Source organism: Paramisgurnus dabryanus, chromosome 4, assembly GCF_030506205.2.
Source record: "Paramisgurnus dabryanus chromosome 4, PD_genome_1.1, whole genome shotgun sequence".
Taxonomy (NCBI): Eukaryota; Metazoa; Chordata; class Actinopteri; order Cypriniformes; family Cobitidae; genus Paramisgurnus; species Paramisgurnus dabryanus.
In genome coordinates this window covers 11,072,345-11,144,433 of record NC_133340.1, presented here as the reverse complement: position 1 = coordinate 11,144,433, position 72,089 = coordinate 11,072,345, and the positions used below count along the sequence as shown (strand labels likewise).

The 72,089-nt window shown below is 36.8% G+C and overlaps 1 protein-coding gene and 1 long non-coding RNA gene across 4 annotated transcripts; both read left to right on the top strand.

The window, feature by feature from the left end:
• Window positions 1-12,532: 12,532 nt before the first annotated feature.
• LOC135786218 (uncharacterized) lies at window positions 12,533-68,302 on the top strand. Of its 3 annotated transcripts, XM_065295884.2 has the most exons (10): window positions 12,533-12,659; window positions 13,086-13,304; window positions 13,519-13,638; window positions 14,788-14,820; window positions 14,932-15,011; window positions 15,083-15,176; window positions 15,257-15,346; window positions 21,320-21,514; window positions 50,807-50,890; window positions 66,276-68,302. In XM_065295884.2, the coding sequence occupies exons 1-9, from the start codon at window positions 12,620-12,622 to the stop codon at window positions 50,863-50,865; spliced, it is 930 nt and encodes a 309-aa protein (XP_065151956.1). In that variant the 5' UTR covers window positions 12,533-12,619; the 3' UTR covers window positions 50,866-50,890; window positions 66,276-68,302. The 3 variants fall into 3 exon arrangements, with proteins under 3 accessions (XP_065151956.1, XP_065151957.1, XP_065151955.1); XM_065295885.2 differs by lacking the exon at window positions 50,807-50,890 and having other exon boundaries at window positions 15,113-15,176; XM_065295883.2 differs by lacking the exon at window positions 50,807-50,890.
• LOC141282073 (uncharacterized) lies at window positions 42,807-44,048 on the top strand. Its single transcript, XR_012336635.1, has 3 exons — window positions 42,807-42,876; window positions 43,434-43,492; window positions 43,921-44,048. It is a non-coding gene; the product is annotated as an uncharacterized lncRNA (long non-coding RNA).
• Window positions 68,303-72,089: the final 3,787 nt, after the last annotated feature.

Genomic DNA, 72,089 nt, shown 5'->3' with positions numbered 1-72,089 from the left:
CCTCTTACAGGTGGACTGGCTTCAGCAGACACGGTAGGTATTTCACTGGTGTCGGATTCATGTTCTCCTTCTCTAGAAGGTTCGTGGCTGTAACACAGAATCAACACGTTCACAACTCACTGTGGCTTTCTCTCTCTCTTACAGGTGGACTGGCTTCCTCAGACACGGTAGGTATTTCACTGGTGTCGGATTCGTGTTCTCCTTCTCTAGAAGGTTCGTGGCTGTAACACAGAATCAACACGTTCACAACTCACTGTGGCTTTCTCTCTCTCTTACAGGTGGACTGGCTTCAGCAGACACGGTAGGTATTTCACTGGTGTCGGATTCGTGTTCTCCTTCTCTAGAAGGTTCGTGGCTGTAACACAGAATCAACACACACTCACAACTCACAACTCACTGTGACTTTCTCTCTCTCTCTTACAGGTGGACTGGCCTCAGCAGACACGGTAGGTATTTCACTGGTGTCGGATTCGTGTTCTCCTTCTCTAGAAGGTTCGTGGCTGTAACACAGAATCAACATGTTCACAACTCACTGTGGCTTTCTCTCTCTCTTACAGGTGGACTGGCTTAAGAAGACGCGGTAGATATTTCTCTGGTGTCAGACTCGTGTTCTCCTTCTTTAGAAGGTTTGTGGCTGAAACACAGAATCAACACGTTCACAACTCACTGTGACTTTCTCTCTCTCTCTTACAGGTTGACTGGCTTCAGCAGACGCGGTAGATATTTCTCTGGTGTCAGACTCGTGTTCTCCTTCTTTAGAAGGTTCGTGGCTGTAACACAGAATCAACACGTTCACAACTCACTGTGACTTTCTCTCTCTCTCTTACAGGTGGACTGGCTTCAGCAGACACGGTAGGTATTTCACTTGTGTCAGATTCGTGTTCTCCTTCTCTAGAAGGTTTGTGGCTGTAACACAGAATCAACACACACTCACAACTCACTGTGACTTTCTCTCTCTCTTACAGGTGGACTGGCTTCAGCAGACACGGTAGGTATTTCACTGGTGTCGGATTCGTGTTCTCCTTCTCTAGAAGGTTCGTGGCTGTAACACAGAATCAACACGTTCACAACTCACTGTGGCTTTCTCTCTCTCTTACAGGTGGACTGGCTTCAGCAGACGCGGTAGATATTTCTCTGGTGTCAGACTCGTGTTCTTCTTTAGAAGGTTTCGTGGCTGTAACACAGAATCAACACGTTCACAACTCACTGTGACTTTCTCTCTCTCTCTTACAGGTGGACTGGCTTCAGCAGACGCGGTAGATATTTCTCTGGTGTCAGACTCGTGTTTTCCTTCTTTAGAAGGTTCGTGTCTGTAACACAGAATCAACACGTTCACAACTCACTGTGACTTTCTCTCTCTCTCTTACTGGTGGACTGGCTTCAGCAGACGCAGTAGATATTTCTCTGGTGTCAGACTGGTGTTCTCCTTCTTTAGAAGGTTCGTGTCTGTAACACAGAATCAACACGTTCACAACTCACTGTGACTTTCTCTCTCTCTCTTACAGGTGGACTGGCTTCAGCAGACACGGTAGGTATTTCACTGGTGTCGGATTCGTGTTCTCCTTCTCTAGAAGGTTCATGGCTGTAACACAGAATCAACACACACTCACAACTCACAACTCACTGTGACTTTCTCTCTCTCTCTTACAGGTGGACTGGCTTCAGCAGACACGGTAGGTATTTCACTGGTGTCGGATTCGTGTTCTCCTTCTCTAGAAGATTCGTGGCTGTAACACAGAATCAACACGTTCACAACTCACTGTGGCTTTCTCTCTCTCTTACAGGTGGACTGGCTTAAGAAGACGCGGTAGATATTTCTCTGGTGTCAGACTCATGTTCTCCTTCTTTAGAAGGTTTGTGGCTGTAACACAGAATCAACACGTTCACAACTCACTGTGACTTTCTCTCTCTCTCTTACAGGTTGACTGGCTTCAGCAGACGCGGTAGATATTTCTCTGGTGTCAGACTCGTGTTCTCCTTCTTTAGAAGGTTTGTGGCTGTAACACAGAATCAACACGTTCACAACTCACTGTGACTTTTTCTCTCTCTCTTACAGGTGGACTGGCTTCAGTAGACACGGTAGGTATTTCACTGGTGTCGGATTCGTGTTCTCCTTCTCTAGAAGGTTCGTGGCTGTAACACAGAATCAACACGTTCACAACTCACTGTGGCTTTCTCTCCCTCTTACAGGTGGACTGGCTTCAGCAGACGCGGTAGATATTTCTCTGGTGCATGGGCGTAGATTTAGGGTGGGACGCTAGGGACATGTCCCTTCCAATATTCAGAGAAGACTGAATTGTCCCTAGCAATAATTTCGACCAAACAATTAATCTGTATTCATATATAACCACTAATGTCCGTCTTGTTCTTGTGTTTTCTATTTTTTACTTATTATATTTTTGTCAGAAATCATTTAAATTAGATTAGAAATCATTTGCAATCCCGTTCTGTAAAAATAACGCTCTATGTGGTACACAAACGGTTAACAGCTTTCGCTTTCTGCAATGCCCGCCTCCGTAAGTCACATCGCTAATATGATTGGCTTTTCATTTCTTTAGTCCCGCCTCTCTAACGCACATTGCTAATATGATTGGATTAGCATTCTTGAGTCCCGCCTCTCTAACGCACATCACTTTTTGATGGGCTTGTATTTACTCGCTACGTGTGATAGGATGGTTTCACTTTGTACAACGCGCCAAAGTTCACTCAACAAGACGCGCGTGATTATTCGGGCTACAGGTAAAGAGGAAGAAAGTATTATTATACCCACTGTAACTGTTTCATGCACAAAAAAGTTGTGCCACATAATGATTCAAGGACAGTGTTTTCACCAATACACGACAATCCCATGTTAACCCTGAGGAGTTGCAAACTTCTGTCAACCTTTTATAAATGGGGTGGCAAGGTTATTTAGAGGGTCCCTAATCCATGAAAGAAAATAACCCCAACATGGTAAAAACATGAATTCATGTCATGATTGCTGAATACTTTCATTACTGCACTGTGGTCATTACTTGCACAGATGTAGACATAATGTTGCATTTTAAACTTAAACTATTTTTTTCACACTGATTAACTGTCTGTTAATGAAAAGAAGATTTAATGTGAACTACAGAAACGTTAATAAACTGTGTTCAGGAAACAGCATGATATATATACCTACTTCAACACTGGGATTTTTTGGCAAAATTAAATTAAGAATTAAATATTAATTGCATATTCTTCAATGTTATAAAGTTAATATGGATTCGTATATGTTACAATGTGATTTTCTTTTTTTTGACAAAGACTTAAACAGCTACTGTTTATTAGGCTCTAGGACATAACGAATTGTTTATAATAGTACATTAAATTTGGGATGGCACCGGGGGTGGCGAGTCAGATGTCACTGAGTAAAGTGCATACTGAGTTGTCTGTTGTTTATGTCAAGTAAATGGTGATAAACAGTTTTTGCAATGCGACCATTTTATTTATGTCCCCACCAATGCCAGAATCAAACCTACGCCCTTGCTCTGGTGTCAGACTCGTGTTCTTCTTTAGAAGGTTTCGTGGCTGTAACACAGAATCAACACGTTCACAACTCACTGTGACTTTCTCTCTCTCTCTTACAAGGTGGACTGGCTTCAGCAGACGCGGTAGATATTTCTCTGGTGTCAGACTCGTGTTCTCCTTCTTTAGAAGGTTCGTGTCTGTAACACAGAATCAACACGTTCACAACTCACTGTGACTTTCTCTCTCTCTCTTACAGGTGGACTGGCTTCAGCAGACACGGTAGGTATTTCTCTGGTATCAGACTGGTGTTCTCCTTCTTTAGAAGGTTCGTGTCTGTAACACAGAATCAACACGTTCACAACTCACTGTGACTTTCTCTCTCTCTCTTACAGGTGGACTGGCTTCAGCAGACACGGTAGGTATTTCTCTTGTGTCAGACTCGTGTCGACACAGACTTCGATAACCTGTTCAGTGTGCAGTGAATGGGTGTACTCACAGACCTTTCGTGGTGAGATGGTTACTTGTGAGCCTTGCTTCCTAGGCCTCTTTACAGCCCTGGGGATGGAGTACTGTCACTGCCAAGCCGAAGGCTGCCCTCTCCTCTCCGTACATGTGACTCCAGAGAACTGGACAGGGGCGCACCTTTGAAGAGGCTCCGTGACAGACAGGTTACTACACACTAGACTTCCATACATACACTGTATCTTCTTTTACAGGTTTATCAGCATTCAAATCCCTACTCACGCTTAGGCCTGGATCTTCCGTACAACCCACCACCGACTTCACCGTCTACACCACGGGGACTCTGGACCCCACGCCCGTCTCCAACTAATTTCCACTGCACAGCGTATGATTTATAAGCACTTTGCCTGCCGCACGGCGTCTTCTCTTACAGCCGACTCACTATAATGGCTCCTGACAACAGATACACAGCACAACACTGCACGACATCAAGTGTAACACTCAGCAAGGTCAAGACTCACCCACGACCAGTGTTGTGTGTAACGCGTTACAAAGTAGTTACAATTATATTGTCGACTGTGATAAATTTAAACATAATCATACTAAATTTATATGAGAAGGGTAGTGTAGGTACTACAGACATCTGTCAGGAGACATATCAAAACATATGGATTGTTTGAAACAAGCAGCTTTCCCCTTTAAACTTCCAGATGCATTTGTACTTTGACTGATCTTTTAGACTTTTCTTTGGCCTCCCTGAAAATTGTTTTCTATTGTGGCTTTAATTTGGTGTTTTTTGTGGAACCATTAATTGTAAACAGGATGTGTTTTGTGTGGTCTTCGAGAAAAAGTGTTTCATATTCCTGCTTGGACATGGTTCAAAACCACCTTTTGCAACTTACAAATTACATAGGCTAAAGTGCTGAGCAATCCACATGTGACAATTACAGTATATAAATGGTCATTCTGGGTTTTTCTGGTAAAGATGTGTAAGATCATACAAGTAGATTTAGCTACAGCCATTCTGATCTTCAACTGCAATGCATCATTAGCATACAAAACAGCAGCTACAAAAGCAAATGTTTTTTCCCCAATAACCTACATGCAAAAAAAATCTCTGTTTCTTAGTTTTGCTTAGGTGGGAGATTCACACAGCACTGGATATAAGCAAATGAAACCATGTGAATAATGATTTATAAATGGCATTGCAGTGTGTCTGTCTAATGCAAAAAGCACAGAAAGCTTTAGAGAGACATGGGATAAAACAGATCTTTTGAAAAAGAGACAGGCACCGGGCCAGAGGTTTGAATGCTTACAGTTCTTGACCTCTTGGCATTTTAAGTCTTATAAGTGCAAATCTCACTTTAAGTGGCTATATAGAGGTAGTCTGGAGGTCTGACAACAGGCTTATGTACAGTTAATACTTTGATACACATTTGGACAAATAGGTCATAATGCCATATTAAATAAACATGTAAGTCATGTTGCTTTATGATATAAACCCAATAAACCATAAATAAACTGTCTTAAATCTTTAAAGTGTGGTGTCTGGCCAATATTCACTATAAGCAGGGTACATATAGTGCATAAATTTATGTCGGTGTAATCCATTTTTATAATCTAATTATACTATTTGAAGCATTAAATGTTTGATTTCAGTCATTGATTTCACATTTATTTCATTCTTTGACATTGCCTTTTTCAATATTAAAGCTATTAATATTAATTTCACAGAATGTTCGTTTTATTATGTAGGATGATTTTATGTAGTAAACAGTAAATCACAAAAATAACTTTAGCTGGGTTTTCATAGGCAGGGTCTCAAATTCCAGGAAGTATTGTCAAAAAATGGTGAGCAACTGTAGAGTATATTAGACTAAAGTTGAAAGCATCTAAAAAATATATTAATTTAAATTGCAAACTGTGTTCATCAATAAAATTATTATTAAATTGCTTTCATAATATTGCACGTTTGTTTTGTTTCTTTCGTCCTTTCTATAGAGTAAGGAACAAACAGGGACTGTGTGTAGTAAGCACACATACATCTGTTAAAGAGCACATCATCTGGAAAGCATTGTGTTCTAATTATTGTGTACAAAACATTTGATAAACATCTGAGAAATGCAGATACAATTGCAAATGACAAAAAAATTATAAATGACATTGCACACATACCATGACCACCTGGACTACGGATACAAAAAACAAATATGTTCACTAATCACTATTAGTGAGTTGCCTAAATGAAAAGTAATCGATCTTAAAGAAAGGCTGAACAATTAGGCTGGTTTTGCGTTCACTAGACCAGGCGAGTTTCTTTACTATTTTTAACTTGACTGTCGTAGCACAATATTCATGATGCAATCTATTCAAAAGATATGAGTAAAGTGAAGCCAAACAGACCGATCTGCAAGAGATTTGCTATAGCTACTGAAAATATAAATTTTCAAAAAATTGTTAAACTCGATTATAAAATAATCAGTTAGTGAATGACCAATCTGTAGACCGGGCAACATCCATCTACTTTAGAGTTGGGTAATGTTCCAAAATAATAGGGCTCCATGGAGGCTAAACAATAAATTTGCAACTATATGTGGATATGATTATTGCATGAATGTTTTTGATCTCCAAAAATCACTTTCAGACAAACCACATTGTTTCAGTATCAACATTTAATCAAATTGTCATTGCACAGCCTCAGACTAAAGATAAGATATTAATTTCATTCTGATATCTCATAAAGATGATTATTATAATACCTTCTATGACCGTTTGCCTATTTATCTATTTCTAAAAATGTTTACTTCAATCTTTCTTGTACATTTCTAAAACAGCTTGTAATATTCATTATTTTATAAGGGTATGGAAAACATATGTCGCCATCTGCCACACCCCCCCCCCAAATGATAAAACACATAAAATCGCATCTATCGCACCCTTGTAAAATTCTGTTGTACAGTGCTCATATTTGCCAAGGAAAGTAAAAAAAAACAATATATATATATTTATACAGTCTTGTTCAAAATAATAGCAGTACAATGTGACTAACCAGAATAATCAAGGTTTTTAGTATATTTTTTATTGCTACGTGGCAAACAAGTTACCAGTAGGTTCAGTAGATTCTCAGAAAACAAACAAGACCCAGCATTCATGATATGCACGCTCTTAAGGCTGTGCAATTGGGCAATTAGTTGAATTAGTTGAAAGGGGTGTGTTCAAAAAAATAGCAGTGTGGCATTCAATCACTGAGGTCATCATTTTTGTGAAGAAACAGGTGTGAATCAGGTACCCCTATTTAAGGATGAAGCCAACACTTGTTGAACATGCATTTGAAAGCTGAGGAAAATGGGTCGTTCAAGACATTGTTCAGAAGAACAGCGTACTTTGATTAAAAAGTTGATTGGAGAGGGGAAAACATATAAAGAGGTGCAAAAAATGATAGGCTGTTCAGCTAAAATGATCTCCAATGCCTTAAAATGGAGAGCAAAACCAGAGAGACGTGGAAGAAAACGGAAGACAACCATCAAAATGGATAGAAGAATAACCAGAATGGCAAAGGCTCAGCCAATGATCACCTCCAGGATGATCAAAGACAGTCTGGAGTTACCTGTAAGTACTGTGACAGTTAGAAGACGTCTGTATGAAGCTAATCTATTTTCAAGAATCCCCCGCAAAGTCCCTCTGTTAAAAAAAAGGCATGTGCAGATGAGGTTACAATTTGCCAAAGAACACATCAACTGGCCTAAAGAGAAATGGAGGAACATTTTGTGGACTGATGAGAGTAAAATTGTTCTTTTTGGGTCCAAGGGTCACAGGCAGTTTGTGAGACGACCCCCAAACTCTGAATTCAAGCCACAGTACACAGTGAAGACAGTGAAGCATGGAGGTGCAAGCATCATGATATGGGCATGTTTCTCCTACTATGGTGTTGGGCCTATTTATCGCATACCAGGGATCATGGATCAGTTTGCATATGTTAAAATACTTGAAGAGGTCATGTTGCCCTATGCTGAAGAGGACATGCCCTTGAAATGGTTGTTTCAACAAGACAATGACCCAAAACACACTAGTAAACGGGCAAAGTCTTGGTTCCAAACCAACAAAATTAATGTTATGGAGTGGCCAGCCCAATCTCCAGACCTTAATCCAATTGAGAACTTGTGGGGTGATATCAAAAATGCTGTTTCTGAAGCAAAACCAAGAAATGTGAATGAATTGTGGAATGTTGTTAAAGAATCATGGAGTGGAATAACAGCTGAGAGGTGCCACAAGTTGGTTGACTCCATGCCACACAGATGTCAAGCAGTTTAAAAAAACTGTGGTCATACAACTAAATATTAGTTTAGTGATTCACAGGATTGCTAAATCCCAGAAAAAAAAAATGGGTAACACTTTATTTTACGACCCGCAAAGTACCGCGTAATTAAACCGAATTTACAGCGTACCTATTTGTAACAACAGGGTAGGTAACCTGTAGGTATAAGGGAATAATATTTTAAGTTTGGGGTAATAAGGGGGTAAGAATATGAAGAATTATAAATTATTTATACTCTAAGTATTTTATAACAACAGGGTACCTATTGTAATATTACGTGGTATGTATGACTTAGTCAAGTCTATGGGGAAATTATGTTTTATTTATTTTTTATTGTGAATTTTTCATATTGACTACTGAATGTTGTATACAGTCAATGTCTACGAGACACATCGGCAAATAAATATAACAGCATATCACTTTTATTTTAGTAGCCTATATTACTTGCTTTTAATAACAAAAGTCAAGCTGATTTAATGTGGTTATCTTTTTTTTAAGGTAAGTACAATAAAAATAGCAACTTATTCCCTATTTACCAGGAAACTCCTACATTTGCGGACATATTTGAAGTGGTGCTTTGCAATTTATTTACTGTAAAGTATTTTAGCCAAATATAATTTATGCAATGGCAAACCAGAATGAAACAACAGCAGATATCAGCTCCCGCTAAAGCAAAAGACGACTACATGCGTAGACTACTGCGCAGGTGTAGAGCGCGCGGTCGTCTGCAGGAGGTTTGCTGGAACGCGATCCTGAGGTGAAATTTCTTTAAGAGGTTTTAAAAACGTTCTACACTGTGGAGTACAGCTGCGAGTGATGTTAGCAGGTTCCGCATGCTGGATAAGGTGACTGGTTTTGTTAATACATGACTCACGCATTTCAAACAATGTTTTTCAAGAAAGTTGCTAGCTAACGGTAGCAGGTTAGCTAGCACATAAGTAAGCCTAAAATTTATAAACGTAACTGGCTTAGAAAACTCTGTTTCTGTCAAGGCACAGTGAAGAAACATTTACTGAAGGCTTTCATTTATGTTTTTTATATGTAATGCAGAACAGCATTTGTGAGACGATATCAACTCATCATCCGAGTGGACAAGAACACCAACAGAGGAAGCCAAGCCGCAAAAACAATGAAAAATTGTCATGACTTTTTATTTTAAATAAAAGTTATGTGATAATAAACATTAAGTGTTGGCTTAATTATAGTGTTATTGTTTTAAAGATGTTTTGAAATAAGTTGTTTTAAAATAAAAATAAAAATATTCTGTATGTTTATGGTCTTTACCCTATAACATTTATTAACAAGAGGTGAACAAAGCACCACTTTAGTTTACAGCCCGCAAATATGAGAGTTACCTGGTACATACACAGAACAAGCGGGGAATAAGCCCCACTTCAATTTACAGCCCGCAAATATAAGAGTTACCTGGTACATACACAGAACAATCGGGGAATAAGCCCCACTTCAATTTACAGCCCGCAAATATAAGAGTTACCTGGTACATACACAGAACAATCGGGGAATAAGCCGTACTTCAATTTACAGCCCGCAAATATAAGAGTTACCTGGTAACTCCTGTATACATATACAGATCAAAGAGGTACAAGTTGCTATTATCTTTATTGTGTGTTATATTTTATTTGCCGACGTGGCTTGTAGACATCAACTGTAGGCTATACAAAACACTTCATCAGGTAAGTAGCAAATATGAAAAAAAAAACATATTACACATAGACCATATTACCCATAGACGTAAGTCATACATACCACGTAATATTACAATAGGTACCCTGTAGTTATGAAATACTTAGAGAATAATTTTCCATATATTCTTACCCCCTTATTACCCCAAACTTAAAATATTATTCCCTTATAACTACAAGTACGTACTTTAGAGGTACTCTGTTGTTACAAATAGGTACGCTGTAAATTCGGTTTAATTACGCGGTACTTTGCGGGTCGTAAAATAAAGTGTTACCAAAAAATGTTTGTACAAAATAGTTTTGAGTTTGTACAGTCAAAGGTAGACACTGCTATTTTTTTGAACACACCCCTTTCAACTACTTGCCCAATTGCACAGCCTTAAGAGCGTGCATATCATGAATGCTGGGTCTTGTTTGTTTTCTGAGAATCTACTGAACCTACTGGTAACTTGTTTGCCACGTAGCAATAAAAATATACTAAAAACCTTGATTATTCTGGTTAGTCACATTGTACTGCTATTATTTTGAACAAGACTGTATATGCAAAACGGTCCAAAAACAAGTTGCAAGTTTGGTGCACAACAGAATAGCATTTCCCCTCTAGGCTATGTGCCTCCACAGATGTTTCATTCAGCCTTTGCTGCATTTGGCCACTCTAAACGTGCTCCAGCCACTGCACTCCCTCCCACTGTACTGTGGAGGAGAGAGAGAGAATGACAGGGACAGTCTGTTTACCACTCCTTTCTCTCTGTGTTAGCTTGAGGGAAGCAAGGGGTGGGGGCCATTGGGGCAGCAGCACAATTGCAAAGCGTCCGGCATGGAGCTCCGGGTGGCACAGTGGGTCATAGAATGGAGTTGCGCGTCTGGGCCTCCCGAATCCTGAATCCACCGGGTGGGTGGTCTCCTCTCTCCACACCCATTCTCTCTCTCTAATTCACTCACTCTCTCACTCCTATGCTATACCAACACCTCCAAGAGAAACGATTAGCTCATCCACTCTGGCCAGGACTTAAGCTCTGATGTGGCAGTCAGTGGCACAGACTAGATTCATTCAGAGTAAGATTGGAGGCTCTTGGGTGAGCTGCATGGCCAGACCCACAGAGGGAGCCATTGTCTCACTTGCTGTTGGTTCTTCTTGTGCCGAGATGGCTGCTGGTGGGCCCTTAGATTACTAACTGGGTGGCAGTTAACACTAATCGTGTCACTGTTTACCTCTGGCATGAGAAAATAAAGATTGATAAATTAATGTACATCACATAACCACATTCATCTTGTTATAAGTTTTTAGCTTTTTAAGAAACATACATTTGTAAATAGGTTATAATTTCTAGACCCAATAAACATTTTCTGCAATAGAAACAGAACTGCAGTACTGATTTTTTTTATACTTTTATAGTAATAGTAATAGATTTTTAAATGCAAATTAAGAAAACCAGACTGATAGACCTGGGATTTCAATCTACATGGAGCTGCACCAATCCAACAGAAATACAGGCAATAAACAATATGTTCAATAAACAATTATGTGCCATTTAAGGACATACTTGTGATACAAGCCACAGCTTTCCTTTACTTTCAGCGACACCTGGTGTCTATATGTTGTTTCTACAGTAAAGATCCCAGTTGGTTTCGACCTGAGTGCAGTGACCAAATGCTGAATGTGTATCCAGTTAATAACTGTTGCTCTGTCATTTTGCCCTGAGAAAAACTTCACTTAATGTTTTTTCTTCATTAAAATGATTTCATGTCTAGCATTTTGTGAAACAGGTTATTGCAGGATTACAAAATACAGTAAAGCACAACAATTCTTAAAGGGATGGTTCACCCAAAAATGAAAATTCTGTCATCATTTACTCACCTTCATCAAAATTTCACAAATAAAGATATTTTGAGGAATGTTCGCAACCAAACCATTCATGAGCCCCATTCACTTCCATAGTATTCTTTTTTCCCACTATGGAAGTGAATGTGGCTCACAAACTTCCTCAAAATGTCTTTATTCATGTTCATTAAAACAAAGAAATTTATACAGGTTTGTAACAACATGAGAGTGAGTAAATGATGACAGAAATTTCATTTTTGGGTGAACTATCCCTAAGTAAGTGCTGTTACACCAAAGTCTTATCTTATGAAATTCTACTGCCTATGATGTAATAACTTGGTCAATATTAGTAAAGTAAATTAGTTAACATGAACTAATCATGAACTGCACTTATACTGCATTTATTAATCTTTATTAATGTTAATTTCAACAATTACTAATACTTTATTAAAATTTGGTTAATGTTAGTTAATGCACTGTGAACTAACATGAACAAACAATGAACAGCTTTATTTCTATTAACTAACATTAACAAAGATTAACAAATACTGTAACAAATGCATTTCTCATGGTTTGTTCATGTTAGTTAATACATTAACTAATGTTAACTAATGAATATCAAGCTTAACATCATAAACTGTTAATTACAAATGTCCTATTACAAACAGGGCTTTACGAGAGTGCGCAACTTCCTTTAGAGTCATTTTTGGGTAACTGGTGCATCCTGTACATGAAGGATGTGGACGTTTTGTCATTTTAAACTACACTTTACTTAGCCTTTGCTCTCCTGAGGTAGAAGTTTCATTTGATCGAAAGTCTGTGCATATGGTAAAAATGTGTTGTTCATCTTTACAGCTCCTTATAGGTATGTTAAAAGCTAAGCTTTTATTGTTTTATTGTTTAAGATACTATAATTATTTACATTTGAGAATTGTTTTCTAATTGAAAACTATTGAACCCAAAAATATTTTTGAGGCATACTTGTTGTTCATTATTACAAGAGTAATTACAATCTAAAACCCAGCTGGTGTTCATTTTTGTTATTTGCTGTTTTCTACATAAAATAATTTTACATAATGTAAAGAACATTCTGTAAAAATATAACCTTAATATGTTTAAAATTTACTGATTAAGGTCATGTCAAAGATTGAAATCAAACGTTGATGCTCTTAATCTTATTAGTTTATTTGGCCTGGTTTTCACAGGCAGGGTCACATTTATTCAAAATGTTCTCCTAGACTATCGATCTTCTTATGAACAATCTAACCAATCTTTCTGTGTTAAAACATAGGCGTGATGCTTCTGCAGAATGTTGTGGTTGAAAATGAGGCAATGACCACAAGCATCACCAAGGAAGTCGAAAAGGAAGCCACAATAACTCCGGTTTCGCAACCTCATGACAACATCTCCCAATTCAATAAAATATTTAATAACTCAACAGTCGGCCATCAGAACTTCACTGACACACCTCCAAATAATACTGCTGAGACTACCACCTTACCCGGATCAGGTACTGTACTGTAGCTGAATCAGAGTTTCAAAACATGAAGTTTCATTGTGGTAGCTTAAGCGTGGGTATGTACTGTACACACTTACTAAGCTGGTCAGAATGGTGAGGAAAAATGCTTAAAAGATATACTGCTTTGTTAAGCATTAAAACATAAATAGAAACCTCTTAATGCAATAAAGGCATCTGGTGATCTTTTCCTCTACATGGCCAACAGATCTGTCCACTCCTCCTCCTGTCTCAGAACATCCTCAGACCAGCAATATTACCGATCATCATGTAATCGTTAAGCAAGCCACCACTACTGGAAAGATTGAAAAAAACATCACACCTGAAAGTAAGAGAGAAATTGTGTGTTGCATGAATATTTTTATGCTAATTAATTTTTGTGGATCCACTGAGTCTTTCTAACACAGGGTGGACAGGTTGTCTGTGGCTGGCTTAGAATAAATGACTATTATAATTTAGCACATCCTCCCTATAGATTTAAAGCACATCAACATCAATGTTGTATTTATTTAATTTGTTTTTAATTTGTAGCTTTTTTATTGACGGAAGTGTTTTAACAATTAAATGTATGATTTGATACTCATCTGATATTAACATGCCCTTTTTGAGACTTGATTATTGTAATTCTTTATATTTGGGCCTGCCAAATAAGCTGTTGTCCCATCTGCAATTAGTACAAAATGCAGCGGCTAGGCTTTTAACTGGCTCAAGGAAATACGACAGCATCACTCCAGTGCTTGCTTCGTTGCATTGGCTGCCCGTGGAATTTAGAGTGCAATATAAAGTCTTGCTAATGGTTTTTAAAGGTTAACACGGGCTTGCCCCTGAATATATTGCTGATATGTTGATATGCTATGACCCTACTAGATTGTTGAGGTTGTCCTCTGTTTTTAAATTGAGTGTCCCAAAATCCAGACTAAAAACTAAAGGGGATCATGCTTTTTCTGTGGCCGCCCCTCACCTTTGGAACAACCTACAATCTCATATTAGAGCCTGCAACTCGCTGGAGTGTTTTAAATCTTTACTTAAAACGTATCTTTACTCGGCTGCTTATAATTGTCCATAGTGGTAAGTTTGTGCTCAAACTGCCTTTGAGAGTATTGCGTTAGGAATTTTAATGTGTTTTGTGCTTTGTCTTTCTTGTTTTATGTAAATAGTGAATTGGAAAGCACTTTGGTCAACAAGTGTTGTTTTAAATGTGCTATACAATTAAATATTGTTGTGTTGTTTTTACCGTAACATCTAACATACCAACATAACATGTCTGTAATCTACACCAATCTGTAGAGTAGCCTTTTGGTATTAAACAAAAGAACACGGATAACTGTTATACTGTAGATCCCAGACTTTTGTCAGCTTTAGGTACTCAAAACTTTTTGGAGTAAAAGTGTAAAAGTGTCTGAATAATAACTAGTTGAACCTTATGATCCACGTATTGTAATGTAAGTATATCCATCTTTTATTTGATTTTTAACAGCATCTCTGGAAAAAGAATCTTCTTACGGAATAAGTGAGTTTTTTCCTTATAGTCAGTTAATGAATTTATTTAATTTGAAACATGTTAATAGATTTAAAAAGGAGGCGAAATTAATTAAAATCCGTACTGTTTTACGCTCAACAGCTTATGTCATTATCTTGGTCATTATCATTCTGTGCATGATTGGAGTAACAGTTTACTGCTGCTTTCAAAAGAACACCAGGGTAAGAACGACACAGTTTTTTATTTTTATAATTATTAGGTTCATTTGATTGATTATAATTATGTAATGCAGAGGTACTCCATGGATTTACATCCCAAACAGGAAGATGCTCAGGTTCCGCTCAGTGCAATTGATGGGGAGGTGTTCGACTCTACATCAGTTAAAGGTACCCATCATTCCTAACACTCCATCACCACAGGGATTTTTCTGTTTAAATTGATCTACTGTATGTTACTGTTCCCAAAGACATGCAAACATTTAGTCCTGTTGAGTCCAGCATCCCATTAAAAGCCCCTGAACCTGTGAAAGATGCTGAAAAGCCAGTGGAAGAGAAAGGTAATATATATATATTTGGTACCAATATGTACCTTTGGGGTACTAATAAAGTTCTAGCTAACTCAACATACATTGTCAGAAATAAAGGTACAAAACTGTACCTTTTTTGTCACTGGGGCTTTACAGGAATAAAAAACAAAATACAATTTTGGGTAGATTACCGTACCTTAAGGACCTACATTGTCAGAAACAAGTCAAAATATGTACCCTAGCTGTCAGTGGGGCAGCACCCTCTAAAAAGGTAATTGTATAGACCATTAGGTACAGATATGTAAACATCTAGTACCAATATGTACCTTTGAGATACTTATATGTATTTTGAGGTACTAATAAGCTGTCTTTGGTCCCAGCATGTACTTCTGAGGTACTAAAATAAAATACTTGTGTGCAAAGCTGTACTTTTTGAAAGGGTACAGCCTCAGTGACAGAAAAGGTACAGTTTTGTACCTTTATTTCTGAGAGTGTACAGTAGTCTAATGACAATTTGTTGCAACAGTATTATACAACCTGGCAAATTTGTATGGATTCGTATAATCTCATTCGCTCTTTTTTATCCGATCTGTTTATGCACCAGTGATATAGGTACTGTAGGTTTGGGAGGGGTTGGGATGGAGTGTCATGAAAACACTTTATCTACTGTACAAGTGTAATTCACACAAAATTGGCAACTCCTATTCTTATGAGATCAGTTTGTGATAAAACCCACAGTAGAAATCTAATATGCTTTAGATTTTTTGTATAGTCAGTTTGATTTAAATATAAGCCACACACCCAGAAAACCAAGAGTTTATTAACTAGCTGCAGTAACAAAGACAGACACTGGATGGACGTATAAGACAATATAAGACAAGAGTGGCTCTTTGAAGAGAGAATGTAACATCTTACACAAAAAAAAACCATAATAAAAAGCTCACTCAGTACTGCATGTCAATTCCGTATAAACATTAAACGACTTAACCCTTGTAAAATTTCCAAGAACATTCCGTAAATTAAATGTATCTGTTGCTTTGCTCTCTAAAAACTTAGATGATACTATGGATGCACTTGGATGTGCAGTGCCACATACTTGGATAATGCTGACAAACAAAGGAAAAAACTAATCGACCAAAGATTTTAGTAAGTTCCAGGGTCAAATTCACTATAAAGTGCCTTTGAGTCAACAAAATTTCCCCCCAAAAAATCTGAGATTTTCCATTTAACTTCATATGTTTTTTATTCAGGAGACCTTAGGATGTTAGAAATGCATTTTGGTCAAGCTCCAGCACTTTTTATAAATTAACTGCAAGCAGACACTATACAAATGTATAAAATATGTCCACCCTGTCATGCAAATTCAATGTACATTTTCATGACAGGGTGGAAATTTTTAGCTAAAGCTTGTATTTAATGAACGCATAATGTAGCTGCAGTTAGCTAAGTGGTTCACCGTTGAAGCTGACTGTCTACTGTTTAAAATACATATTTTTATTTAATTTTAATTATGTTTATGTTAATTAATGTTTCACAATGACAGGGTGGACATTTTAAGCTTGACAACACGTAACTACAAACACAATATGATGAAAAAAAGGAAAAATAAGTGCATACTGTGTGTGCATTAAATGTTTTAACCTCTAATGAAAAAAGACCAAATGGGGGACGGGATGTCACTGACATCAGTTGGTTTCTTAAAGGGGCATTTACCCCAAAAAGACAGGGTGGACAGCAATTTCAGGGGCAAAATGCATAATATTATTATGAAAATTGAATATAAATTATAAAAATGACTTGTTTTATCAAAAAACTTGTTGAGGACAATAAGAAAAAACAAAATGTTTTTGAAGTTTATGTCATTTATTCACTTTTTACACTCAATAAAGTTAGCTGAGCAGTGTCTGGGACATGCCAAAATCGCATACATCCAAACAAAGAAAATTGTATAAAATGAGAAAAACATATTTCAAGAGACTTGTATGTGTGTAAATGTTTGACCATTTATAATAAAACCTCAGAATTTCATTATTTGAGTGATTCTGATGAGGACAGCAAAAGGCACTTTATAGTGATATTGACTCTCCAGTTCTGTACAAACATTGTTTTTTTTTAAGTGCTGATATCTGCCAAATAGTTAGAGGTTAAGCTTGTTTGGACTTGTATTATTTTTTTAGCACTTAGGAAACAGCCACTTCTGACCACATTGGATTTTCTCTTTATTCTTTACGATCTGGAGGACTCGGAACAGATAAAGAGATGATTTTGGCTGTCTGGTTTCGCACATTTAGGATAAAAATTTTACTAAGATTTTTAGTGCTTTTTATTAGCAGATATGAGCACATTGTGCACGTAGGCCTTTTCTTAAATTCACACAGATGTTATTCAATTAAGCAAAGGAGGTAAAATTAATGCAGGTGGAAAAATCAAAATTTCATTAATTTAAATTCGATTAATTCTTGTAGTCTGTTCATTGTGGTGCATTTTTTGATATGTGAGGAGAGAAAAAGTGATATAATTTTTAAGGAAAGTTCTCTGCTGAAATAATGAAAATTGAAGGCTAAATTTGATTGCAGTACTCGTTGGGGCGGTTTCCCGGACAGGGCTTATAGTTCCAGACTAAAATGCATGTTTGAACTGCCTTAGGGGCGTGTACACCAAAGCATTTAAACGCTTCTGAAAACGCCAGACGGACACCGACTTGGTTGCTATGATACTTCTGCTTTGTTGAACGATGTGCAGGTTGGTTATTGTGATATTTGTCCCGCCCCTCCTCCACTGTGATTGGACGGCCGAGTGAGATGTAATATTAACAAGCTGAGCGTTTCACCCAAAGCTGGGAAATTTTACTGCACACCTGTAGCCTATTGTTTTTGTAAGGTATGTTTGTAAAAACTACTTTACTGTCCTAATTATCTAAACCATGTGCCGTAAACGACCACATTAAGTTATGTGTTGGTGGCTTACAAGTTATGTAAAAGGAAATTACACAATTTGCACAGTCATATAATTTGAGGAACTTTAGAAATAACCAAAATAACAGCATTCTGCTCATACAAAATTAACAAAACATCAGTTAACAATTAATTTACACTATATTTATTAAATTGAATTGAAGTTTCACTGTGTATTTGTTTTGCGGAGGCTGTAAACTGTTTGTAAAACATCAAACAAGGTACTGGAGTAACAAATATGTTTGACAGAGAAAGTGGTTGCTTGCCTCCAGCGAGCAGAGGAATGACCGAAAAGCACAGCATTGCTTCCTATCGTCTAAATGCCTTTTAAAGTTCCTTGAAATTACAGGATGGTTCTTTTTCCCACCAAAATCTGCTGCCTGTGACAACCCCACTAATGGTTCTCTATCCATTTCCCAGCTTTAGCAGCTTTACTAACCGCAACTGCCTAAAGGGCTAAGTAAAACATACGGTGGGAGAGAGTGAGTAGCAATAAAAGAGCAGAAGAAATGACCACAGAGGAAAAATAAAACAGAAGTGTGCATGGCAATGACATAGCTGCTAATGGTTTAATGATGTGATTTTATCTTCTAAGTGCTGCCTTTTCCTACCACCTGCTCGTTCTGTTTCTCCCACTGATAATTTTCAAGAAGATTTACTGTAGTCATAATGATAGGAACATAAAACACGTCTAGGTTTAGTACCACAAAGGTCAGACACCCAGGTGTTTTAGGTGCAACTGTTTTTTTTACTAGAGGCTAATATTATCGGGTCCTAGTTTTCCAGCCACTTCTAAACTAAACTTGAGCAAACATGTGCACCCCTATCTGTGACTCTACTTTTTTGCATTTAAAAAATAAGTTATTTCTGTGAAATACAGTGTTACCCACACCAAAAGTTGCTATCCATTATGTATTTGACAAAAACAAAGTAAAAAAAAAACTGCAAGCAGTGATGGAAGGGCCCTCGCACACATGACACCGCCACGCCATGGCATAAGAATTAAAGGGAACAGTAGTAAATAGGCATTTAAGCATGTAAACATAGGTGAACTATTTAAAAGTGTAGTATAATGTGCCACATTTCCTGTTGCTAATTACAAATTACAGCGAGGTAGCATCGTGTAATATAGCATGAGAGAGAGAGACAGAGAGAGAGAGAGAGAGAGAGATTGAGTGAGCGAGTGTGTGTGTGTGTGTGTGTGTGTGTGTGTGTGTGTGTGTGTGTGTGTGTGTGTGTGTGTGTGTGTGTGTGTGTGTGTGTGTGTTAGTATGAGTGACTACATGTAAATATTGGCACGTAGATGTGTTCAGTCCAGGACTCTTATTGATCATGTAAAATGTAGGGCAGATCTGACTTTGAATAATCAGTGTAAAACATGTTACTTCTTGTTGCCAGCAGGTGGCGCTATGGCCATAAGTGACTATTGGCATGTAGATGTGTTCAGTCCTGGACTCTTGTCAATTATGTAAAGTTTGGAACAGATCAGACATTGCATAATCATTGTAAACATGTCACTTCCTGTTGCCAGCTGGTGGCACTATAACTATAAGTGACTATTGGCGTGTAGATGTGTTCAGTCCAGGACTCTTATCAATCATGTGGAGTTTGTGACTGATCAGACATTGCATAATTAGTGTAAACATGTCACTTCCTGTTGCCAGCTGGTGGCGCTATGACCATAAGTGAGTATTGGCGTGTAGATGTGTTCAGTCCAGGACTCTTATCACTCATGTGAAGTTTGGAACAAATTCGACATTGCATAATCATTGTAAACATGTCACTGCCTGTTGCCAGCTGGTGGCACTATGACCATAAGTGACTATTGACATGTAGATGTGTTTAGTCCAGGACTCTTTTTAATCATGTGAAGTTTGGGACAGATCAGACATTGCATAATCATTGTAAACATGTCACTTCCTGTTGCCAGCTGGTGGCGCTATAACCATAAGTGAATATTGACATGTAGATGTGTTCAGGTCAGGACTCTTAGCAATCATGTGAAGTTTGGGACAGATCGGACACTGTATTCCTGAGTTCAAGCAACCTGTTTCATAGCGAAACATCAAACTTTGGCTGGCCGAAACAGACACAAATTTTAACATGGAATCAAATCCTTCACAATTTAGCATCACAAAGGCCTTAAAATGATACTCCCCATATATGATGATGATCCGACGAAAACTGTAGGAGGAGTTAGTTAAAGTATGACTGCTGGAAATGAGAAAAACTGAGCCAAAATCTGAGAAATAATTAAAAATAGCTGACTTCCTGTTTGGTGTAGGGCGTTGCTCCAAGAGACTTTTTTGTAGGGCTTATAATACATGAGCATACCGAAATTCGTACATGTACATTAAACACAGTCCAAGGGCTGCTTCATTGAATATTTGAAAGTGGCGCTAAAACATGTTCCTTCAGGTTGCCAGCTGGTGGCGCTATGGCTATAAATGAAAATTGTTATGTAGATGTGTTCAGGTCAGGACTCTTAGCAATCATGTGAAATTTGGGACAGATTGGACATTGTATGCATGAGTTCCAGCAACTTCCTGTTTCATGGGAAAACATCAAACTTTGTCGGGCCAGAACCAACACAAATTTTTACATAGAGTCAAATCCTTCGCAATTTAGCATCACAAAGGCCTTAAGATGACACTCACCAAATATGAAGATGATCCGACGAAAACTGTAGGAGGAGTTAGTTAAAGTATGACACCTGGAAATGACAAAAACTGCGTCCAAATCACAAAAATAACTCCAAATAGCTGACTTCCTGTTTGGTATGGCTTCGCTCCAAGGTCTGGTCATGCTATAGAAGCGTACCGAATTTCGTAATTGTACGTTAAACACAGTCCGAGGGCTGCTTCATTGAAAATTTGTAGGTGGCGCTATAGAGCCATTTTCCCACGCCTAATTCCAAAGCCCACACCACATGTAAATTTTCATCACTCTTGACATCTGTGCAAAATTTAATAACTCCTTGAAGAACAATAGGGTCCTCACACCCCGGTGTGCTCGGGCCCTAATTAATGCTTACATGTGTTCCCTATAGAAACGACTAAAGTTAAACAAGAACAGTCTGATACCCAGGCCATAGTGATTTCAGAAGATAAAGCAGAAGAGCTAACCATAGTGGATCTGACTGATGGAGCAATGGCCACTTCGACTAAGACATCGATGGAATCCCTAGATGAGCCTCTTAATGAAAACAAGAACAACAACAACAACAACAATACAAGAGATAAAGGTAATTACATTTTCTCTCAAGTTTCTAATTTGAATTAGACTCATGAAGAATTAATTCCAAAGATAGCATTGTTAATTGCTCTCTGCATTGTTTCAAGTCCTGACTCAGCAAAGGAAATACACAGGTTTGCAACTACAAGCAGTTTAGTGCCACATGTCTTTGTAAATTTACACAGAATTGCTTCAACACTTCAATCTACCTCCACCTGTTTTTTTTTTGTTTGTTTGTTTTTTACTTGATTATCCCAAATGTTTTTTACAATGTTTGAATTCACAGAATTCACTGCTTTTGCTGCCATAGAAATCACAGCTGTGTGGATTAGCCTATGACATGAAAGTATCATGAGAGCAAATTAGAACGGAGTACTTTTGCAATAGTTGGATGTCATACCGATTATTCTGCGCAGTGCCACATTGAAGTAGTAGTTCACATGCAGAGCTATGCAGAATGCGCAATAGTAATGTCTAGCATGGCGCTTTAAAAAAGAATTACATACAAGTAGTAAATATGAGGGACATACTGTCACATAAAAATTATTGATGGTGCCCTTTGACCTTAGGGGAGGGGCTGACCTTTTGACCTGCGAGGGAGGGGTGACCTTTGACCGGACCACCCACGTCGTGAACCTTTGACCTCCGGGGAGGGGCTAACCTTTGACCGGACCTCCCACGTCGTGAACTTTTGACCGGGACCGCCCACGTAGCATTGAACTTTTGAACCGACCTCCCACGCTGCTCTGAACTATTGAACCGACCGCCCACGTAGCATTGAACTTTTAACCGGACCGCCCACGTCGCGTTGAACTTTTAACCGGTACGCCCACGTCACGTTGACATGTTTACGTCCGGGGTTATCTCCGGGGCACGTTAAATCATGTCCTCCTACGATAAAACAATAAAAACAGTGTTTACACAAGTGGTCTTCATTAAAACACATTCCATGCTCCCATCATAATTTATATAAGACGGGGGCCCGATACGTCTAATAAAAGCCAGGGAAATCACAGTTACGAAAATCACAAACATGGATAGCCCATGCAGCTCGTGTGGTACTCCGGTGAGAGAATGGAAAAATAGCGTGGAGCATCTCGCTATGGCGTCGAAAAAACTTTAACTTTTAACATGCGCCATTTTGCAATGCGTGACATCGTTATAATCTGTCATGCTGGCACTGAAATATTGTGAAATCCTCTCATTGATTAGTTTCATTAAACACAAATTTTTATGTGAAATGATCAAATAAATTAAGTGTTCTTTCTTTTCTTTAAAAAGCCATACCGATTTCTTAAGCTATATTTATGGTGAAAATAAACTGTAATTAAATAAATTAAGACTAGAAAATATGTTTAAATTTAACTTCCTCTAAAAATCTTAGCACTAAGCACTAAGATTTGACTGATTAAAAAACCATTTCAATAGTACCAACAGAATAAAAAAAAAAAAGGTTTCTCACAGCAGCAGATGAAATACAATCTAAAAGAATAAAGAACAATGAATTCTGTCAAGATGAACATTTTGTAGGATTTTCTCTAGAGAGTAAAAATTGTTGTGTAATTTTTAAATGTCCTATTCTGCATTTTGTATAGATGACCTGTTTTTCAAAACAGAAATTATGTTTTTTTCAAATAAACTGTTCAATACAAAGATATGGTGTTCTGCCACTTACACAGATCGTAGTCCTTAAAGTTGCATTCCTGAGAGATGCTTCCACTCTGAATCGTAAATCGTTATGGCAGTGCCCGGGTGAGGAGCGAGATATTTTGTTTTTTAACTCGTAAAGCATGTCCAGTCCTCCTGCGATAGCAGGACTGGGTTTATACAAGGGGCCTCCATTAATGCAGCTTGCGTTGCTTTCAAGACACCTATTACAAAACATTACCCGTCTAAAAACTGAGACTTTTAACTTTAGGTTATTAGTATATTAGGTTTAGTATAGTTTTCAGACTTTCAGAAAGAACTCATCAACTTAAAGAATAAAGCACTTATCAATTACATTTATTTTAATCTCAAAAACACATTTTCGTCTAGTATTTATTATTGCACCTGAAATACAAGTACCTGAGACATGCTCACACTCCTTAGCCAAAACACTAAAACTTTTAGTGCTTTTGTATTTAATATAATATTTGACAAATTACCCCATACAAGACAAACAAATTAGATGCATTCATTGAACACAACATACACAATCTTACTTCATTATGTGCTTTGATCCCCTCATGCCTCTGTCTCTGCTGTTCTCAGTTAGTAATGTCTATAAGACAGAAGTTAAAAATCAAACTACTTACACATTTAAATTTAAAGTCTATTAAACTCACACTACTCTTTACCCAGAATAACATGTACTTCTTTTGTGGTGACAAAGCGAGGTACATGATTTCTTCAATTTATAAAGTAAACTTTTTATTGTAAAATAGTCAAATAAAAGAGTAAGACTAAAGACATAGGCTAACTGATGATCCTTACATATGAAATACCCGCACAAAATCATCTAGGTATATTCTTAAAGCGACGTTGGTTTTATTACACCTTAATATAAGAATAATAAATCAGTATATACTATAAAGATTCACTTTGCTATCATTTCCAACTAATGTTGATTTATTGTGTTGTACTCAAAACATCTGAACTTCAGTCAGCTTTTTTGGGCATGCTTACCGTTATGTTTACCTTTAAATGACAGAAAATATAATAGCACTTACCCCATAAAAACAAAAAATGTCATCACAGAAAACAGTAACAAACCATCTGGTAAATCGAGTGTTGTAGAACAACGAGTGAAATCTATGTGTTAGTTCAGATTAAAAATACCTCGCTTTATTATATACAGCTCCACAAGGCAAAACAAAGATCTCACGTAGTCCATCATGTTACACCGGCAGTTTGATTATTGTGACCACCGTGTCCTTTAGTGCACTAGGGGCATTATGGGAAATTTAGTCATTTTCTCAAGGCGAATCGAACGGTGTATATGTTAAAGGTGCATTGTGTTACTTTTAAAAAAGACAAAAATGCTAAATAATATACATAACTATATTATCAGTGGTGTATAAGGACCTTACATAATGAACTGAATTGTTTCTATTACCTAAGAACGTGCCATTTTTATCTCCATACACCGCGGGTCCCCTTATACGGAAGTCACCGTCATATCTCTACAGTAGCCCTAAACGTACAAACTGCTCTAAAGAGCACGTTTCTTCCCTACGTTGTCTCAGACGATGACATGTTTGTCGTGCGACAGCTACCATATGGGTTTTAAAATTGAAGAGTGAGTTGTCTGTGGCAATTCACAATCTCACCACTAGATACCGCTAAATTCTACACACACCACCTTTATCTGGCTACTGTTTCCAAGATGCATTACGATCTAAGCCATCGCACTGGGAGAGAGAGTACATCATGAGACATATTATTTACCATTTTATTTGTTGTTGTTGACACAATTTAATGTAAAGTGGAAGATCTTATTAATTTATAAAAAATAACATCTTAAAGATAACTATTAGGACTGAAAGTAAAAACCAGCGTATTAGCTGTGTACATCATGAAACTGATTTTATTTCACCTGTTTTACAAGTTAAGAAAAATTGAAGAGTTCCACATGAGAAGCAAGAAATCCTTTTCCTACGGGTGCATAGAGCGGAGAGGATGATATAGAAAATACCTGGAAAGACCTTTCTTACTGACACTTTAATATTCTATAGCTTCATGACTCACACCGCTGACTACGTGATGGGGGGCGTGCGAATGGTTGTGTTTAGAAGGGACGGGTCAGGATTTTAAGGTTTCAAATCAGAGCCTGAAACTTGGAGCTCTCACTACTCAGATACGATGCTCTGGCATGTTCGTTTAGCGGCAAATTTGAAGGCTACTTTCAGGAATTCTCCAGTAAATTGTTTAAAGCAAAGTTTTTAACACGGCATGGCTCAACTGTGCGGGATTCAAGGAGTTGCAGACGCTATTTTGAGGACGCTACAAGGACGACCGGAAGCTTAACAAAATCAGGGAGAGACTTGTGGACGTACATTGTGTAAAGTTGTCTACGACGCTGTGGATTCTTGAAAAGAGAGCACAAATGTCACTTGAGCGTGATCACCAACGCAAGATGCCGTACGTGCGTGGTCCTCCAGTTTTTAAAAAAATGCTTTTAGAACACTGCAGAAGTGAGCTTGTTAATCTTTTGTGTGCGGTAATATCTGCAAATGCTGATGTGTGCTTGCCGCAAAATTACTGCGAAACTGATGCTGAGCGTGTAACCAACCTCAAGAAAAAAACAGATGTCGTGAAAAGTCTGGACAAGTCTTTTGATAAGAAGGTTCAAGTGTCTGTTAACGCAGATGAACCGATCAATGTGTTCATCAAAAAAGCTCTAGATGCTTTGTACGAATGTGGCGATGAGGAGTTTGAAATTGCTAACATCCTCCACATGTCTGCAAATGTAATAGATGTATGTGTTGCAGTAGCGACAAAGAAGGACCAAACCAATGTGCGTGAAATTGTTGAAGTTGCTGCTGACTTTATGATCGACAAGGGTCTTGGCGCATGCATACACTTTCTATTGTATCTAGACAACATCATAACCTTTGGTGATGATTGAAAACAATGCGAGTTCCTGGGACACCTCATACACCTGAAAACACATTCACTTTTTTTAACGACCTACCTTTAAACATTTGAACATGGTCTTTTAATTTTTCTTCACCTTCTTTCCATCTATAGGCTGTTTATTGATAAGTTCTGGTTTCTGCTCTTAGAAAGTTTGTGATAAATGTTTGTCTGAAATGTTACCACTACATTCGATCATTTGGACATGTAGACATCTTGTTCATACAAAGTGTGACCCATTGTTATATTATGTAAAAATAAAAGTGACTTGCATCAGTATGAAAAGCTAAATCTGCATGCATGACCTGATACAAATTTGGTGATTTTGTTACTTAGTGATTTTTACATAGACGTGTCAGTTACTTTGCATAACCTATATAACTCTATGAAACCTGTGCTTTAATAACTGAATCATGCCAACATTTTTACTCAAGAATTTCAATACTTATTAGGACCATTTTAAGCACATTACAATATACCTTCATTTATTTACCATTCGTAAAACATGCGTAGTTGCAACACTACCATTCAGTTAGACTTTACATTTCTAGACTGTGTTTTTTCTCAAAGGTTGCTTATATTTACAGACAACACACTACACCTAAGTGTATCTTAACAATGGCAGACAGGAATACCAACGTTTGCAAACAAGTGTAGTTAAGCACTTTGATTTTCTGACATGATTTACAGAAAGCAACAGTGAATCGTCAAAACGTTGCTAGTTTTTTAGTTTACGAAAGTTTACATTTTTACTTGCAAACAAACCAGGAACATTATTCATCTCAACACTTTCACCAAACCTATGTCTTTGTTGTATTTATTTAGACAATCTTTTGTTATCATAGTTTTGATCTGTTCATGTCAAATTTCTTCTGTATATCTTCTAAAGATAAATATGGTCATTGTCCTTGGGTTTTCTCAGATTTCATAAACCTTTGAAACCTTCTTTGTCTTAATGCCATCAATGTATTTATTACTTATGCATTATTTGTTATATTGTATGTCATATTTTTGAGTTTACACCATTCATTTTTATAGAAAGGTTCAGAAACTCACATTTACATGGAATTATGATACATTTTACTTTTAATTGTCCCCAGGAGTGAGTGCTGGTTTAACAGGGGTAAACTGTAATCATGCCACAATCCTGAAGGTTTAAAAGCCAAACAAGAGCCATTCAACACCTCACACCATACTGATTTTGTTTAACTGAAAAACTGTAAAGATGTACAGACAAGTTCAAATGGTAAAAACAGTAGTAAGAAAACTAATAATGTTTAACAAGTACAATCGTCACTTATAGTTTTGTCATATGATGATGAAATAATGTTTTTATCTTTCAAGTGTTTGTTGAAGTATTTTGGCACAGCTGTTTATTCCAATCTTTAATCAGCCATACATGCCAAAAGTTTTTTGTCTTTGTCTGAAGCGGCATTAAGCATGTAATCTACAGCACCGCACTGTAAATGTATAAAAAAATATACAAACCATCCTCACCACAATATACTGAAGATGCTGTAAAGTGTTTAATCACATGCATCACAATTTACAAGCACTTAACAAACACTGTCTGGTTTAGTCTTGCATTGATATCGTTATACTTAGCATGCACTGCACTTAATGTTGAAAGATTACTCAGTACACGTTGTAATGTTTTAATCACTTGGTACTGATTTTACACATTTTACATTTTCATAACAATTTATACTCTACTTTTCACCGTCTCCACGGTTTCACAATAACAGATTTAGTAAGTATATCTAAAATATACTTCCTTATGTTGTGGAGTTGTTTTATTGCCATTTTAGAGGTAAGCTGCACATTAACTTGAGTACTCTACTTACTGTGAGTGCCGTGTTTTGGTATCTGTACTTTATTATTTTCTAGAGAAAAAAATCCTTTAACAATGGTTATGTTTAATCGTTGTAGCATTTTTGTACGTAGTTCTCTCAATACATTATGCCTCTGAAGCAACCTACTGAATACACTGACTAGTTTGTAGTATCTTTGGAATAACGAGCTTGATGAATGATACATACACTATAGAAATTAAACAAAAACAAGGTCATTAATAAAGGCATCTCCACTTTTTATTTAAAACTATAAAAGTTACACGATAGAAAAAGTCTTACACTCATTTACATTTGAATGACAAATATCTTACTTTTCACGTCAATATAATTTTAACAGGTACTTGGGAGTCAAGTATGAGTTACTCTGTATGAGGTTTGAAAGTCAGCGGATGATTTTCGAACACTAATCGGTGGTGTCAAAATAGGCAAAGGTGATTATTTGACACAATGCCTATCCGTGGTCACACTTAATAAAGTCTACTGCAGTTTTCTGAAAAAAATAAACATTTGTTTCATTCTAAATGTTTGTTTGTTTATATCACAACCTTCAAAACCTAGCCTTTACCCTGTGTAAATATGTAAAGTTTTAATTTTTGCTAAAATCTTAAATTGGATATTGTTGGTCTTTCATAGCTACAGTTTCTATTATGTTCAGTGTGATGATTTTATTATTTTGCCTGCCAAGCGACTTGGATCAGGTTCAACAATCACAATAGTTACATTGGCTTCGCAAAACATAGATAGGCTTATTAAGTCAACCCCTTTCATACATGTTTTAATCTTTATCTTGTCAAATTAACACAATATAAAAACCTTTCTTTTATATCATGTTTTTTATTTGAAAAATATTTGTAACTATTAAACAAGTATTTAAATGAACTCAAGTTAGTCCTATAGACCATTTCATCGGGCGAACGTGCGGTGACGTGATAAGCATCAGGTCCGAACTTTACATCCGTTTTCTGTTTATTTAATATTCTGACTAGTTGCTGATACTGAACCATTAAAGAAATACCACGACGAAAATAATGTATTGGGTTCCTATGTAATCTATGTGTTGTTTTATTTTGCTTGTTATATATATATAAACTACTTTAAAAGGACTTTGTTGTTATTTATTCTTCACAAAGTTTACCGGAAGTTACGTAAAGACCACGAAGCCACTTGTTTATGTTGTTACTGCTGAAACCATCTATACTTGCATGTTAGACCACCATTACATTTACATTTCATTATTTAGCAGGAGCAACAGTAGCAATGAAATCAACAAAAGAGCAAAAGTGTTCTGAAAACTATACTCTCTGTTAACTTAACATATTGTAAACAATTTTTATTTATTGATAGGAAAGAATACGTGAGGAAAGAAGAGGTGAAATAGAAATAAGTGCTTAGTATTCCAGGGTCTGGGTATAGTTGAGAGATCTATAGTTGAGAGGGTATAGTTGAGAGATGTCTGTAGTCGGGTTTTGAAGCCGGCAAGATGTAAATGAGTGTAAGACTTTTTCTATCGTGTAACTTTTATAGTTTTAAATAAAAAGTAGAGATGCCTTTATTAATGACCTTGTTTTTGTTTAATTTCTATAGTGTATGTATCATTCATCAAGCTCGTTATTCCAAAGATACTACAAACTAGTCAGTGTATTCAGTAGATTGCTTCAGAGGCATAATGTATTGAGAGAACTACGTACAAAAATGCTACAACGATTAAACATAACCGTTGTTAAAGGATTTTTTTCTCTAGAAAATAATAAAGTACAGATACCAAAACACGGCACTCACAGTAAGTACAGTACTCAAGTTAATGTGCAGCTTAATTCTAAAATGGCACTAAAACAACTCCACAACATAAGTATATTTTAGATATACTTACTAAATCTGTTATTGTGAAACCGTGGAGACGGTGAAAAGTAGAGTATAAATTGTTATGAAAATGTAAAATGTGTAAAATCAGTACCAAGTGATTAAAACATTACAACATGTACTGAGTAATCTTTCAACATTAAGTGCAGTGCATGCTAAGTATAACGATATCAATGCAAGACTAAACCAGACAGTGTTTGTTAAGTGCTTGTAAATTGTGATGCAAACATAGTGAATTGTAACTTTGAATTTGTTTGAAAATGTATTATGAGATATCAGTACCATGTGATTAAACACTTTACAGCATCTTCAGTATATTGTGGTGAGGATGGTTTGTATATTTTTTTATACATTTACAGTGCGGTGCTGTAGATTACATGCTTAATGTCGCTTCAGACAAAGACAAAAAACTTTTGTCATGTATGGCTGATTAAAGATTGGAATAAACAGCTGTGCCAAAATACTTCAACAAACACTTGAAAGATAAAAACATTATTTCATCATCATATGACAAAACTATAAGTGACGATTGTACTTGTTAAACAATATTAGTTTTCTTACTACTGTTTTTACCATTTGAACTTGTCTGTACATCTTTACAGTTTTTCAGTTAAACGAAATCAGTATGGTGTGAGGTGTTGAATGGCTCTTGTTTGGCTTTTAAACCTTCAGGATTGTGGCATGATTACAGTTTACCCCTGTTAAACCAGCACTCACTCCTGGGGACAATTAAAAGTAAAATGTATCATAATTCCATGTAAATGTGAGTTTCTGAACCTTTCTATAAAAATGAATGGTGTAAACTCAAAAATATGACATACAATATAACAAATAATGCATAAGTAATAAATACATTGATGGCATTAAGACAAAGAAGGTTTCAAAGGTTTATGAAATCTGAGAAAACCCAAGGACAATGACCATATTTATCTTTAGAAGATATAAAGAAGAAATTTGACATGAACAGATCAAAACTATGATAACAAAAGATTGTCTAAATAAATACAACAAAGACATAGGTTTGGTGAAAGTGTTGAGATGAATAATGTTCCTGGTTTGTTTGCAAGTAAAAATGTAAACTTTCGTAAACTAAAAAACTAGCAACGTTTTGACGATTCACTGTTGCTTTCTGTAAATCATGTCAGAAAATCAAAGTGCTTAACTACACTTGTTTGCAAACGTTGGTATTCCTGTCTGGAGTGTCTATGTCAAACCCAATAGCGCCACCAACAGTCCAAATTTTCACTTACATTTTTGGTTATAACTGCTGACCCATACGTCATAGAAACGCAATTCTTGTTTCTTCTGATTCCTTGGCTCATGCCGATTCGATTGCACCATATGACGTCATTTCCGTTATGCTAATTATTTCGATATTTTGAATTGTTTGTAAAACCTACTTTTTCGAACTCGTCCTAGAGCTTTTGTCCAATTTGCGTAAAGAATGGGTGTGTAGCATTTAGAGACACTCATGGCAAAAAGTTATGGAATTTGTGTCGATTCGCCAATCCGTTTCCGTATACCGCGTCAACGAATTTTACGTAGAGCGCGGAAAAACGGATTTAAGGCTGTATCTTCGCCAAAGTTGAACGTATTCACACGACACTTGGTAGTTTTGATGGCAGTCATGACCTGAGGGTTCATGCCCAGTTTCGTCACAGCGCCACCTAGTGTTCACGAGAATTGAAAAATGGCTATTTTTGCTTATAACTACTGCAAACTTGAGTCTAAAATTATAAAAGTGCTATTGTTAGATTCCTTGAGGCATGCCGAGTCAAACGATACCAAAATGTTTTCGGTCGGCCATTTTGGGGGTCGGCCATTTTGAATTTTAACTTTTTTTGTCGGAAAGTTATGAAATTTGGCACACTCAAAGAGGACATTCCAAATAGTCCCGACACCAAATTTGGAGTGTCTTTGTCAAACCCGATAGCGCCACCAACAGTCCAAATTGTCACTTGCATTTTTGGTTGTAACTGCTGACCCATACGTCATAGAAATGCAATTATTGTTTCTTCTGATTCCTTGGCTCATGCCGATTCGATTGCACCATATGACGTCATTTCCGTTATGCTAATTATTTTGATATTTTGAATTGTTTGTAAAACCTACTTTTTCGAACTCGTCCTAGAGCTTTTGTCCAATTTGCGTAAAGAATGGGTGTTTAGCATCTAGAGACACTAATGGCAAAAAGTTATGGAATTCGTGTCGATTCGCCAATCCGTTTCTGTATACCGCGTCATAACATTTTACGTAGAGCGCGAACAAACAGATTTGAGGCTGTATCTTTGCCAAAATAGTTTTGATGGCAGTCATGACATGAGGGTGCGTGCACAGTTTCGTCACAGTGCCACATAGTTTTCACGAGATTTGAAAAATTGCTATTTTTGCTTATATCTAATTATAACTTGATATTAAATTTATGGATTTGAGGCTATATCTTCGCAAAAGTTTTGCACATTAATGTGTGCATTGCCAGTGGTTCAGTGGTTAGTGTAGGTTGTCTACAAATCAGAAGGTTGGTGGTTCAAACCCCAGCTCCACTTGACCAAGTCTTGAGGTGTCCACGAGTGAGACATCTAACCCCAACTGTTATATGTCATGAACTGAGGGTGCATGGAATGGTTTGTCACAGGGCCACCTAGTGGTCACGAGATTTGAAAAGTGACTGTTTTTGCTTATATACTGCAAAATTGAGTCTAAAATCATGAAATTGTTATTGTTAGATTCCTTGAGGCATGCCGAGTCAAACCATACCAAAACGTTTTTCCATTTTCAATTCAAAGCATACCAACTTTTCAAACTCTTCCAACAGCGTTTGTTTGATTGGCTTGGATTTGGTACACACAATCTAGACTCTAGACAAAAAGTCATAAAAAGATTTTGATAGACCAGTCAGTTATTGTATAGCGCATCAACAAATATGATGGCGAGCACGACGAAATGGATTTGAGGCTATATTTGCAAAAGTTTTGCGTATTTCCAGTGGTTCAGTGGTTAGTGTAGGTTGTCCACAAATCGGAAGGTTGGTGGTTCAAACCCCAGCTCCACCTGACCAAGTATTGAGGTATCTTTGAGCGAGACATCTACACCCCAACTGCTCCCGATGAGCTGGATGGCTCTCGCATGGCTGACACTGTATGAATAGGTGAATGTTTAATAACTTGTAAATGTAAATTGAGGGTGCATTGAATGTTTTGTTACAGCGCCACCTATTTCATCAGCAACATTTTTTGAAAGCCCTTGTAAACTTTTCAGTGCCCCCTAGTGGTTAAGAGTTTTGAGGCTTTATCTCCAGATCGCTTTATTGTGTGTACACCATATTTGGTGGGTGTCATCACAATCATGACCTGAGGCACCATCTATTGTTTTGGTGCAGTGCCCCCAATGGTCAAGTCATTTGAGGCTATATCTTAATATTGGTTAATCATATGTATATCAAATTTGGTGGGTGTCATCACAATCATGACCCGAGGCACCATCTATTGTCTCGGTGCAGTGCCCCCAGTGGTCAAGTCATTTGAGGCTATATCTCAACATTGCTTAATCATATGTATATCAAATTTGGTGGGTGTCATCACAATCATGACCCGAGGCACCATCTATTGTTTCGGTGCAGCGCCACCAAGTGGTCTCAAGATTTGAAAAATTGCTATTTTTGCCTTAATCTACTGAAAACTTAGATCTAAAATCAAGACAGTCATTACTGATACTTCATTTTGTGCCCTTTTTGGCTTGACCCCGCCATCGCTGCTTTGCAGCTATATTTAGGGGTCAAGCCCAGAATGGGCGAGACCCCTATTGGGATTGTTAGTTTTCTTATTATTATTATTATCTATTATTCTTCTTCTTCCGCCATTGCGTCTATGGCAGCCCATAGAACCGTACGTAGGAAAGTTATGAAATTTGGCACACTCAAAGAGGACATTCCAAATAGTCACCACACCAAATTTGGAGTGTCTATGTCAAACCCAATAGCGCCACCAACAGTCCAAATTTTCACTTACATTTTTGGTTATAACTGCTGACCCGTACGTCATAGAAACGCAATTCTTGTTTCATCTGATTCCTTGGCTCATGCCAATTCGATTGCACCATATGACGTCATTTCCGTTATGCTAATTATTTTGATATTTTGAATTGTTTGTAAAACCTACTTTTTCGAACTCGTCCTAGAGCTTTTGTCCAATTTGCGTAAAAAATGGGTGTGTAGCATCTAGAGACACTCATGGCAAAAAGTTATGGAATTCGTGTCGATTCGCTAATCCGTTTCCGTATACCGCGTCAACGAATTTTACGTAGAGTGCGTAAAAACGGATTTGAGGCTGTATCTTCGCCAAAGTTAAACGTATTCACACGACACTTGGTAGTTTTGATGGCAGTCATGACCTGAGGGTTCGTGCCCAGTTTCATCACAGCGCCACCTAGTGTTCACGAGATTTGAAAAATGGCTATTTTTGCTTATAACTACTGCAAACTTGAGTCTAAAATTATACAAGTGCTATTGTTAGATTCCTTGAGGCATGCCGAGTCAAACGATACCAAATGGTTTTCAGTCGGCCATTTTGGGGGTCGGCCATTTTGATTTTTAACTTTTTTTGTCGGACAGTTATGAAATTTGGCACACTCAAAGAGGACATTCCAAATAGTCCCCACACCAAATTTGGAGTGTCTTTGTCAAACCCTATAGCGCCACCAACAGTCCAAATTTTCACTTGCATTTTTGGTTATAACTGTTGACCCATACGTCATAGAAACGCAATTCTTGTTTCATCTGATTCCTTGGCTCATGCAAATTCGATTGCACCATATGACGTCATTTCCGTTATGCTAATTATTTTGATATTTTGAATTGTTTGTAAAACCTACTTTTTCGAACTCGTCCTAGAGCTTTTGTCCAATTTGCGTAAAGAATGGGTGTTTAGCATCTAGAGACACTCATGGCAAAAAGTTATGGAATTCGTGTCTATTCGCCGATCCGTTTCCGTATACCGCGTCATAACATTTTACGTAGAGCGTGAACAAACGGATTTGAGGCTGTATCTTTGCCAAAGTAGTTTTGATGGCAGTCATGACATGAGGGTGCGTGCACAGTTTCGTCACAGTGCCACATAGTGTTCACGAGATTTTAAAAATTGCTATTTTTGCTTATATCTAATGCTAGCTTGATATTAAAATTATGGATTTGTGGCTATATCTTCGCAAAAGTTTTGCACATTAATGTGTGCATTGCCAGTGGTTCAGTGGTTAGTGTAGGTTGTCTACAAATTGGAAGGTTGGTGGTTCAAACCCCAGCTCCACCTGACCAAGTGTTGAGGTGTCCATGAGTGAGACATCTAACCCCAACTGTTATATGTCATCAAAGTCATGAACAAAGGGTGCATGGAGCGGTTTGTCACAAGGCCACCTAGTGGTCACGAGATTTGAAAAGTGACTGTTTTTGTTTTATACTGCAAAATTGAGTCTAAAATCATGAAATTGCTATTGTTAAATTCCTTGAGGCATGCCGAGTCAAACGATACCAAAATGTTTTCGGATGGCCATTTTCAATTACAAAGCATACCAACTTTTTCAAACTCCTCCTACAGCTTTCATTTGATTGGCTTGGATTTGGTACACACAATCTAGACTCTAGACAAAAAGTCATAAAAAGATTTTGATAGACCAATCAGTTATTGTATAGCGCATCAACAAATATTATGGCGAGCACGCCAGAATGGATTTGAGGCTATATCTTTGCAAAAGTTTTGCATATTAATGTGCGTATTTCCAGTGGTTCAGTGGTTAGTGTAGGTTGTCTACAAATCGGAAGGTTGGTGGTTCAAACCCCAGCTCCACCTGACCAAGTGTTGAGGTATCCTTGAGCGAGACATCTACACCCCAACTGCTCCTGATGAGCTGGATGGCTCTCGCATGGCTGACAGTGTATGAATAGGTGAATGTTTACAACTTGTAAATGTCATGAACTGAGGGTGCATGGAATATTTTGTCACAGAGCCACCTATTTCATCAGCATTTTTTTGAAAGCCCTTGTAAACTTTTCAGTGCCCCCTAGTGGTTAAGAGTTTTGAGGCTTTATCTCCAGATCGCTTTATTGTGTGTACACCATATTTGGTGGGTGTCATCACAATTATGACCTGAGGCACCATCTATTGTTTTGGTGCAGTGCCCCCAGTGGTCAAGTCATTTGAGGCTATATCTCAACATTGCTTAATCATATGTATATAAAATTTGGTGGGTGTCATCACAATCATGACCCGCGGCACCATCTATTGTTTCGGTGCAGTGCCACCAAGATAAAGAAGATTTGAAAAATTGCAATTTTTGCCTTAATCTACTGAAAACTTAGATTTAAAATCAAGACAGTCATTATTGATACTTCATTCTGTGCCCTTTTTGGCTTGACCCCGGCATCGCTGCTTTGCAGCTATATTTAGGGGTCAAGCCCCGAAGGGGCGAAGACCCCTATTGTATTTGTTAGTTTTCTTATTATTAGTTATTCTGGTTCTTCTTCCGCCATTGCGGTCTATGGCAGCCCATAGAACCGTACGTAGGAAAGTTATGAAATTTGGCACACTGATAAAGGACAGTCCAATGTGTCCCCACAGCAAATTTGGAGTCTCTATCTCTAACCCTCTAGCGCCACCAACAGTCCAAAGTTGCACTTATGTTTTTGCTTATAACTTCTGATCCGTAGGTCCTAGAAACGAAATTCTTGTTTCTTCTGATTCCTTGGCTCAAGACGATTCGATTTGACCCTATGACGTCATTTTCCGTCATAAAAATTTTTCCGCAATTTTGAATTATTCGTCAAACCTACTTTTGCGAACTCGTCCTAGAGCTTTTGCCCGATTTCCACGAAAATTGGTATGTAGCATCTACAGGCCCTCACGGCAAAAAGTTATGGAATTCATGTCAATTCGTCCATCCTTTTCCGTAAACCACGTCAACAAATTTTACGTAGAGCGCAAAAAAACAGATTTTAGGCTGTATCTTCGTCAAACTTAGGCCTATTGACACGACACTTGGTACTTGTGATGCCAGTCAAGAACTGAGTGTGCATGCACAGTTTCGTCGCAGCGCCACCTAGTGGCCAGACAGATGTTTTTTGCACCTATAACTTTGGCTGCGATCAACGTATTTTGACGGGACTTGATTTTTAGGAGTCCTGAATAGTCGCCGAGTCCAACGATACCAAACATGCCAGATTTCGCCTTACGGTTAGCCCTGCGCAGCAAAACAGCACTTAAAAAACATGCGCGAATATCTCCGCGGGCGTTATTCCGATCGACTCGAAAACGCCATAGGAAGAACATTGCATTACCTTCTGAACAAAAAGTTCTATTGGCGTTATATTAAAATTTTCATCAGAAATGGCCGAAAATTGCAAAAAACGAAAAATTACCTTTTACAATTTGTGTTTTTATACATAAATGGTTATAACTTCGCAACGAAAAGAAATTTTTTCACCAGATTTGATACGCTGATGTATGAGCAGAGTCTGAGGCCACACAAAAAAATTGGTATGCCTGAACCACTAGGTGGCCCTATAATTGAACAAAATCTTTCATATTAAGCAAGCCCTATGGTCATACAACTATTTCTTCACTAAACTAAAGTGTATAGTCATAAAACTAGCTAGATGTAACACAGTTATGAACTGAGGTTGCATCCACAACTTTGTCATTGCGCCACCTAGTGGTTTTGAGATAGAAATATGGTATTTTTGCCTAAAACTACTCCAACAGTACATCTAAAATCTTGGGTCATCATGTATTATTCCTTTCATGGCTTGGAGATCATTGGTGCATGCCAATTAACTCCTTAGCAACCAATTAGGATACCTTATCAATCCTTTTTACAAGAGCTATATCTCTGCATCAGAACATCGTAGAGACATGGGGGTGGTCTCTTTTGACTCATTAACACCACTGTAACATTTTGTGAGCTAAGAATTGACACTGCAAGCACCACTCACATTTTCTTCAGTGTTCTAGTTGTCAATGCTCCTCGAGAAGAGAGGGAGAGATGACACTGAATGAAAACACAGCTTTTTTGCTGATAACTGTTATATTATTTAGTCTGAAATCAAGAGATTTTCCTAGGTTCTTTAAACTGCTCATCCGAATTCAACTTTACATCCTTCTGTGCCCTTTTTGGCTTGACCCCGGCATTGCTGCTTGCAGCTATATTTATTATTATTATTATCTATTATTCTTCTTCTTCCGCCATTGTGTCTATGGCAGCCCATAGAACCGTACGTAGGAAAGTTATGAAATTTGGCACACTCAAAGAGGAAATTCCAAATAGTCAACACACCAAATTTGGAGTGTCTATGTCAAACCCAATAGCGCCACCAACAGTCCAAATTTTCACTTACATTTTTGGTTATAACTGCTGACCCGTACGTCATAGAAACGCAATTCTTGTTTCTTCTGATTCCTTGGCTCATGCCGATTCGATTGCACCATATGATGTCATTTCGGTTATGCTATTTATTTTGATATTTTGAATTGTTTGTAAAACATACTTTTTCGAACTCGTCCTAGAGCTTTTGTCCAATTTGCGTAAAAAATGGGTGTGTAGCATCTAGAGACACTCATGGCAAAAAGTTATGGAATTCGTGTCGATTCGCCAATCCGTTTCCGTATACCGCGTCAACGAATTTTACGTAGAGTGCGTAAAAACGGATTTGAGGCTGTATCTTCGCCAAAGTTAAACGTATTCACACGAAACTTGGTAGTTTTGATGGCAGTCATGACCTGAGGGTTCGTGCCCAGTTTCATCACAGCGCCACCTAGTGTTCACGAGATTTGAAAAATGGCTATTTTTGCTTATAACTACTGCAAACTTGAGTCTAAAATTATACAAGTGCTATTGTTAGATTCCTTGAGGCATGCCGAGTCAAACGATACCAAATGGTTTTCAGTCGGCCATTTTGGGGGTCGGCCATTTTGATTTTTAACTTTTTTTTGTCGGAAAGTTATGAAATTTGGCACACTCAAAGAGGACATTCCAAATAGTCCCCACACCAAATTTGGAGTCTCTTTGTCAAACCCTATAGCGCCACCAACAGTCCAAATTTTCACTTGCATTTTTGGTTATAACTGCTGACCCATACGTCATAGAAACGCAATTCTTGTTTCATCTGATTCCTTGGCTCATGCCAATTCGATTGCACCATATGACGTCATTTCCGTTATGCTAATTATTTTGATATTTTGAATTGTTTGTAAAACCTACTTTTTCGAACTCGTCCTAGAGCTTTTGTCCAATTTGCGTAAAGAATGGGTGTTTAGCATCTAGAGACACTCATGGCAAAAAGTTATGGAATTCGTGTCTATTCGCCGATCCGTTTCCGTATACCGCGTCATAACATTTTACGTAGAGCGCGAACAAACGGATTTGAGGCTGTATCTTTGCCAAAGTAGTGTTGATGGCAGTCATGACATGAGGGTGCGTGCACAGTTTCGTCACAGTGCCACATAGTGTTCACGAGATTTGAAAAATTGCTATTTTTGCTTATATCTAATGCTAGCTTGATATTAAAATTATGGATTTGTGGCTATATCTTCGCAAAAGTTTTGCACATTAATGTGTGCATTGCCAGTGGTTCAGTGGTTAGTAAAGGTTGTCTACAAATCAGAAGGTTGGTGGTTCAAACCCCAGCTCCACCTGACCAAGTGTTGAGGTATCCATGAGTGAGACATCTAACCCCAACTGTTATATGTCATCAAAGTCATGAACAGAGGGTGCATGGAGCGGTTTGTCACAAGGCCACCTAGTGGTCACGAGATTTGAAAAGTGACTGTTTTTGTTTTTATGCTGCAAAATTGAGTCTAAAATCATGAAATTGCTATTGTTAGATTCCTTGAGGCATGCCGAGTCAAACGATACCAAAATGTTTTCGGATGGCCATTTTCAATTACAAAGCATACCAACTTTTTCAAACTCCTCCTACAGCGTTCATTTGATTGGCTTGGATTTGGTACACACAATCTAGACTCTAGACAAAAAGTCATAAAAAGATTTTGATAGACCAATCAGTTATTGTATAGCGCATCAACAAATATTATGGCGAGCACGCCGGAATGGATTTGAGGCTATATCTTTGCAAAAGTTTTGCATATTAATGTGCGTATTTCCAGTGGTTCAGTGGTTAGTGTAGGTTGTCTGCAAATCGGAAGGTTGGTGGTTCAAACCCCAGCTCCACCTGACCAAGTGTTGAGGTATCATTGAGAACCCCAACTGCTCCTGATGAGCTGGATGGCTCTCGCATGGCTGACAGTGAATAGGTGAATGTTTCACAACTTGTAAATGTCATGAACTGAGTGTGCATGGAATAATTTGTCACAGAGCCACCTATTTCATCAGCATTTTTTTGAAAGCCCTTGTAAACTTTTCAGTGCCCCCTAGTGGTTAAGAGTTTTGAGGCTTTATCTCCAGATCGCTTTATTGTGTGTACACCATATTTGGTGGGTGTCATCACAATTATGACCTGAGGCACCATCTATTGTTTTGGTGCAGTGCCCCCAGTGGTCAAGTCATTTGAGGCTATATCACAACATTGCTTAATCATATGTATATAAAATTTGGTGGGTGTCATCACAATCATGACCCGCGGCACCATCTATTGTTTCAGTGCAGCGCCACCAAGATAAAGAAGATTTGAAAAATTGCAATTTTTGCCTTAATCTACTGAAAACTTAGATTTAAAATCAAGACAGTCATTATTGATACTTCATTCTGTGCCCTTTTCGGCTTGACCCCGGCATCGCTGCTTTGCAGCTATATTAAGTATTGAAATTCTTGAGTAAAAATGTTGGCATGATTCAGTTATTGAAGCACAGGTTTCATAGTTTTATATAGGTTATGCAAAGTAACTGACACGTCTATGTAAAAATCACTAAGTAACAAAATCACCAAATTTGTATCAGGTCATGCATGCAGATTTAGCTTTTCATACTGATGCAAGTCACTTTTATTTTTACATAATATAACAATGGGTCACACTTTGTATAAACAAGATGTCTACATGTCCAAATGATCGAATGTAGTGGTAACATTTCAGACAAACATTTATCACAAACTTTCTAAGAGCAGAAACCAGAACTTATCAATAAACAGCCTATAGATGGAAAGAAGGTGAAGAAAAATAAAAAGACCATGTTCAAATGTTTAAAGGTAGGTCGTTAAAAAAAGTGAATGTGTTTTCAGGTGTATGAGGTGTCCCAGGAACTCGCATTGTTTTCAATCATCACCAAAGGTTATGATGTTGTCTAGATACAATAGAAAGTCTGTGCATGCGCCAAGACCCTTGTCGATCATAAAGTCAGCAGCAACTTCAACAATTTCACGCACATTGGTTTGGTCCTTCTTTGTCGCTACTGCAACACATACATCTATTACATATGCAGACATGTGGAGGATGTTAGCAATTTCAAACTCCTCATCGCACATTCGTACAAAGCATCTAGAGCTTTTTTGATGAACACATTGATCGGTTCATCTGCGTTAACAGACACTTGAACCATCTTATCAAAAGACTTGTCCAGATTTTTTACGACATCTCTTTTTTTCTTGAGGTTGGTTACACGCTCAGCATCAGTTTTGCAGTAATTTTGCGGCAAGCACACATCAGCATTTGCAGATATTACCGCATAAAAAAGATTAACAAGCTCACTCCTGCAGTGTTCTGAAAGCATTTCTTTAAAAACTGGAGGACCTCGCACGTACGGCATCTTGCGTTGGTGATCACGCTCAAGTGACATTTGTGCTCTCTTTTCAAGAATCCACAGCGTCGTAGACAACTTTACACAATGTACGTCCACAAGTCTCTCCCTGATTTTGTTAAGCTTCCGGTCGTCCTTGTAGCGTCCTCAAAATAGCGTCTGCAACTCCTTGAATCCCGCACAGTTGAGCCATGCCGTGTTAAAAACTTTGCTTTAAACAATTTACTGGAGAATTCCTGAAAGTAGCCTTCAAATTTGCCGCTAAACGAACATGCCAGAGCATCGTATCTGAGTAGTGAGAGCTCCAAGTTTCAGGCTCTGATTTGAAACCTTAAAATCCTGACCCGTCCCTTCTAAACACAACCATTCGCACGCCCCCCATCACGTAGTCAGCGGTGTGAGTCATGAAGCTATAGAATATTAAAGTGTCAGTAAAAAAGGTCTTTCCCGGTATTTTCTATATCATCCTCTCCGCTCTATGCACCCGTAGGAAAAGGAATTCTTGCTTCTTATGTGGAACGCTTAAATTTTTCTTAACTTGTAAAACAGGTGAAATAAAATCAGTTTCATAATGTACACAGCTAATATGAGGTTTTTTAGTTTCAGCTCTAATAGTTATCTTTAAGCTGTTATTTTTTATAAATTAATAAGATCTTCCACTTTACATTAAATTGTGTCAACAACAACAAATAAAATGGTAAATAATATGTCTCATGATGTACTCTCTCTCCCAGTGCGATGGCTTAGATCGTAATGCATCTTGGAAACAGTAGCCAGATAAAGGTGGTGTGTGTAGAATTTAGCAGTATCTAGTGGTGAGATTGTGAATTGCCACAGACAACTCACTCTTCAATTTAAAAACCCATATGGTAGCTGTCGCACGACAAACATGTCATCGTCTGAGACAACGTAGGGAAGAAACGTGCTCTTTAGAGCAGTTTGTACGTTTAGGGCTACTGTAGAGATATGACGGTGACTTAAGTAAACTTAAGGGGACCCGCGGTGTATGGAGATAAAAATGGCTCGTTCTTAGGTAATAGAAACAATTCAGTTCATTATGTAAGGTCCTTATACACCACTGATAATATAGTTATGTATATTATTTAGCATTTTTGTCTTTTTTAAAAGTAACACAATGCACCTTTAACATATACACCGTTCGATTCGCCTTGTGAAAATGACTAAATTTCCCATAATGCCCCTAGTGCACTAAAGGACACGGTGGTCACAATAATTAAACTGCCGGTGTAACATGATGGACTACGTGAGATCTTTGTTTTGCCTTGTGGAGCTGTATATAATAAAGCGAGGTATTTTTAATCTGAACTAACACATAGATTTCACTCGTTGTTCTACAACACTCGATTTACCAGATGGTTTGTTACTGTTTTCTGTGATGACATTTTTTGTTTTTATGGGGTAAGTGCTATTATATTTTCTGTCATTTAAAGGTAAACATAACGGTAAGCATGCCCAAAAAAGCTGACTGAAGTTCAGATGTTTTGAGTACAACACAATAAATCAACATTAGTTGGAAATGATAGCAAAGTGAATCTTTATAGTATATACTGATTTATTATTCTTATATTAAGGTGTAATAAAACCAACGTCGCTTTAAGAATATACCTAGATGATTTTGTGCGGGTATTTCATATGTAAGGATCATCAGTTAGCCTATGTCTTTAGTCTTACTCTTTTATTTGACTATTTTACAATAAAAAGTTTACTTTATAAATTGAAGAAATCATGTACCTCGCTTTGTCACCACAAAAGAAGTACATGTTATTCTGGGTAAAGAGTAGTGTGAGTTTAATAGACTTTAAATTTAAATGTGTAAGTAGTTTGATTTTTAACTTCTGTCTTATAGACATTACTAACTGAGAACAGCAGAGACAGAGGCATGAGGGGATCAAAGCACATAATGAAGTAAGATTGTGTATGTTGTGTTCAATGAATGCATCTAATTTGTTTGTCTTGTATGGGGTAATTTGTCAAATATTATATTAAATACAAAAGCACTAAAAGTTTTAGTGTTTTGGCTAAGGAGTGTGAGCATGTCTCAGGTACTTGTATTTCAGGTGCAATAATAAATACTAGACGAAAATGTGTTTTTGAGATTAAAATAAATGTAATTGATAAGTGCTTTATTCTTTAAGTTGATGAGTTCTTTCTGAAAGTCTGAAAACTATACTAAACCTAATATACTAATAACCTAAAGTTAAAAGTCTCAGTTTTTAGACGGGTAATGTTTTGTAATAGGTGTCTTTACTTATGCTGTACTTATTAGTATGATGAAAGCAACGCAAGCTGCATTAATGGAGGCCCCTTGTATAAACCCAGTCCTGCTATCGCAGGAGGACTGGACATGCTTTACGAGTTAAAAAACAAAATATCTCGGTCCTCACCCGGGCACTGCCATAACGATTTACGATTCAGAGTGGAAGCATCTCTCAGGAATGCAACTTTAAGGACTACGATCTGTGTAAGTGGCAGAACACCATATCTTTGTATTGAACAGTTTATTTGAAAAAAACATAATTTCTGTTTTGAAAAACAGGTCATCTATACAAAATGCAGAATAGGACATTTAAAAATTACACAACAATTTTTACTCTCTAGAGAAAATCCTACAAAATGTTCATCATGACAGAATTCATTGTTCTTTATTCTTTTAGATTGTATTTCATCTGCTGCTGTGAGAAACCTTTTTTTTTTTATTCTGTTGGTACTATTGAAATGGTTTTTTAATCAGTCAAATCTTAGTGCTTAGTGCTAAGATTTTTAGAGGAAGTTAAATTTAAACATATTTTCTAGTCTTAATTTATTTAATTACAGTTTATTTTCACCATAAATATAGCTTAAGAAATCGGTATGGCTTTTTAAAGAAAAGAAAGAACACTTAATTTATTTGATCATTTCACATAAAAATTTGTGTTTAATGAAACTAATCAATGAGAGGATTTCACAATATTTCAGTGCCAGCATGACAGATTATAACGATGTCACGCATTGCAAAATGGCGCATGTTAAAAGTTAACGTTTTTTCGACGCCATAGCGAGATGCTCCACGCTATTTTTCCATTCTCTCACCACACGAGTACCACATGAGCTGCATGGGCTATCCATGTTTGTGATTTTCGTAACTGTGATTTCCCTGGCTTTTATTAGACGTATCGGGCCCCCGTCTTATATAAATTATGATGGGAGCATGGAATGTGTTTTAATGAAGACCACTTGTGTAAACACTGTTTTTATTGTTTTATCGTAGGAGGACATGATTTAACGTGCCCCGGAGATAACCCCGGACGTAAACATGTCAACGTGACGTGGGCGTACCGGTTAAAAGTTCAACGCGACGTGGGCGGTCCGGTTAAAAGTTCAATGCTACGTGGGCGGTCGGTTCAATAGTTCAGAGCAGCGTGGGAGGTCGGTTCAAAAGTTCAATGCTACGTGGGCGGTCCCGGTCAAAAGTTCACGACGTGGGAGGTCCGGTCAAAGGTTAGCCCCTCCCCGGAGGTCAAAGGTTCACGACGTGGGTGGTCCGGTCAAAGGTCACCCCTCCCTCGCAGGTCAAAAGGTCAGCCCCTCCCCTAAGGTCAAAGGGCACCATCAATCATTTTTATGTGACAGTATGTCCCTCATATTTACTACTCATACACAAAACAAAATTGTCAGAAAGATTATGCGTTTATATTTTATATGTGCAAAAACCACTAAAATTTCGCATGCCAGGCCAGTAAATGGCGATGTTACTTTGTAAAGAAACACCACACAACTGCACACATACACATTCTTCTACAGAGCAAGTATAAACAATTAAGACTGTAAAAGTATCTACAGCTTTTAGAAGGACAATGAGGTGAGGTGTGTGTGAACCTGGACTATAAAGCGGCAAATTTTTGTGATCTTTGTAGGAGAAGCGTTAAAGGCGGGGTGTATGATTTTTTTAAAAAAAACTTTGGAAAAGGGAGTTGGGCCTAGTACCAAAACACACTTGTCAGCCAATCAGCAGTAAGGGGCATGTCTACTACATGGGCGTAGATTTAGGGTGGGACGCTAGGGACATGTCCCTACCAATATTCAGGGAAGACTGAATTGTCCCTAGCAAAAATTTCTACCAAACAATTAATCGGTATTTATATATAACCACTGATGTCCGTCTTATTCTTGTGTTTTCTATTTTTTACTTATTATATTTTTTTCAGGAATCATTTAAATGAGATTAGAAATCTTTTGCAATCCCGTTCTGTAAAAATAACGCTCTATGTGGTACACAAACAGTTAACAGCTTTCGTTCTCTGCAATGCTCGCCTCTGTAACTCACATCGCTAATATGATTCGCTTTGCATTTCTTTAGTCCCGCCCCCCTATAATAAGAAAGTATTATTATACCCACTGTAACTGTTTCATGCACAAAAAAAGTTTTGTCACATAATGATTCAAGGACAATGATTTCACCAATACACGACAATCCCATGTTAACCTGAGGAATTGCAAACTTGTGTCAACCTTTTATAAATGGGGTGGCAAGGTTATTTAGGGGGTCCCTAATCCATGAAAGAAAATAACCCCAACATGGTAAAAAAATGAATTCATGTCATGATTGCTGAATACTTTCCATAAGTGCACTGTGGTCATTACTTGCACAGATGTAGACATAATGTGAGGTTGCATTTTAAACTATTTTTTTCACACTGATTAACTGTCTGTTAATGAAAAGAAGATTTAATGTGAACTACAGAAACGTTAATAAACGTTGTTTAGGAAACAGCATAATATACATACCTACTTCAACACTGGGATTTTTTTGGCAAAATTAAATTAAGAATTAAATATTAATTGCATATTCTTCAATGATATAAAGTAAATATGGATTCATATATGTTACAATGTGATTTTCTTTTTTTGACAAAGACTTAAACAGTTACTGTTTATTAGGCTCTAGGACATAACGAATTGTTTATTATAGTACATTAAATTTGGGATGGCACCGGGGGTGGCGAGTCAGATGTCAGTGAGTAAAGTGTAAACTGAGTTGTCTGTTGTTTATGTCAAGTAAACGGTGATAAACAGTTTTTGCAATGCGGCCATTTTATTTATGTCCCCACTGCCAGAATCAAACCTACGCCCTTGGTCTACTAACCGATATCGTTGCCTGGGTTGCGTATGTGTGGGGCGGGTCTATCAAAAGAAGGTCCAGATTCTATTGGGGTAGGGGCGTGTTGGTTTAGGTTATTTCAAATATCAACATTAGGTGTGTTCGACTTCATGCAGCGCTGCGCAGACCGATCGGCGGCTGACTTAAAGCAGTGCATTCCGGTTAGTACTTTTGTCCGACTTAAGCTGACGCTGCAGGCACGTGACTGTGTCATGTGGTTTTTAAGTACCGCGAGAGCGATTCGAGATCAGCCGCCTGAGTCAGCCAGCGCAGTTTGCGAAGAGGAGCTGCACGGGCTGTAATGACGACACAGCTGTTTCACCATTGGTCAGATTCACCACATGACAACAATCACGTGTGTTTCGTGCTTATTTTCACGCCCTCAGTTCCACAAATGCTCACAAATCTGTATTTTTATAACAGTTAAAGCTATTTTCATGTAGTCGCGATGTTATATTGTTTCATCTTCATCAAAATAAAATGGATAAAAAACGTAGACCCAACTACATTGGTATTTAAATAATTTATGCTTATTTTGAACTTTATTCTTGTAAAAACAGATGCTGTAAGCCTCTTCAGTTCCACTCATGCTCATACACGGACATTCAAAACAGTATAATTCACTTTTTATGTAGTTTACATTTTTCAATCATGTTTAATACGATTAGATTAGATTAGATTAGATTAGATTAGATTAGATTAGATTAGATTAGATTAGATTAGCCTTTATTGTCTCCTATTGGAGAAATTTGTCTTGGGCAATCAGGAAATAAAAAGCGATACATTTATACATACACAAAAGAGATAGAAAACACACCTTACCTACACAAAACACACCCACCATCCCACCTCATCCTGACAATTCCACATGTCCCGTTCAACTTACTATAATAGTTAGCATTTGTATTGCACAGTACCCGATTGCACAATTCCATAACAGCTTTAAACACAGCATATACACTCATAGATACAAAAAACCTTACTATATATTACACCAGTACCCTAAAATTACAAAGACATAACCTATTCTACTTTTATATCCAATCTCCTTTAATAAAATTTATCATACATACATCACATACAGCTAATACACACGCACCCCTATCTGTTGTTATTTATTAATTTGATTGAAAGTGGCACAAATGAAAATTTATATCGATTAAGTTTACAGTTTGGTAACCTGTACCTTCTACCCAGAGGCATCAGCTCGTACTCATTATGTAGGACATGATTGGGGTCATTGATGATTTTTAAACCTTGTTTCTTCACCGCCTCCTCAAAGAGCTCATTTATAGTTGTCGGTGGCATTTGCCCTATTATTTTCCCTGCCCTTTTTATCAATGTTTGTAGCTGTGATTTTAATTTAACGGACAGGTTACCAAACCAAGCCACGATACCATACCGGACAATGGACTCAATAGCTGCCTTGTAAAACACTAACATAATATCCTTGCCCACTCCATGAACTCTGAGATGTCTCAAAAAATATAGACGTTGACATATCTTTGAACAAACATACTCCACTTGAAATGACCACTGCAACTGATTATCCAATTGTACACCTAAATACTTGTATGTTGTAAGCCTGCTCAACACGAACACCTTCAATTTGAAGTGTGCTGTGATCCCCTATCGACCTGGGGTCAAAAATCAATTCCTTGGTTTTATTTACATTAAGGAGCAAGTTATGCCTGTTGCACCACTTCACTACCTCCTTTATCTCATTTTTATAGGTACTAATATCTGAGTCTTTTGTAAGTAAGCTAAGTATAGCCGTATCATCTGAAAATTTTATAATACAGTTGTCTCTATTAATATTTCTGCAGTCATTTGTGTATATTATAAATAATAAAGGAGAGCTTACACAGCCTTGAGGGGCACCTGTACTTATGTTCAGAGAATTAGACAGAGTGGAATTGACTCTCACCTGCTGCTTCCTATCTGTCAGGAAAGAACCATACCATCTAATAATGAAGGGGTTCACTTCCATCTGTTGTAATTTATCTAACATTATCTGAGGAAGAATACAATTAAATGCAGAACTGAAGTCCATAAATAATGATCGAACATAACCTGATGGATTTTCCAGGTGCTTTAAGACAGAATGTACAGTTGTAATTAATGCATCGTCAGTACCTCTGCCATTGTTATAGGCAAATTGGCAGGGGTCCAAAAGATGCTGTACCTCACTCCTCAATTTACTGACCATTATTCGTTCTAATGACTTCATTACGATAGAGGTCAGCGCTACTGGTCTATAATCATCATTTTGCTGAGGGCAGGATTTTTTAGGTACCGGAATAACAACAGAAGTCTTCCAGATAGTAGGGATGGTAGATGTATCTACAGAAAGTTGAAATAGAGGGCTCCAAGCAGGAGTTAACTCATCAGAGAATGTTTTCAAAATGAAGGATGAAATACCGTCAGGTCCACTGGCCTTATTCCTGTTCAGCTTTTTGAACACTGCAGTGACATCATTGGGGTTAATTGTTATTCTGTCCTGTATCAGGTCACATGTTATTGACATGGACAGTTCTTTGCAGCAGGTCACATTTGTTTCTGAATTCAAATCAAAACGTTTATAAAAAATGTTTAGATCATTAGCTTTGTCCAACTCATTCCACACATTTACGCCCTTCGGACCAGAGTTCATATTAGTCATTCCTTTCACCAAGTCCCACAGTTTCCTCGAATTATTGGTTGAAAAGGCTTCCCTAACTCGTACACTGTGTTCCTCTCGAGCTTTTCTCAGTTTTCTCCTTAGGTCTTTTTGAATTGATCTCAGTTCCATTAAATCATTGTTCCAGAATGCTTGCTTTTTCCTCCTGATCAGATGTTTAATTTCAGGTGTTATGTAATCTTTATTATTTGAAAATATAGTGATAGTTTTTTTTGGCACAACAGTGTCGACACAAAAATGAATATAATCAGATATTACTTCCGCAATATTGTCAATATTGTTGTCCTGATAAAAGACATCCCAATCTGTGGCCAAGAAACATCCACTCAGCGTCTCCTTGCTGTCATCCTTCCACACACTGATAGTTTTTGAAACAGGTTTGCTTTTTTTAATGGCACACTTAAAGGTGGGAATAAGATGAATGATATTATGATCTGAATTTGAGAGGGGGGGTTTAATTCTAGCAGCATATGCATCTTTGATGTTGCCATAACATTTATCCAATGTCCTATTCTTACGTGTGCTGTTTTTAACATATTGCTGAAATCCGGGAAGAGCCATTTCTAATTTACAATGATTGAAGTCTCCGAGAACAAATATAGGGGAGTCTGGTTTATTCTTTAGCTGCTGGTGGACACAGTCTGCCACACGTGAAGCTGCTTTGGATGCGTTCCCACTAGGCGGGATGTATACAGAGCATATAAAGATGTTCCCATAGTCTCTAGGTAAATAAAAGGGTCTTAAACTAATGCAAATTAGTTCAAGATCAGGATTACACACCCTGTCTTTTATAGTATAATTATTGCACCAAGAGTCATTAATAAAAACGCAGATTCCGCCACCCCTCGTCTTTCCCGAATCATTATTCCTATCCATTCGCACACATGAGATTAAGCAAGCAAAAGGCACGTGATCAGCCATGCTTGACGTAAATGCCGCAAACTACGGGAACCACAGCGCGTCCGACTTCACGTCTCCGTTTTCAGCTCCTCCCCGCCTGCACGCGGCTAATCTCGCCGATCGGTTACATCCAGCCACAGCCGATGTCGAACACACCTATTGACTTCCAGAGATCATGCACCCTCCTTTAATAAACTCTGTATTTTCTGAGCAGCACAAACAAAGTCTTGTAGGCCGGTTATATTCTGGAATGTCAACAATCTGAACATATACACATGACGTCACCGTTATCACAGATTTGCATTTTCGTTTTGTAAGGAGACGACAAGGAGGCAATATCAAAAACCTGCTTTTTTTAAAAAGTTAGCATTTTAAGTACCCCAAAATGTGTTCAGTGGTAGAGCAATGCGTTAGCAGCACAAATGGTCATGGGTTCGAACCAATGAAAACATTGTGTGAACGGCCTCTAAGTTTCCTCACCCTCTGTTTCTCTCTGTTTCAGTCAATGAGAATGGGCATTTCACTGAAATCTCTCTTGATGACTACTTTACCTTAGGGTAAACCATCTCCTCAACATTTTACAATGGTGAGTGTTTTCCAGGAGTCAGACCACTGACATAACACAGAACATCACATAAAAGAAAGTGCATTTTGAGAAAGGTGCTCAAATAACAATACAGTATGTGTACATACTATTTAGGAATAACTAAGATGGGGGAGTTAGGAGACAAGGAATTTATAAAATGCATTTAAAGAAATGTATTAAATATAAAACGATGTGCGAGAACCATGAGAACCACCCCAAACAAAGGCCTCATCTAAAAAAAACACTTATACTTCTGGTTGGTAAATTTGTTTTCCATTTGAGACATTACAATCTTTCTAAATATCAACACACGATGGTAGAGTACAGTACACAATTTAAGTGCATTAGTATTTCGTTTGGGTTAACATAGTGTTCCATACTGTCTTTCAACAGTATGGAACACACTATGTTCCCTCCATGACATGAATGAGTAGGGAACCTGCTTGTAGAACGTGATTAAATGTTGCACAATGCAAGCAATTTTGGTACTTTTCAATGTAATCATTGTTGTATTTTGTCTGTACTTTGTTAATATAAATAGATAATTTAGTTCTGCAGAATAATAGATAATATAACAAGATATATTTAATATACATAGCCTGTTTTATTATAATTTTATTTTTTGTTATAATGTTAAAATTTACAAAATTGCACAGGTTGATGTGTAAAAGAGGACAATTCCTCTCTCATCACATCATATCCACTGAGCTCAATCACATATGTCCGCTACAGATCTCATATCATCAGATATTTGAGTTGTAATCCTCTCTGTCAGAATGTTTTATGAACACCTGTGCACAGCTGGTTGAGGTTTCATTTCTGTTGGCAGCTTCCAGTAAAAAAAAAATCACTTGTAACAGTTGATGAGAGACCCTCATCATCATTTAAGTACATGCTGTCGTGTGGAATGGAGAACAGTGCTTCATGGTGCTTACATCAGAGCTTCACAACTTATAGCATACTTTAGAAAGTGTTATATGACAACGCTTTATCTTATAAAATAGTTTTATCTCTTTAACCTCTCATTCAAAATCATCATTATACTGTACCTTTAAATAATAATAGAGATGTATAGTATCTTATGATATAGCATGTATATATTAGAGGTTTCCGCATTTCTGTCCTTGCTGAGCAAGGAGGCCTTTCTGTGTGAAGTTTGCAAGTGTATCCATTTTATTTGCGAACGTGGAAGTAAGTAATGTGACGTTTTTCAGTTTACATTGTCATGGGAGCACGCACAAAACATGATTAAAACAGTTATGATAAATATTTACTACAGCATGCATAACCCAAAGGGAGGATGAAATTAAGAAGCGGCCTGATACATCATATAATCCATTATTTCGTGTTGTTGCTCAGAGTTGCCGGGTCTTCGATGCACTACTATAAATTACAATAAATCATGCAAATTAGCATGAGAGTGCAATTCCAAAAAAGCACAGATGGGAGTGGTAATTTTTGCGGGTTATTTACTAAAAAGGCACAAATTAAATAACAAAGACGCAACAACTGACTTCCATAATGACCAATGCAATAAGCAGAGCTGATGAGTTAAGTGTGATCTACTACTGTGATGCGCTTGAGTTTAGCACCATGGACATCACAACTATCGAAGCAATAGGACATTCAAAAGTGAAGGTTTACAATAAGTTTTGAAACACCTGGGATTGTGTGACTTCTCCTAGTGACACCTCTTTTATTTCCTCCATCAAAAATAAAATGGCTTGGTAAACAATATTTTTAAATAAATATGATCCTCTGACTGGCATTCCACATAAACTGTTTCATGTCATCTGCCTTGTACCATGCACTCTCTGATCCCTTTTCTATCAGCTACAATTGCAGCTATTTCAAGCTAAAATGGTTTTTTTTTTTTGGTGTTAAATAATGGTGCAAAAACAGTAATATCAAATGCCAAACATTAGTAAATCGCGTTGCTTGATCATTTTAATAATCTCTTCGGTTACACTTTATTTTGATAGTCCACTTTAGACATTTTACAAACTATAAATAACTTTGCAAATGCATGCCAACTACCTTTCAGTATACTATACGTCAACTAACTGTCATTAGAGTATTAGTAGACTGTAAGGGTTGGGGTTAGGGAAGAGGTTTGGGTTAGTGGAATAAGTTGACATGCACCTGAAAAGATACTTATAGTCAGTTAAATGTCTGTTGAGATATCATCACAATAAAGTGTAAGTAGATATTAAGCAGACAGTCTACTAATTCTCTAAAGATTGGTAGTTGATATGTAGTTGCAAAGTTTCTTATAATTAGTAAAATGTCTAAAGTGGACTATCGAAATAAAGTGTTACCATCTCTTCCCATCAATTTTGAGCAGATGCGATTCTAGGGTCTATGGGGGCCCCAAGCAGAAAATTCCCTGTGTGCAAGAAGTGTGCAAAATTTCTATACAATGTCCTTTGCTTAACCCACTATTCTACAGTGCAGTTATTGCAAAAGATACATATATAAAAGTGTAATCTTCATCATACCTAACATTATTAACATGTTTGGATGCATAAATGGCATAAAATGTTTGGAAATAATGACAGCAGAGAAATATTTTCTACATTATACAATGATAGCAATGATTAATAACTTATTTTTACAAGAATGTTTTAAGAAACCAGTCATTTTATGACTGCTATACTAAATAATCTCAGTCATAGTTACTGATAACTGTTATGTAAGTTAGTGTCCTAGAGTTAAATATTAGTAAACTAAATATTAATTTCATATCTGAAAATACAGAACAGTATAACACATACATCTGTTGATTTTCTAAGCAACAATGCAATTCTATAGACTTGACAAGAGGTTTTCCAGAGATTTGTTTGATAATGTTTGAGACCTGACAGGGTGAGGATGTAGTTTGTCTTACCTCCCTTAAACTCATCATCTCTCCTTTCTTCTTCCCTTTCCCTGCTTTGCACAAAACATTTCTGATTTCCATCTACAGAAGCCAATAATGATCGAGTCAAAATAGGATTTGCATTGTTATTTAGAAACTTCCTTTAGTCTCGTCATGTTTTCATAAGCTAACTCACTCGCGTGGCGTCTTTTGAATGCGGTTGTGCGCGAATGAACGCAAAGACGCGCACGGACATGAATATGTGCGTGTACGCGTCATTGCGACTGCTTCGTTGCTTTTACAAGAGTAAATTGGTAACTACATTGCATATAAATCCGTTTTTGCCGCGATTGTCTTTGTAAAGGATTACTCTAGTTAACTGCTAAAATTTAAACTTGAGATTTACACCGGGGCACAAAAGATTTAAACTTGGGTACGTGCCTGACTGGAGCTGGACTGTACACATTAAACCACATGTGGGTACGAGGCTGCTCACTTTAGCGCCTTTTTGCGGTTAAATTGTTTTAAATCACTTGAGTGTTAGCATTTGCAAGCCTTTGAAACACGTGCAAATGATAAACTTTTCCTATTTAAATTTGCGTATTAATCTGGCAATCGCAAGTCAAACCGTGGGTCGTGATTCGTATGGATCAACTGCGACAGCACTACAGAACTATACAACGTCACCCATTCGCTACGTTCATTTTCGAAACTGGCAAGTTATCCACCTGGGTTGGATTTTGACTGGGCTAAGCCAATGTCAATCAACATTCCATCCAATCGGAATTTTGATATGCAGTCATGTTGAGTATCTATGTTCATCTAACGGGTGTAGCTGGCCATCCGAGAAACAAACTCGGGGGCCCTCTAGTGGCTCAGGGCTCCAAGCAGTTGCCTGCCTTGCCTGTTGACAAGGTGCGCCTCTGATTTTGTGTCTGTAAGAGGAAACTCCTAGAACTACATATGCAATAAGGTCACTCGCAAAAATAACTAGACCACACCTTTTCAGGACTAAATATCCACTGCGCGTCTTTAGTAAATCCCAACAGTCGTTATTTAACGCCAAAATGATGGTTTATATTGGCGCAAGCTGTTAGTAAATCTGGCCCATGGCCTGGAAATTTAGGAAATTATTTGCTTTTTCATTTAAAACATAACACAAATACGTGCAAAACATTAAGAACTTTTATAAACTAATAAGCAGTTTATGTTGTATATATTCTGTACTGTAATTTGTTTTGTAGAAAAAAACATTTTTTGTAGTAACATATAATAGCAGAATTAAATAAACCAGCTAAATCAGCATATTTTTATCAGCATAATATTAGTTGTTTTTGAGCAATTACTGTATTCATTGTTTATTGGCAGTTTCTATGAAAGATTTTAATGGATGGATGTGTGGATGTTGATCATGGGTGCACCACATCCACATTCAGCTCTGATACGTGGATTGTGGTCTCAAAAGAAAATTTCATAATAAACATTAACTAGCCAGTCAAAACGCCCCCATCCCCCCACCCCCACTGTCACTCGCATATGACTACAATTAGCCTTTAGTGGCTCACCGGAAGTCTTACACAAAAGAGGTCAAAGTTGGTTGTGCCCACATTTCCATCCAAAAAAAAAAAAAAAAACGTGGATAGCAGTTGACTTGTTTAGTTCATATACAAATTTAGTGTGTAAACTTTTGATCACTAAAAAGCAACAGTGAGAGGATACAGAGAAACAACATCACATTCAATCCAGCTGGTTTGAATATGATGCACTGAAGAGATAAACTTGAATAAGGTCAAAGATAAGAGTTTGTTTGTTTGTTTTTATTTATTTATAATGGGACCATGCACAATTTTTAACATAAAATTTCCATTTCATGTATTAAGCCAATGGCTAATTTCATCCGTAGTCATCCAGGTCAACGCTAGGATAACATTACACAGACAATATTTATGTTCACATGCAATAAATACATACATACACACATACTGTTAGGGCCATAAAACATAAATAAACAGATCAGTCAATCAATTTAACTACAACAATATCAATGGTTACATATTTGATTCAATTTTAAAAAAGATTTTAACTTCAGTTTAAAAAGACCATGAGCTTTACACCCTTTAATATTCTCTGGTAGGGCATTCCACTGTTTAGTGGCTTTCAATGCGAAAGACGATTGTCCTTAAATGCGGAACAACAAAAGGGAACCAGAAAGTGATATATCTCACAAAGGTTTCACAGCGAAGATGAATAGAGTCACTTAATACAGAAGAAGCCATACAATTTTTTATGATTGTATGAAACTTACACAAACTTGAAAAAATTCTAAAATTGTCAAAGTTTAAAAAATTATGTTTCTCTATGATCCTACAAGAATGAAAATTATTAGGTTTTTTATCAAAAAAATTTAATGTCTGTTTATATAGTGATTTTAAGGGTTTAAAAACAGTTTCACCAGCTTGACCCCAATATGTCAAACATAAAACGTGAGAAAAGATTGTAGCATGCATAAGACTCTTAGCTACATCAAAAAAGACACTGTCTAATTTGTATAAAGTTTGCCATAATTGTGTTTAATATTTCTTACCATTTTCTTTAAATGTTTTTTTTTTAAATTGAGATTTGAGTCCAATATAATACCAAGATAATTGAGCTCATTTACTATTTCTATCTTTTCACCATTAATAGATATACTGTATCAACATCAGGAGATTTAACGTTTGTTTTGAGGAAAAAATTCCTTTTGTTTTACTGATGTTTAAGCTAAGAAATGACTGTTCCAGCCACTATGAAATCCTTTCTATAGCAGCTTTTAACTTCTCAGCTGCTATATCTGCTCTTTTCGCATGTCTAAAGATAACAGTATCATCAGCATACATTTGTACTTGTATCCCTTCACACTGTTGCTGGAGATCATTAATATACAAACTAAATAGTAAGGGACCTAGTACTGATCCTTGGGGTACACCCATTGTACAATGGAAATTACAAGACTTAAACCCTTGCAAGAATTTCAATTTTTTCCTCTTTAATTTATCTTCCCAATTCAAATTTACATCTTTTTAAAAAGATTACATTCTTTTAAAATTGCTGTAAGTTACTCATAGAATGTATTGTAAGCAGAAGGAGGCCTACACTTAAAAGATTAAATTTCATTTTAGGAGATAATGGTCATGTCTTTTCATAAAGCAGCATAATTAGCCAGAGACCCAGTATTATTTTCCAATAATAAAGCATGTTTTCATGTGGTTCTCGACTATTGTTGGAGGCTCCATTTTCAGGTTAAGGAAATTTGTTAGGACTCATTTTTGCTTTAGCTATCTACATACATAATTTTTCAACCTCATGCCATTTGGTCTAATCATAAGAGACACAATTCTAGTAATCAGGCAGCAGTATTTCACACAGCAAACAGCAGTTGCTCTTGCTATGCTTTTGAATAGATGCCCAAGTTCAGGACACATCTGCAGAACATCTACAAACACTTAATCAAAGCCCTTTCATGGGGTGTTAAACAGAGATTATACACAAATTTTATTGCTAATGATTGACTTTAAAAAAGTCTAAAAGATCAAAAACTTTTCAGGAATGGCCTCTCCACCGTTTTTAATGACAAAGTTCTAGTTTCACAATAACAGTCTGACTCTAGCCCAGGCCTGAAAAGTATAAGACATTGTGCTTTGGTGAGAAATTAGTTGTAGCAATGTATATGTCTGTTACATTCTACCTGCGTTTTGATGTGGTTAGGGGGCTTGAACATCTCACATGGCCAGGTGTAACTCAGATCAGTACCAGGTGTTGTCTTCTGGTAAGCGCAACACTGCAAATGTTAAGTAAGCTAAGGATAATGTTAGGGGTGAGCTTTCCTTTTAGTGAAGATGCATTTTACGGCTTTTACTGAGTAATTGCAACATGAACGGAAACATGCTATTACACCATGTTAGAAATAAGTTTCCATTGAAATGCTGGTGAAGCAATTGTACTGGAATACACAGAGGTTAATTCTAGGCCACTGTTGAAGTTAGATTATTGTTATCAGTCATTTGTTTCCATGATTAAATAAAAAAATATAAGGTTATACATGTTTGGTTGTCACAATCTGTAAAGTTATTTTGAATTCTAAATTTGCAGGTGGAAAGACACTTCTGGGGTAGTGTTGTAAAGTCATTAAACAAACTCTTCGATATTCAGGTTAATCAGGTTAATGCAGTTAAACCAGGTAATAGAATGCTTATGCTTGATACTTGTTCGTGTGAATAGTCATGAATGGTCATATTTCATGTGTTTACGGTAGTGTATAGTGTGGACGGAGATCTTTTCTGAAATGGCAGTATAGATGAGGATCATTTTCATTTTAAAACAAAAATGCTGTAGTGTATAGTGCAGCACCTTATCATCTGTTTGTTTCACATAGGGCAGAGTTTTTCAAACTGAAAAAGATGGGACTCCAGGAGTTTCTAGGGGTCCCGAGAAAATTTCTGAGAGAAAAAAGCCAAAGAATATTTTTTATGTATTTATTAGGTGTTTATCTCTAATTTTCTTGCTACATAGATTTCAGAATTATTTATATTTGCTGTGTATCTTTCTCGTGTGTTTTTCTTACTAAAGTCTCTTTTATCTAACTTATTGCAGTTTATAAGGCAGGATTCATTGTAAAGCTGCTAGAAAACAAGATTTATTATCAAAGTTGCTGTAGTACAAATACATTTGAATTGAAAATGTATCTCTTCTTGTTTATATATCCAACAAAATTTGTTTCATCATATTTGGGGGTCCTTGGCATCATAAAGTTTAAATACCCCTGACGTATGCCTCTGTTGATCTTGCTGTAAATCCTTACACCTTACTTGTTTGCAGCTATTTTTGCAGAACAGGATCAAAGAAATGCAATATGCCTGTGCTTAGCCAATGGCTTCTATTCCTTCACAGTTGGGAGGCAGAAAACTTGATGCTCATTCTCGCTTGTTGAAACACCAGACATTCTTTAATTTTTTTGCTTTGTTTTTTTACAAACTATGGAAGCATGCATGTACGAAATAACCACTTTACATCAACAAAATACAGACAAGCACACTCCCCAAAACATGTAGTTTTAAACCAAAAATAAAATAATCACACACAGAATGTCAAGCTTAATTGTGTTTGTGGGCAACAGTGTGCAAACATTTTGTGGGGGGATTGGCTTGGTTCTCAAACATACAAATTACTATTTTTTTTATTGTTCAACTGGATAATGGAAATACCATCAGCTAACTAAAACCATAAAAGAAGAATGTTGGCACTAGTTGCTTCCTGGGTTATTGTCACACAGTGTTGGTCAAACCTAAAGTTCATCTATATTTTCCCCTACTCCATCTGTCCTTTTGGATGAGCTTTTTTTAACCATCTGTGCTACTCACACTTTTAATGATGGAAGCTTTCAGTAAGTATATTTGCATGGGTTACTTTACAAGCAGTGAAGTCTTTAAAGTAAAGTGATAATTAGTTCATTGCAAACATACATGAAGACTTTAAAAATTCTGCGATTTTTCTTAAGATTTTTGTGTATATCAAGTGGTTTTTGTTTTAGAATGAGCTTAATAAATTCCTGTAATAAGAACTTTTATAGTAGTAGATTTTCTTGATGCTTTAAGTTTGGTGACAACTAGGCAAAACTTTGTTGCTGTCTTTTTGTTAGTATTGCTAATGTGTATTTGCAAAGGCAAATCCAACTTTAATCTTGGAAAGCCTAGCCTTTCTTTTTGCGCATTTTTATTAGTGAAGACATTGTTTAGCTTACAATGTAGCCAGAATAGGCCGAGACCTTTTTAACACAAGCAAGGTTGTACTTCTTTAGCACACTACATGCAATTAAACACCCACCAGCTGTTCAGAACAACCGCATGAAGTTTCTTGACCACCACTGAAGTCTGGTCAGGTATGTCTAGACAAACAGAAGTGCCCAGAAGGGAACATTTAATGATGTCTTAGTTCCATCTGTCAGATCTCAGTACTTCTGAATTGAAATGGCAGAGCTTCTGTTGCAAAAAAAGAAGGATGATATCAGATCATACCGATAGAATTGTTTGATTGATATATAATACCAAAATTTTATATACTGCCCAAAAGGCACCTTTTTGTGATACAAATATTTGTAAATCTAAGCCACCCTTAAAATTGGATTACATTAGAACCAAGTGGCATCAACAAACAAGTTAAGCTAGAGCTTTTCTCAAAAATAAAAATATTTAAGATAAAATGTTATAAATAATCATGCTTCTTATTTAAACAGCTCTATTAAACCAACCGATCCCAAGTATTTCGTATTGTTTCGTCCCAAGTAAAAAGTATTTTCCTTCAAGTTTATAAAAATGTCCACAGGTGTGGATGATCACCTTAACTTATTATATCTTAATATGTTAATGTTAAAGTATTAAAACAAATACATTTGATAAAAAACATATTTATATACATTTTATAAAAACCAAATTTATATTGAATAAGATGCATTCACCATTATTTACCAATAAATATGTTTTACTGTTATTTCAACAAAAAATAATGTAATCTGTTGTAGCCGATAGTGTAGTGGCCAGTTCCCGAGATCGAATCCCGGCTTGAGGTCTTTTGCCGATCCCATACCCCTCTCTCCACCCAGTACTTTCCTGTCGTCTCCTCAAATATTGTCTGTCAAATAAAGGCAAAAAATTATCTTTGGGATATTTAATATCTTTGGGATATTCTCTAAATATATTTTTTTTAAAGTCACATTAGGTCTTTGGTGCTAACATGCAGGACAAAATGTCTTTACATTTTTTGGGAAGTTTTTATAGTTAAGATAAGCTGCCTTGATTGCTAATACAACCATAACCTATAGCTGCAAAGACAAACAGCCAGTCTAATAGTCAGAGATAAGTTTCCTATATTTGTCTTATATAGGTTTTCCATTAAAAAGAACAGGGATGGTTCTATGTAATTCAGATTTCTTTTCCCAGCATGTGTCTTAAAGCAACGGCTTCACAGGTCTGACTGTGATCAGGCCATTGCTGAAAGACCGATCCCTTCCCCGTATCTGCCCTGGGTTTCAGAGTCACATTCCACAAACCAGGACTGACAGATCAACCAACACAGACACTTTTATAGGCTTTTGTAAGGAAAGACTTAATAAGAGAGCATTGGCTCTAAGTGAAACAACGATGTTGGAAGCACAAGTCTTATGTGGCATAATATAAAATGACAATCAATACGGCTGATATATATTAAATAGCACAACATAAATAAGAAATTGCTGCATCTTAACGTTAATTTTGTAACTCAAATGGAGTTTGGAACTTAATGATTTACATTTTGGAACATTCTTCTCTTGAATGGTTTCTAAAGGAAAAGACACTTATAAAGTTGATAAAGAACTATTAATGTAAGATATTAATGTATTTTAATCAATCCAATAAGTCAATTAACTTTTTTTAAACCTAAAGAAACTAAAGCATTAAGATCTGAGTCAACAAACCTGCCCTAACAGCTCTGATATAATTGGAGATTTTACCTCAATTTAACAGATTGGGGCTCTTAGATTAGTCCCTTGATTCAGTCTAGTCTTTATAAATCCTTTAAGGAATGTGTAGTCTTTCAGCTACCTGATTTTCTTTCCCTGCTTAAGGGGAGTCACAAGATTGTTATCTTAGGCTCAGTTTACTGTGTACCCCACCTCTAGCTAACCAGTCTATTGAATATGGTTCACTCTTGCCTTTGTAAGCAACCTGTAAAGAGAGTACACATAAGCAGCTTTTCAGTTTTTGATAATTACAGTAAGTGGCTGTTTATCATGTCCCTTACGAAAAAGAAGTTTATTGAAGTGTGCTATAAGTATACTTCTTCTAAACTTAAAATAAGAAAGTATACTTTCAGTTTACTTTTTATGTACTCTTCTAAAATGTACTTTAGGTACTTCTCAGAAATATACTTAAATTGTACTAAAGTATACTTGACCTATACTGACCGAAATGTCTAAGTATATTTGGCCTATACTTGTTTACTGACATTTATTGTATTTCAAGTATATTTAACTTTGCAATAGTACATTACAAATATACTTAGAAAGAAATTTACCATATTTGAATATATTGAAAGTATGCTTACAACATATTTGCTTACAATTAAACTTTTAACATATTTCAAAATAATTATAATTTAGTATATTTTCTAAAAGTATACTTAAAAAATATACTTGGAGTTAAAGTTCTGTGCAATTTTTAAAGTATACTAATTTAAACTTATTTTAAAGTTTATTTTAGGTATACTTTATCTGTTAAAGTTATCATTATAATAATGCACTGACAGCATATTTATAAAAGAAATTATTTAGCATCCTTTAGAAACAGTATATTTTAAGTAAATTTTGAAAGTATATGTAGTGTACAAATGTATATTATCTTTATGGAGAATCTTGAGTGTTAGTAAACTAGTAAGTTATTAATTTTGTGCTGCAGGTATACTTGCAAGTATTCTTTTACTATACTTTTAGTTAACTAGTGTACTCATACTGAAAGTGTACATGCAATTGTTCTGTTAGTGTACTCTTAGTAAACTAGTAAGTTACTAATTGTGTGCTGCAGGTATACTTGCGAGTTTTCTTTTACTATACTTTTAGTTAACTAGTAGTTTACTACTTAACTTTACTTTAAATGAACTTAACATCATACTATAAATATAAATATATTGCACTTAAAGTACAATACAATGTTCCTGTGTATTAATTTTTATACTTGTACTTTTTAATTGTACTTTCAATTTGAAGCTTAATATTTCGTGTGCTATCAGTGAGCTTTTTTTCAAACAAAAATAATAAATAATGGGACACTGTAGAAATTGTGAGTAAAAAGGAATGGAATAATTTACAAATCTCATAAACTTATATTTTATTCACAATAGAATATAGACTATCTCTGCCCATCTTGACTTCTGAGAGACACTGCCACACTTTTTATACCCAATCATGTTGCCAATTAAGCTGCAAATTGGTCCTTCAGTTGTTCCTTATATGTACATTTAACTTTAATACTCTTATTGCTACCTGTCCCAACTTTTTTTGAATGAGTAGCTCTCATAAAATCCAAATTGAGCCAATATTTGGCATGACATTTCAAAATGTCTCACTTTCAACATTTGATATGTTATCTATATTCTATTGTAAATAAAATATAAGTTTATGAGATTTGAAAATTATTCCATTCCTTTTTTACTCACAATTTCTACAGTGTCCCAACTTTTTCTGATTTGAGGTTGTATATCTATATAATATGGCTGAACCCCCTGAATATTAACTTTCTTTCTGGACTCCATTTCCCATAATCCTGCATGCCTGGACTGATTAGTCTGCCACCTGAAACTCATTGGATAGCCTATATAAACTCTCTGGAAACATTCAGTCAGTGCAAAGTCTTGATTTGTACCGGCTATCATTGCTGAGCGGTTTGCCTGCCTGCATATCTATCTGTATTTATTGATCTTGATCTGTTTTACCTGGTTTATGAGTATGTTTGTTGACTGCCCTGACCCTTTTGCCTGTTTCATGACTACGAGATTTGCCTGCCCTACATTGCTGTGTTTGCTGTTGTTTGACCTTGCCTGTTGGAATATGAGTGTGTTTAATAAAAACCTGCAGATGGATCCTTAGTGTCAAAGTGCTTTGTTACACAAGCAGCACACAATAAGTAACCTACTAGTTTACTAAGAGTACACTAACAGAACACTTGCATGTACACTTTCAGTATATGACTAGTAAACTACTAGTTAACTAAAAGTATATTAAAAGAACACTTGGAAGTATACCTGCAGCACACAATAAGTAACCTACTAGTTTACTAAGAGCACACTAACAGAACATTTGCATGCACACTTGGGGCCCTATTTTAACGATCTAAGCGCATTGTCTAAAGCGCACAGCGCAACGTCTAAATGGGCGTGTCCGAATCCACTTTTGCTAATTTAACGACGGGAAAAATGGTTTGTGCGCCGAGCGCATGGTCGAAAAGGGTTGGTCCTGTTGTAATGGGAGTATTTTGGGCGTAACGTGCAGTAAACCAATGAGAGACTCAGCTCTCATCCCCTTTAAAGGCAAGTTGCGCTGGCGCTATCTCTTATCCCTATTTAGATGACGGACTTTGTAAACTGAAAAACTAAGCGGAGGAAGAAGATCCCCAGTTTAAGATTAATGTTAAATAATTGTGTTGTTTTTCACTTGTATTGAAATTGTTATTTTTTTATTAAAAACTTTTAAAACCCGTTTTCTTTTAGTCATGGAAGTAAAAAAGCAGGCTTTTAATTGCTTCAAATGTATGGCTATCCAATATCATCAAAACATAATTTACAAGTATGTAAGATAAGGTTTGTACTCTAAAAATACTTTATTTGTAACAAACAGGAGATAAAGAATTTACGGCTCTCCTCACATTTCAGCACTTTGGACAGCGTTTTTTTAGCAAAGAGTTTTTTTAAGCATTACTTAAAAATGTTTCTCATCTCACCATATCCGCAGGTACAGAGTCATCATATACAATAAATCCGTGAGGTAGCATTAAAAAAACATTTAAAAACAGATGCGTTTGTTTAAAGCAAAGCATTTATTTACTTACCAGGCTGCAGGTGAAGCAGCTCTTTGCGCCTTTAACGTCTCATAATTACTCCTCATTTATGTCCAAGAGACTCAATAATAATCTTTTACATTCAATCCTTTAATCTTTCATATTTAAAAGCATTTTTGTGCTGCTGCGCATTCATGTACTTTGTGATAAGCAAACCTGCGTTGTCCTCCCGTTTATAGGCGCATTTTACTAATGCGCTCTTTAAATAACATAAAACATATTGCACCATTGCCTCAAAATAGCAACGCGCCAACAATGCGCCTGAACACACCTCGTTTTTAGTCCAGAATGCCCATGGGCGCAAAAGGGGGCGCAAATGCATTTGCTATTTAAACAACGCGGCGCTAAACGTGAAAATTAGGGTGGAAACTAGCGAAAGACACTTGCGTCGCGCATTGCGCTGCATTGCGCGGGGTGTAAGATAGAGCCCTTGAAGTATAAGTCTAGAAAACTACTAGTATACTCATGAGTTCACTTGCAGTACAAATAAAGAACTAATTGTGCACTAGTTGTACACTTAAAGTTGACTACTCTTGCACTTATAGTACACTTAGAAGTATACTTCTATATACTAAAAGTGGGCCAATTTAGTCCCAAGCGGTATTCAAGCAGTACACTTACAAGTATACTACTAGAACATAAATGTTAGTACACTTACTACATAAAGTATACTTAAAACTATACTCCAACATTACTTAAGTATACTTAATAAAATAAACTTGAAGTATACTTCGTAAGGGGTTTAATGCAAATGCCTATCTATGCTAGCTTGAGCAACCTTAAATACTGAAGGAAATATGAACATATCACTTTTCAGTCAATGTCTGTTGAATTCTCTGGACATTTTGAACTTATAGCATACTGACAAACTATATCTGGTGTATACCATGACACTTAAATATGGCTTTTCATCATGAACATAAATTAAAGGTGGATAAGAATACAAGCTGACTTTACAACTCATGGGAGGAAGTGGCTTTGATGTATTTGTGTTATATCTGTTATATCTTTATTTCATAAATTATTGTGTGACCATGGACAACAAAAGCTTTGATTTATACATAATCTGAAAGTTGAATAACTAAACTTTCCATGGATGTATGGTTTGTTAGGATAAGACAACATTTAGCCAAGATACATATACACTAGTGAACGTTTGAAGTGGATCAAAAAGTTCATCAAAGTTGTAATCAAAGACAAGAACAGGTGTTGTGCAGCACTTTTATGAAAGGTTTTGATCCACGTTAAATGTTGACTAGTGAATTTTAAAATCTGGAATCTGAGGGTACAAAAATTTCAAAAAATTGAGAAAATCGCCCTTAAAGGGATAATTCACCCTTAAATAAAATGTCTGTCATTATTTACTGACCCTCAAGTTGTTACAAACCTATATACATTTCTTTTCCTGAACACAAAGAAATAGATTTATAAACAAGCAGGAAACAGGAGCAAAACTGACTTGGTAGGAAAGAAAAATACTATGGATGTCAATGGTGCTTAATAATGGTTTGGGAGCAAACATTGCTCAAAATATATTTCTTTGTGTTCAGCAGAACAAAGAAATTTGCTGATCTTCAAGTGATGACAGAATTTAAATTTTTGAGTAAACTATCATTTTAGAGTTGTCCAAATAAAGTCCTTAGCACTGCATCCACTCACAAAAATAAAGTTTTTGATATATAGAAAATGTGCAAAATATCTTTATGGATCATCATGATCTTTACATAATATCTTAGTGATTTTTTGGCATAAAAGAAAAAAATGTATGTTGAATGTATTTTGGGCTATTGCTACAAATATACCCATGCTACTTAAGACTGGTTTTGTGGTCCAGGATCACATATTATGATTCACATATTATGAATAGTGCAGTTAAACTGACAAAATAATTAAATGCTTTGTTTTCCAGATCTCTCAACTGGATTAATGGACTTTGTTCAAACCTGTACATTAGGGTCTGATGTATTGTCAACTCAAACAAAATGATTATGTACTTAAAAACTTCTTGTGAGTCACATTTGTATAAGTAACACATTTATTTTTTTACTCAGTTATGTTGTAATAGCATGACATTGTGTTGTAATTTTTCTCAATAATGAAATGTTTTGAACATCCTACAATTAACTTTCTGCCTCAGCACAGTGGAAATGCATATCATTATAACCATGAAACATTGTTTTTAAAAGTATGTCTTTATGACAAAATATTTTGTAATTAACACATGATTGTAAAATTAAACATATAATGTAACTATTTAACATTTAATTTATGGAGCCTTAAATAATTTATTTCATTTCATTTACTAAAACATTCTTCATTACATTCAATTAAATAGAAAATTACAAACAGAATTGCATTTTCAGATTATGTAAAGTGGACCTACAGTATACAGTTTCTCTGTTGTATGTTATAAATACTGTAAAGGTGGTATAATGGTACTGTATACAGCCTACTGTATGTTAAAAAACCTTCACTCACTATACTGTACTTGTTAGTAAATTCAAAGTTTTCTGAAACTGTGTGAAATAAATTGTTTCTGCCTTCCATTCTTGTAATTGCAATCAAATTAAGTCATCATAATTCTTAAGAAATAGCATTCATCCACTCTACAAATGGCTAAAATTGACCCAATGCGTGGTTGTTTTAACCTAACTGCTGGGTTATTAGACCCCATGGTTGGATAACAACAGTAGCGTAACGAGCCAACACGGGGCCCCTAAGCAGGATTATCAAGGCGGGCCCTTTACTACAACACGTGATGACGCAATGTCCACAAGCAGGCTACAATGAATGGGATAGGACAGGATCATAGAGACATGAGATGACTGACAAAATCAGAAATAGCCTACGCGCACCACAACAAAAACATAACATCGGTGACAGCGCACCAAACAACACTGCTGGTGACACCACACTATAACATTTTGTTACTCACTGCTATGACTACACACACACATACACCTAGGTCTAAATACATAAAAAAGATGCTCACTTACATTCAGGGGTTAAATTGGGATTTATTATGTGGGGGGGCTCTGCGGGGAGGGGTACTTCGATGGGTAACATGTTTAATACTGATGACAGCAAAGCCACTGGTGTGTTTCAGTGACATTCTGGACCTCTGATAGGATTTGATAAGTTTCAGCTTTAAAGCTGTGCCAGAGGTTGACCCCAAATATTTTAAAAAGAGCATCTGAATTTTAAATGATGCAAATCTATGAGTTTGACACCCTATATCCATTTGTTCCACATGTCATTATGCACAATTGATCAAACTTTAAAGGGAGTCAAAAGAATTAACCTCCTTGAATAATTCTAGGCATAAGATACCCAAAAAGACTCTTACATGTCTTATAAATTAGCCATAGAGATTCCCTATGCTGGTCAGCAGCTAAAACAAAACCAAATATAGTTTGGTTTGATTTGTGTAATCAAAATACATTATTTTATTAAACTATGCCTATACAATGAGTTATATCCAGTGTTATCCAGTTAACATACTGTAATTAAATGTGAGTGACAAATACTTTAATTCTAGTCTTCTATTAAGTTTTCTCGACGTGGGCACCATTCTTACCTCTCTCTCTCTCTCTCTCTCTCTCTCTCTCGCTCGCTCTCTCTCTCCTCTACAATGTCAAATTATCCTGTGTGAACTTGCGCGAAGACGCGTTTAAAGGGGAAAGCGCATGTTTTCGCGGCAATTGCGCCGCCCAATTCGTGTCATTTGCATCGCCCTGTGAGAACGCACCTGGTTGCGTCTTTGCATTGACTTTGTATGTAATCTGTTCGCGCAAATCGTTAAACTTGCGTTGGTGAGTATGCCCTATAATGAATGGAAACACATTATTCCCTTCACTTCAGTGCACACGCACCAGCGCAGCGAGTGCACGCGCACAAGCGCAGCTGGTACACTGGCAAGAGCAGAGCGAGACCTTCAGCCTAAAACCCGTGAGAAAGCCTGGGAACAGCGGATAGCAACGAATATGTGATCAAATTCCGACTGTCAATCAAATTCTTTCAGATTGGGCTGGCCCCTGATTGGTCCGGGCCCGTAAGCAACGCTTACCCTGCTTACCGATAGTTACGCCCCTGGATAACAACAACCCAACATTTGGTAATTTTTAACCCAGCATGAGGTCATTTTTAACCCAGCATGTGGTCTGTAAAATATTTACCCTTTATAGGTCAAAAATAACGCGGCCATTTTTAGAGTGTACACATCTTTTTGGAGTAATAATCCTAACAGCATGGTATACACTGTGTTAAACTTTTTTTATCTGATGATCATGTCATGTTATGTTTGTATACTTTTCTCATTACTGCAACTACAGTTTAACAGTACTATCAATTATTAGAATTGAATGCATACTAAAAGAACTATCCCTACCACTGTAACTGAGCTAAAAGATTACACATTGTGTAATATAAAAACACTGAATCTTTAGTAATCCTTGCAGTCCTGCCATTTTGTGATATTGTTTTCCACAGTCATTAAAAACTCACTATCAGAAAACCATACAGTTACAATGGAGTAATGTGAAACAAGATATACTATGCACCAACAGCAAATAAAAAAAAACTGCATATGCATTTTATTGTATTCAATGTATTAAAAGACTAAAATTCACATTCACACATTGTGTTACTGTTAAGAAATGTAAACCTGCAAACAAAGTTTAAAACCTCATGTTGTTACTTGTATACATTTCTTTGTTCTGATCAACACAGAGAAGTATACAGTGGTGGAAAAAGTGTTGGCCCCTCCTGATTTATTTATTTATTTTCATGTTTGTCTTTTTCGAAGACCTGAGCTGGTGGGGTCTTTTGTGGGGTCTTAAGTTTTTGAGAATCTTTCGGTCTACTTCACTTTGTCAAAATAGAAGTGTCAGAATAGGAATGCCAAAAAAGATGACCTACATTTTTATAGTTTACCATCGTCGAAGACACCATTTGAAGATAAATGTTGGTGTTTATGGTTGCAATAAGCCCTTAAACGGACAGACTGGAGTGTTGAAATCATTTGGAAATCTTTTAATAATTAAAATAGAAAATAATTAGAGAAGATGTCTGGTGTTCTGTCGAAGTCTGTTCCCTATGTGTTTCTTATAGCGTTTTCATCACGTAAAGTTTATAATTTATTTAAAAGGATTAAAGATTTGAATGAGTTAATAGTATCAATAATCACCATTTATTAAATATTTCATATTTTTTCTGTTTTCTATTACTTCTTTTTACCTTATATCTTAGCCTATGTCTGTTTGTTCTTAAATTATGATGTTTACATACTTAATAAATATATAAATATAGCACACACAAACACAGACATGATGTAAAGTGTTATTAATATATAAAAATTAATATTAATATGTAAACATAATAGTTTTATAATAGTTTTAGAGCAAACACGTAGGCTATAAATATAAGGAAGAAATTAATAGAAAACAGGAAAATAATTAAATATTTAATAAATGATGTTATATTGAATACATGAGAGTATTGTTCTTATAAGTACTTTAGCGATTCATACTGCAAAAATAATTGATTAACCAAAAAAGAACAATACATTATACATTACGTACATGCACATATCAGTAGCCAAGCCATTTAAACTTTTAACTTATCTAAAAAATAAACATAACATGATGAAAACACTATACATTACACTATATAGAAACAGACTTCGACAGAACACCATATCCATAAAAATTACAGTTTAATGCAATAACACTTTACACAGATATCGCAGAGCTGTCACTTTCTGCCACCAGTCGGGCTGCGCCCACAAAAAAAAAAGTCATCTCTGTTTGCAAACACGCAAAATATCTATACTACCAAACGATAGCCACAAATTCTTGTTGAATCTGTCAATCAGACAATAACTTCCCTCATTTTAGACGCGTTTTTGCGGATTTCACGCTACATGCTAATGCTGTCGCCAGTGTTGTAGTCAAGTCACCAACTGTCGAGTCCGAGTCGAGTCCCGAGTCCCAGTGTTCGAGTCCGAGTCCAAGTCCGAGTCACCAAAGAAGAGTCCGAGTCCAGTCCAAGTCGAGTCACGATTACCAGAGTTCGAGTCCGAGTCGAGTCTCAAGTCCCCAGTGTTCAAGTCCGAGTTGAGTCTCGAGTCCCGTATTCGAGTCTGAGACTCTGGGACCTTCATGTCTCCACTCTGGGACCTTCAAAAAACTGATAAAATGTATTAAAGAGGTTCTACATTAAACAAAAATGACACCACTGTCACAATTGCAAAGGGAGTTTATTTACTGATTTGACATATACACTTTGCAACACACTTTGCAACTTTATGACGCCATCCAAAGCATGTGTTTACTTCCATTGATTGAGAACTAGCGCTGAAAAATTACAAATTGCATGTTTAATCATGCTGCATTTTCATGTTGCATTTTAAAAGCATCAGATTTGAAGAGCATGGTACTGCTCAATCTTGCACGGTGAGGACAAAAAAATGCTGTAATCTGAACCAGACATACATTAACCCTAGCTTCTTCTGTTTGTTATATATGCATTAGTCAATAATATTTTTTTTTTGAAAAAGCTAACGTTAGGCAATGGAAAGCATTTTACTTACTTTTTTGGGTGCATATGTGGCAGGTGTCTGTTAAAGTTTGAGGTTGTCCCAGTCTTTTCCTCAATTGTGCGATTACACACACAACATTTAGCGCTGCTCTTTCCAGCATTAGAAGCAAAATTCGCGTAGGCGAACTTCACGATACCGGGCACGTCTTTCTGCATTTAACAAATGTTGTGAACATTTAGCCCGCGAGTCATGCATCATGCATTGCACGAGCTTAAAAGTGAGTGACGTCAGTGAGTTTGTTGTCAAGCAAAGAGAGCGAGAGGTAGCAGTGTCTTTGAACGGAGATCGCGACCGGTCTTGGGCACGAAACAGGAAAAGTGTAATACCTTTTATCATTTTTTATTACATATTTAGTCAAAAACAAAGTGATGAATGCTCAAGTCCGATTGTATATATCCCCGAGTCCAAGTACGAGTCATCAATCCGCGAGTCCAAGTCGAGTCACAAGTCCAGAGAATGGATTCTCGAGTCGGACTCGAGTCCAAAGAATAGTGACTCGAGTCGGACTTAAGTCCGAGTCCAGGACTCGAGTAGTCCATCACTGGCTGTCGCTCAGATTTTTGCCTCTCAGTGCGTGTAATCGCAGTCAATTCCGTCACTTGCATACCCTTTATTTAAGTGATCTCTTAATTGCTAATAGGTGTGGATGTAATCAGGCCTGGGTGTGGCTAGAGAAACTAAACTCAGTGTGATAAACCACAAGGTGTGTTCGACTTCATGCGGCGCTGCCAGACCGAACGGCAGCTGACTTGAAGCAGTGCATTCCGGTTTGTAATTTTGTCCAACTTGAGCTGGCGCTGAAGGCACGTGACTGTGTCATATGGTTTTAAAGAACTGCAAGAGCGATTTGAGATCAGTCGCCTGAGTCAGCCAGTGCAGTTCCCGAAGAGGAGCTGCACGGGCTGTAATGACGACACAGCTGGTCCACGATTGGTCGGATTCACCACATGACAACAATCACGTGTGTTTCATGTTTATTTTCATGCCCTCAGTTCCACAAATGCTCACAAATCTGTATTTTTATAACAGTTAAAGCTCTTTTCATGTTGTCGCAATGTTTTTATTGTGTCATGTTCATCTAAATAAAATGAATAAAAAACGTAGACCCCACTACATTGGTATTTA

Coding starts and splice junctions, on each gene's coding strand:
- LOC135786218 (XM_065295883.2), top strand. CDS start 12,620: ATGGTAAAAATGTGTTGTTCATCTTTACAGCTCCTTATAG. Junction 12,660..13,085: donor ATCTTTACAGCTCCTTATAG/GTATGTTAAAAG, acceptor GTTAAAACATAG/GCGTGATGCTTCTGCAGAAT. Junction 14,821..14,931: donor AGAATCTTCTTACGGAATAA/GTGAGTTTTTTC, acceptor TACGCTCAACAG/CTTATGTCATTATCTTGGTC.